We start from the raw sequence: 72,089 nt of genomic DNA, 5'->3' as shown, positions 1-72,089 counted from the left end.
ATATAGTCCTACAAGCTCACTCACACTCGCACACAATCACACACACTCGCACACACATGCACACACTCGCATACACTCATACGCACTCGCACACACACTCGCACACACTTGCACACACTCAAACACACTTGCACACACACTTGCGCACACACTCGCACACACTCGCACACACACTCGCACACACTCACACACACCCGCACACGCTCGCACACACTCACACGCACACACTCGCACACACACTCGCACACACTCACACCCACTCACTCGTGCACACTCACGCACACTCAGGCACATTTGCACACACTCGCACACTCTTGCACACACACTCGCACACACTCGCAGACACACTCGCACACACTCACACACACTCACACACTCAAACACACTCACACACACTCGCAAACACTCGCACATACAGTCCTACAAGCTCACTCACACTCGCACACAATCACACACACTCGCACACACACGCACACACACTCGCACACACTGGTATGCACTCGCACACACACTCGCACACACTTGCACACACTCGCACACACTCGCACATTCTCGCACACACACTCGCACACACTCACACCCACTCACTCGTGCACACTCGCGCACATTTGCACACACTCGCACACACTCGCACACTCTCGCACACACACTCGCACACACTCGCACACACTCTCGCACACACTCACACACACTCACACACTCGAACATACTCGCACACACTCGCATACACTCGCACATACAGTCCTACAAGCTCACTCACACTCACACACAATCACACACACTCGCACACACACGCACACACACTCGCACACACTCATACGCACTCGCACACACACTCGCACACACTTGCACACACTCAAACACACTCGCACACACACTCGCACACACTCGCACACACTCGCACACACACTCGCACATGCTCGCACACACTCACACACACTCACACACTCGAACACACTCGCACACACTCACAAACAATCGCACATACAGTCCTAAAAGCTCACTCACACTCGCACACAATCACACACACTCGCACACACACGCACACACACTCGCACACACTCGTACGCACTCACACACATACTCGCACACACTTGCACACACTCAAACACACTCACACACACAATCGCACACACTTATACACAGTCGCACACACACACTCGTACACACACTCGCACACACTCGCACACACTCGCACACACTCACACACACTCGCACACACACACTCGCACACACTCGTACACACTCGCACACATTCACACGCACAAACACTCGCACATACACTCACACACACTTGCACACGCTCGCACACACTCAAACGCACACACTCGCACACACACTCGCACACACACACACCCACTCACTCGTGCACACTCGCGCACATTTGCACACACTCGCACACACTCGCACATGCTCGCACACACTCAAACGCACACACTCGCACACACACTCGCACACACACACTCGCACACACTCGCACACACTCACACACATTCACACGCACAAACACTCGCACATACACTCACACACACTTGCACACGCTCGCACACACTCAAACGCACACACTCGCACACACACTCGCACACACACACACCCACTCACTCGTGCACACTCGCGCACATTTGCACACACTCGCACACACTCGCACACTCTCGCACACACACTCGCACACACTCGCACACACACTCGCACACACTCACACACACTCACACACTCGAACACACTCGCACACACTCACAAACAATCGCACATACAGTCCTACAAGCTCACTCACACTCGCACACAATCACACACACTCGCACACACACGCACACACACTCGCACACACTCGTACGCACTCACACACATACTCGCACACACTTGCACACACTCAAACACACTCACACACACAATCGCACACACTTATACACAGTCGCACACACACACTCGTACACACACTCGCACACACTCGCACACACTCGCACACACTCACACACACACGCACACACACTCACACACACTCGTACGCACTCACACACATACTCGCACACACTTGCACACACTCAAACACACTCACACACACAATCGCACACACTTACACACAATCGCACACACACTCTCGCACACACTCACACACACTCGCACACACTCACACACACTCGCACACACACACTCTCACACACTCGCATACACTCGCACACATTCACATGCACACACACTCGCACATACACTCACACACACTCGCACACGCTCGCACACACTCAAACGCACACACTCGCACACACACTCGCACACACACACACACTCACTCGTGCACACTCGCGCACATTTGCACACACTCGCACACACTCGCACATGCTCGCACACACTCAAACGCACACACTCGCACACACACTCGCACACACACACCCACTCACTCGTGCACACTCGCGCACATTTGCACACATTCGCACACTCTCGCACACACACTCGCACACACTCGCACACACACTCGCACACACTCACACACACTCACACACTCAAACACACTCGCACACACTCACAAACAATCGCACATACAGTCCTACAAGCTCACTCACACTCGCACACAATCACACACACTTGCACACACACGCACACACACTCGCACACACTCGTACGCACTCACACACATACTCGCACACACTTGCACACACTCAAACACACTCACACACACACTCGCACACACACTCAAACACACTTATACACAATCGCACACACACACTCGTACACACACTCGCACACACTCGCACACACTCGTATGCACACACTGGCACACACACTCGTACACACTTGCACACACTCACACACACAGTCGCACACACTCGCACGCACACACTCGCACGCACACACACTCGCACACACTCGCACACACTTGCACACACTCGCACACACACTCATACACACTCGCACACACTCGCACATACAGCCCTACACACAGTCGCACACATTCACACACACACTCGCACAAACTCGTACACACTCACTCACACACACTCACACACAATCGAGCAAACTCGCACACACACACTCGCACACACACTCACACACACACTCGCACACACTTATACACAATCGCACACACACACTCATAAAAACACTCGAACACACTCGCACACACTCGCACACACTCGCACACACTCACACACACTCGCACACACACACTCGCACACACTCGCACACACTCGCACACACTCGCACACACTCGCACACATTCACACGCACACACACTCGCACATACACTCACACACACTCGCACACGCTCGCACACACTCAAACGCACACACTCGCACACACACTCGCACACACACACACACACTCACTCGTGCACACTCGCACACACTCGCACACACTCACACACACTCGCACACACTCACACACTCTCGCACACACACTCGCACACACTCGCACACACTCGCACACATTCACATGCACACACACTCGCACATACACTCACACACACACTCGCACTCACTCACACACACCCACTCACTCGTGCACACTCGCACACATTTGCACACACTCGCACACACTCACACACTCTCGCACACACACTCGCACACACTCGCACACACACTCGCACTCACTCACACACACTCACACACTCGAACACACTCGCACACACTCACAAACAATCGCACATACAGTCCTACAAGCTCACTCACACTCGCACACAATCACACACACTCGCACACACACGCACACACACTCGCACACACTCGTACGCACTCACACACATACTCGCACACACTTGCACACACTCAAACACACTCACACACACAATCGCACACACTTATACACAATCGCACACACACACTCGTACACACACTCGCACACACTCGCACACACTCGCACACACTCACACACACTCGCACACACACAGTCGCACACACTCGCACACACTCGCACACATTCACACGCACACACACTCGCACATACACTCACACACACTCGCACACGCTCGCACACACTCAAACGCACACACTCGCACACACACTCGCACACACACACACCCACTCACTCGTGCACACTCGCGCACATTTGCACGCACTCGCACACACTCGCACATGCTCGCACACACTCAAACGCACACACTCGCACACACACTCGCACACACACCCACTCACTCGTGCACACTCGCGCACATTTGCACACACTCGCACACTCTCGCACACACACTCGCACACACTCGCACACACACTCGCACACACTCACACACACTCACACACTCGAACACACTCGCACACACTCACAAACAATCGCACATACAGTCCTACAAGCTCACTCACACTCGCACACAATCACACACACTCGCACACACACGCACACACACTCGCACACACTCGTACGCACTCACACACATACTCGCACACACTTGCACACACTCAAACACACTCGCACACACACTCGCACACACACTCGCACACACACTCGCACACACTTATACACAATCGCACACACACACTCGTACACACACTCGCACACACTCGCACACACTCACACACACTCGCGCACACACACTCGCACGCACACACTCACACGCACACACTCGCACTCACTTGCACAAACTCGTACGCACACACTGGCACACACTAGCACAAACACTTGCACACACTTGCACACACACTCATACACACTCGCACATACAGCCCTACACACAATTGCACGCATTCACACACACTCGTACACACTCACTCACACACACTCACACACAATCGAGCAAACTCGCACACACACACTCACACACATACTCACACACACACTCGCACACACTTATACATGATCGCACACACACACTCGTACACACACTCGCACACACTCGCACACACTCGCACACACTCGCACACACACTCGCGCACACACACTCGCACACACTCACACACACTTGCACACACTCGCACACACTCACAAACACTCGCACAAACAGTCCTACAAGCTCACTCACACTCGCACACAATCACACACACTCGCACACAAATGCACACACACTCGCACACACTCATACGTACTCGCACACACACTCGCACACACTTGCACACACTCAAACACACTTGCACACACACTTGCGCACACACTCGCACACACTCGCACACACACTCGCACACACTCACACACACCCGCACACGCTCGCACACACTCACACGCACACACTCGCACACACACTCGCACACACTCACACCCACTCACTCGTGCACACTCACGCACACTCAGGCACATTTGCACACACTCGCACACTCTCGCACACACACTTGCACACACTCACACACACACTCGCACACACTCACACACACTCACACACTCAAACACACTCACACACACTCGCAAACACTCGCACATACAGTCCTACAAGCTCACTCACACTCGCACACAATCACACACACTCGCACACACACTCGCACACACTGGTATGCACTCGCACACACACTCGCACACAAGTGCACACACTCAAACACACTCACACACACACTCGCAAACACACTCGCACACACTTGCACACACTCGCACACACTCGCACACTCTCGCACACACACTCGCACACACTCACACCCACTCACTCGTGCACACTCACGCACATTTGCACACACTCGCACACACTCGCACACTCTCGCACACACACTCGCACACACTCGCACACACACTCGCACACACTCACACACACTCACACACTCGAACATACTCGCACACACTCGCATACACTCGCACATACAGTCCTACAAGCTCACTCACACTCACACACAATCACACACACTCGCACACACACGCACACACACTCGCACACACTCATACGCACTCGCACACACACTCGCACACACTTGCACACACTCAAACACACTCGCACACACACTCGCACACACTCGCACACACACTCGCACACACTCACACACACTCGCACATGCTCGCACACACTCACACGCACACACTCGCACACACACTCACACACACTCACACCCACTCAATCGTGCACACTCGCGCACATTTGCACACACTCGCACACACTCGCACACTCTCGCACACACACTCGCACACACACGCACACACACTCGCACACACTCGTACGCACTCACACACATACTCGCACACACTTGCACACACTCAAACACACTCGCACACACACTCGCACACACACTCGCACATACATTCATATACACTCGCACACACACGCACACACTCGCACACAGAGTCGTACACACTCACACACACACTCGCACACACTCACACACACACTCACTTACTCACACGCACACACTCGCACACACTCACACACACTCACACACTCACGCACACTAGCACACACTCGCAAGCACACACTCACACAGACTCACACACACTCACTCACACTCGTGCACACTCACACACACTCGCACACACTCGCACACGCTCGCACACATTTGCACACACTCACACTCACTCGCACGCACTCGCACACACTTGCACACACACGCATACACACTCATACACACTCGTACACACTCGCACACACACTCGCACAAACACGCACGCACACACTCGCACACACTCACACCCACTCACTCATGCACACTCGCGCACATTTGCACACACTCGCACACACTCGCACACTCTCGCACACACACTCGCACACACTCGCACACACACTCACACACACTCAAACATACTGGCACACACTCGCAAACACTCGCACATACAGTCCTACAAGCTCACTCACACTCGCACACAATCACACACACTCGCACACACACGCACTCGCACACACTCATACGCACTCGCACACACACTCGCACACACTTGCACACACTCAAACACACTCAAATGCACACACTCGCACACACACTCACACACACACACACCCACTCACTCGTGCACACTCGCGCACATTTGCACACACTCGCACACACTCGCACATGCTCGCACACACTCAAACGCACACACTCGCACACACACTCGCACACACACACCCACTCACTCGTGCACACTCGCGCACATTTGCACACATTCGCACACTCTCGCACACACACTCGCACACACTCGCACACACACTCGCACACACTCACACACACTCACACACTCAAACACACTCGCACACACTCACAAACAATTGCACATACAGTCCTACAAGCTCACTCACACTCGCACACAATCACACACACTCGCACACACACGCACACACACTCGCACACACTCGTACGCACTCACACACATACTCGCACACACTTGCACACACTCAAACACACTCGCACACACACTCGCACACACACTCAAACACACTTATACACAATCGCACACACACACTCGTACACACACTCGCACACACTCGCACACACTCGTATGCACACACTGGCACACACACTCGTACACACTTGCACACACTCACACACACAGTCGCACACACTCGCACGCACACACTCGCACGCACACACACTCGCACACACTCGCACACACTTGCACACACTCGCACACACACTCATACACACTCGCACACACTCGCACATACAGCCCTACACACAGTCGCACACATTCACACACACACTCGCACACACTCGTACACACTCACTCACACACACTCACACACAATCGAGCAAACTCGCACACACACACTCGCACACACACTCACACACACACTCGCACACACTTATACACAATCGCACACACACACTCATAAACACACTCGAACACACTCGCACACACTCGCACACACTCGCACACACTCACACACACTCGCACACACACACTCGCACACACTCGCACACACTCGCACACACTCGCACACATTCACACGCACACACACTCGCACATACACTCACACACACTCGCACACGCTCGCACACACTCAAACGCACACACTCGCACACACACTCGCACACACACACACACACTCACTCGTGCACACTCGCACACACTCGCACACACTCACACACACTCGCACACACACACTCGCACACACTCGCACACACTCGCACACATTCACACGCACACACACTCGCACATACACTCACACACACTCGCACACGCTCGCACACACTCACACCCACTCACTCGTGCACACTCGCACACATTTGCACACACTCATACACACTCGCACACTCTCGCACACACACTCGCACACACTCACACACACTCAAACATACTCGCACACACTCGCAAACACTCGCACATACAGTCCTACAAGCTCACTCACACTCGCACACAATCACACACACTCGCACACACACGCACACACACTCGCACACACTCATACGCACTTGCACACACACTCGCACACACTTGCACACACTCAAACACACTCGCACACACACTCGCACACACACTCATACACCCTCGCACACACTCGCACATACAGCCCTACACACAATCGCACACATTCACACACACTCGCACACACACTCACACACACACTCGCACCCACTTATGCACAATCGCACACACACACTCGTACACACACTCGCACACACTCACACACACTCGCACACACACACTCGCACACACTCACACACACTTGCACACACTCGCACTCATTCACACGCACACACACTCGCACACACACTCACACACGCTCGCACACACTCACACGCACACACTCGCACACACACTCGCACACACTCACACCCACTCACTCGTGCACACTCGCGCACATTTGCACACACTCGTACACACTCGCACACTCTCGCACACACACTCGCACACACTCGCACACACACTCGCACACACTCACACACACTCGAACATACTCGCACACACTCGCAAACACTCGCACATACACTCCTACAAGCTCACTCACACTCACACACAATCACACACACTCGCACACACACGCACACACACTCGCACACACTCATACGCACTCGCACACACACTCGCACACACTTGCACACACTCAAACACACTCGCACACACACTCGCACACACACTCATACACCCTCGCACACACTCGCACATACAGCCCTACACACAATCGCACACATTCACACACACTCGCACACACACTCACACACACACTCGCACCCACTTATACACAATCGCACACACACACTCATACACACACTCGCACACACTCACACACACTCGCACACACACACTCGCACACACTCACACACACTTGCACACACTCGCACACATTCACACGCACACACACTCGCACACACACTCACACACGCTCGCACACACTCACACGCACACACTCGCACACACACTCGCACACACTCACACCCACTCACTCGTGCACACTCGCGCACATTTGCACACACTCGCACACACTCGCACACACTCACACACACTCACACACTCGAACACACTCGCACACACTCACAAACAATCGCACATACAGTCCTACAAGCTCACTCACACTCGCACACAATCACACACACTCGCACACACACGCACACACACTCGCACACACTCGTACGCACTCACACACATACTCGCACACACTTGCACACACTCAAACACACTCGCACACACACTCGCACACACACTCGCACACACTTATACACAATCGCACACACACACTCGTACACACACTCGCACACACTCGCACACACTCACACACACTCGCGCACACAAACTCGCACACACTCACACACACTTGCACACACTCGCACACACTCACAAACACTCGCACATATAGTCCTACAAGCTCACTCACACTCGCACACAATCACACACACTCGCACACACATGCACACACTCGCATACACTCATACGCACTCGCACACACACTCGCACACACTTGCACACACTCAAACACACTTGCACACACACTTGCGCACACACTCGCACACACTCGCACACACACTCGCACACACTCACACACACCCACACACGCTCGCACACACTCACACGCACACACTCGCACACACACTCGCACACACTCACACCCACTCACTCGTGCACACTCACGCACACTCAGGCACATTTGCACACACTCGCACACTCTTGCACACACACTCGCACACACTCGCAGACACACTCGCACACACTCACACACACTCACACACTCAAACACACTCACACACACTCGCAAACACTCGCACATACAGTCCTACAAGCTCACTCACACTCGCACACAATCACACACACTCGCACACACACGCACACACACTCGCACACACTGGTATGCACTCGCACACACACTCGCACACACTTGCACACACTCGCACACACTCGCACATTCTCGCACACACACTCGCACACACTCACACCCACTCACTCGTGCACACTCGCGCACATTTGCACACACTCGCACACACTCGCACACTCTCGCACACACACTCGCACACACTCGCACACACTCTCGCACACACTCACACACACTCACACACTCGAACATACTCGCACACACTCGCATACACTCGCACATACAGTCCTACAAGCTCACTCACACTCACACACAATCACACACACTCGCACACACACGCACACACACTCGCACACACTCATACGCACTCGCACACACACTCGCACACACTTGCACACACTCAAACACACTCGCACACACACTCGCACACACTCGCACACACTCGCACACACACTCGCACATGCTCGCACACACTCACACACACTCACACACTCGAACACACTCGCACACACTCACAAACAATCGCACATACAGTCCTAAAAGCTCACTCACACTCGCACACAATCACACACACTCGCACACACACGCACACACACTCGCACACACTCGTACGCACTCACACACATACTCGCACACACTTGCACACACTCAAACACACTCACACACACAATCGCACACACTTATACACAGTCGCACACACACACTCGTACACACACTCGCACACACTCGCACACACTCGCACACACTCACACACACTCGCACACACACACTCGCACACACTCGTACACACTCGCACACATTCACACGCACAAACACTCGCACATACACTCACACACACTTGCACACGCTCGCACACACTCAAACGCACACACTCGCACACACACTCGCACACACACACACCCACTCACTCGTGCACACTCGCGCACATTTGCACACACTCGCACACACTCGCACATGCTCGCACACACTCAAACGCACACACTCGCACACACACTCGCACACACACACTCGCACACACTCGCACACACTCACACACATTCACACGCACAAACACTCGCACATACACTCACACACACTTGCACACGCTCGCACACACTCAAACGCACACACTCGCACACACACTCGCACACACACACACCCACTCACTCGTGCACACTCGCGCACATTTGCACACACTCGCACACACTCGCACACTCTCGCACACACACTCGCACACACTCGCACACACACTCGCACACACTCACACACACTCACACACTCGAACACACTCGCACACACTCACAAACAATCGCACATACAGTCCTACAAGCTCACTCACACTCGCACACAATCACACACACTCGCACACACACGCACACACACTCGCACACACTCGTACGCACTCACACACATACTCGCACACACTTGCACACACTCAAACACACTCACACACACAATCGCACACACTTATACACAGTCGCACACACACACTCGTACACACACTCGCACACACTCGCACACACTCGCACACACTCACACACACACGCACACACACTCACACACACTCGTACGCACTCACACACATACTCGCACACACTTGCACACACTCAAACACACTCACACACACAATCGCACACACTTACACACAATCGCACACACACTCTCGCACACACTCACACACACTCGCACACACTCACACAAACTCGCACACACACACTCGCACACACTCGCATACACTCGCACACATTCACATGCACACACACTCGCACATACACTCACACACACTCGCACACGCTCGCACACACTCAAACGCACACACTCGCACACACACTCGCACACACACACACACTCACTCGTGCACACTCGCGCACATTTGCACACACTCACACACACTCGCACACGCTCGCACACACTCAAACGCACACACTCGCACACACACTCGCACACACACACACACACTCACTCGTGCACACTCGCACACACTCGCACACACTCACACACACTCGCACACACACACTCGCACACACTCGCACACACTCGCACAAATTCACACGCAAACACACTCGCACATACACTCACACACACTCGCACACGCTCGCACACACTCACACCCACTCACTCGTGCACACTCGCACACATTTGCACACACTCACACACACTCGCACACTCTCGCACACACACTCGCACACACTCACACACACTCAAACATACTCGCACACACTCGCAAACACTCGCACATACAGTCCTACAAGCTCACTCACACTCGCACACAATCACACACACTCGCACACACACGCACACACACTCGCACACACTCATACGCACTCGCACACACACTCGCACACACTTGCACACACTCAAACACACTCGCACACACACTCGCACACACACTCATACACCCTCGCACACACTCGCACATACAGCCCTACACACAATCGCACACATTCACACACACTCGCACACACACTCACACACACACTCGCACCCACTTATGCACAATCGCACACACACACTCGTACACACACTCGCACACACTCACACACACTCGCACACACACACTCGCACACACTCACACACACTTGCACACACTCGCACTCATTCACACGCACACACACTCGCACACACACTCACACACGCTCGCACACACTCACACGCACACACTCGCACACACACTCGCACACACTCACACCCACTCACTCGTGCACACTCGCGCACATTTGCACACACTCGTACACACTCGCACACTCTCGCACACACACTCGCACACACTCGCACACACACTCGCACACACTCACACACACTCGAACATACTCGCACACACTCGCAAACACTCGCACATACAGTCCTACAAGCTCACTCACACTCGCACACAATCACACACACTCGCACACACACGCACACACACTCGCACACACTCATACGCACTCGCACACACACTCGCACACACTTGCACACACTCAAACACACTCGCACACACACTCGCACACACTCGCACACACTCAAATGCACACACTCGCACACACACTCACACACACACACACCCACTCACTCGTGCACACTCGCGCACATTTGCACACACTCGCACACACTCACACACTCTCGCACACACACTCGCACACACTCGCACACACTCGTACACACTTTGACACACACTCGCACACACTCACTCATACACAATCGCACACACACACTCGCACACACTCGCACACACTCGCACACACACCCGCATGCACTCGCACACACTTGCACACACGCTCGTACACACTCGCACTCACTTGCACACACTCGTATGCACACACTGGCACACACTCGCACACACACTCGTACACACTTGCACACACTCACACACACAGTCGCACACACTCGCACGCACACACTCGCACGCACGCACACTCGCACACACTCGCACACACTTGCACACACTCGCACACACACTCATACACACTCGCACACACTCGCACATACAGCCCTACACACAATCGCACACATTCACACACACACTCGCACACACTCGCACACACTCGTACACACTCACTCACACACACTCACACACAATCGAGCAAACTCGCACACACACACTCACACACACACACACACACACTCGCACACACTTATACACAATCGCACACACATACTCGTGCACACACTCGCACACACTCGCACACACTCACACACACTCGCACACACACACTCGCACACACTCGCACACACTCGCACACATTCACATGCACACACACTCGCACATACACTCACACACACACTCGCACTCACTCACACACACCCACTCACTCGTGCACACTCGCACACATTTGCACACACTCGCACACACTCACACACTCTCGCACACACACTCGCACACACTCGCACACACACTCGCACTCACTCACACACACTCACACACTCGAACACACTCGCACACACTCACAAACAATCGCACATACAGTCCTACAAGCTCACTCACACTCGCACACAATCACACACACTCGCACACACACGCACACACACTCGCACACACTCGTACGCACTCACACACATACTCGCACACACTTGCACACACTCAAACACACTCACACACACAATCGCACACACTTATACACAATCGCACACACACACTCGTACACACACTCGCACACACTCGCACACACTCGCACACACTCACACACACTCGCACACACACAGTCGCACACACTCGCACACACTCGCACACATTCACACGCACACACACTCGCACATACACTCACACACACTCGCACACGCTCGCACACACTCAAACGCACACACTCGCACACACACTCGCACACACACACACCCACTCACTCGTGCACACTCGCGCACATTTGCACGCACTCGCACACACTCGCACATGCTCGCACACACTCAAACGCACACACTCGCACACACACTCGCACACACACCCACTCACTCGTGCACACTCGCGCACATTTGCACACACTCGCACACTCTCGCACACACACTCGCACACACTCGCACACACACTCGCACACACTCACACACACTCACACACTCGAACACACTCGCACACACTCACAAACAATCGCACATACAGTCCTACAAGCTCACTCACACTCGCACACAATCACACACACTCGCACACACACGCACACACACTCGCACACACTCGTACGCACTCACACACATACTCGCACACACTTGCACACACTCAAACACACTCGCACACACACTCGCACACACACTCGCACACACACTCGCACACACTTATACACAATCGCACACACACACTCGTACACACACTCGCACACACTCGCACACACTCACACACACTCGCGCACACACACTCGCACGCACACACTCACACGCACACACTCGCACTCACTTGCACAAACTCGTACGCACACACTGGCACACACTAGCACAAACACTTGCACACACTTGCACACACACTCATACACACTCGCACATACAGCCCTACACACAATTGCACGCATTCACACACACTCGTACACACTCACTCACACACACTCACACACAATCGAGCAAACTCGCACACACACACTCACACACACTTATACATGATCGCACACACACACTCGTACACACACTCGCACACACTCGCACACACTCGCACACACTCGCACACACACTCGCGCACACACACTCGCACACACTCACACACACTTGCACACACTCGCACACACTCACAAACACTCGCACAAACAGTCCTACAAGCTCACTCACACTCGCACACAATCACACACACTCGCACACAAATGCACACACACTCGCACACACTCATACGTACTCGCACACACACTCGCACACACTTGCACACACTCAAACACACTTGCACACACACTTGCGCACACACTCGCACACACTCGCACACACACTCGCACACACTCACACACACCCGCACACGCTCGCACACACTCACACGCACACACTCGCACACACACTCGCACACACTCACACCCACTCACTCGTGCACACTCACGCACACTCAGGCACATTTGCACACACTCGCACACTCTCGCACACACACTTGCACACACTCACACACACACTCGCACACACTCACACACACTCACACACTCAAACACACTCACACACACTCGCAAACACTCGCACATACAGTCCTACAAGCTCACTCACACTCGCACACAATCACACACACTCGCACACACACTCGCACACACTGGTATGCACTCGCACACACACTCGCACACAAGTGCACACACTCAAACACACTCACACACACACTCGCAAACACACTCGCACACACTTGCACACACTCGCACACACTCGCACACTCTCGCACACACACTCGCACACACTCACACCCACTCACTCGTGCACACTCACGCACATTTGCACACACTCGCACACACTCGCACACTCTCGCACACACACTCGCACACACTCGCACACACACTCGCACACACTCACACACACTCACACACTCGAACATACTCGCACACACTCGCATACACTCGCACATACAGTCCTACAAGCTCACTCACACTCACACACAATCACACACACTCGCACACACACGCACACACACTCGCACACACTCATACGCACTCGCACACACACTCGCACACACTTGCACACACTCAAACACACTCGCACACACACTCGCACACACTCGCACACACACTCGCACACACTCACACACACTCGCACATGCTCGCACACACTCACACGCACACACTCGCACACACACTCACACACACTCACACCCACTCAATCATGCACACTCGCGCACATTTGCACACACTCGCACACACTCGCACACTCTCGCACACACACTCGCACACACACGCACACACACTCGCACACACTCGTACGCACTCACACACATACTCGCACACACTTGCACACACTCAAACACACTCGCACACACACTCGCACACACACTCGCACATACATTCATATACACTCGCACACACACGCACACACTCGCACACAGAGTCGTACACACTCACACACACACTCGCACACACTCACACACACACTCACTTACTCACACGCACACACTCGCGCACACTCACACACACTCACACACTCACGCACACTAGCACACACTCGCAAGCACACACTCACACAGACTCACACACACTCACTCACACTCGTGCACACTCACACACACTCGCACACACTCGCACACGCTCGCACACATTTGCACACACTCACACTCACTCGCACGCACTCGCACACACTTGCACACACACGCATACACACTCATACACACTCGTACACACTCGCACACACACTCGCACAAACACGCACGCACACACTCGCACACACTCACACCCACTCACTCATGCACACTCGCGCACATTTGCACACACTCGCACACACTCGCACACTCTCGCACACACACTCGCACACACTCGCACACACACTCACACACACTCAAACATACTGGCACACACTCGCAAACACTCGCACATACAGTCCTACAAGCTCACTCACACTCGCACACAATCACACACACTCGCACACACACGCACTCGCACACACTCATACGCACTCGCACACACACTCGCACACACTTGCACACACTCAAACACACTCAAATGCACACACTCGCACACACACTCACACACACACACACCCACTCACTCGTGCACACTCGCGCACATTTGCACACACTCGCACACACTCACACACTCTCGCACACACACTCGCACACACTCGCACACACTCGTACACACTTTGACACACACTCGCACACACTCACTCATACACAATCGCACACACACACTCGCACACACTCGCACACACTCGCACACACACCCGCATGCACTCGCACACACTTGCACACACACGCACACACACTCGTACACACTCGCACTCACTTGCACACACTCGTATGCACACACTGGCACACACTCACACACACACACACACACACTCGCACACACTTATACACAATCGCACACACATACTCGTGCACACACTCGCACACACTCGCACACACTCACACACACTCGCACACACACACTCGCACACACTCGCACACACTCGCACACATTCACATGCACACACACTCGCACATACACTCACACACACACTCGCACTCACTCACACACACCCACTCACTCGTGCACACTCGCACACATTTGCACACACTCGCACACACTCACACACTCTCGCACACACACTCGCACACACTCGCACACACACTCGCACTCACTCACACACACTCACACACTCGAACACACTCGCACACACTCACAAACAATCGCACATACAGTCCTACAAGCTCACTCACACTCGCACACAATCACACACACTCGCACACACACGCACACACACTCGCACACACTCGTACGCACTCACACACATACTCGCACACACTTGCACACACTCAAACACACTCACACACACAATCGCACACACTTATACACAATCGCACACACACACTCGTACACACACTCGCACACACTCGCACACACTCACACACACTCGCACACACACAGTCGCACACACTCGCACACACTCGCACACATTCACACGCACACACACTCGCACATACACTCACACACACTCGCACACGCTCGCACACACTCAAACGCACACACTCGCACACACACTCGCACACACACACACCCACTCACTCGTGCACACTCGCGCACATTTGCACGCACTCGCACACACTCGCACATGCTCGCACACACTCAAACGCACACACTCGCACACACACTCGCACACACACCCACTCACTCGTGCACACTCGCGCACATTTGCACACACTCGCACACTCTCGCACACACACTCGCACACACTCGCACACACACTCGCACACACTCACACACACTCACACACTCGAACACACTCGCACACACTCACAAACAATCGCACATACAGTCCTACAAGCTCACTCACACTCGCACACAATCACACACACTCGCACACACACGCACACACACTCGCACACACTCGTACGCACTCACACACATACTCGCACACACTTGCACACACTCAAACACACTCGCACACACACTCGCACACACACTCGCACACACACTCGCACACACTTATACACAATCGCACACACACACTCGTACACACACTCGCACACACTCGCACACACTCACACACACTCGCGCACACACACTCGCACGCACACACTCACACGCACACACTCGCACTCACTTGCACAAACTCGTACGCACACACTGGCACACACTAGCACAAACACTTGCACACACTTGCACACACACTCATACACACTCGCACATACAGCCCTACACACAATTGCACGCATTCACACACACTCGTACACACTCACTCACACACACTCACACACAATCGAGCAAACTCGCACACACACACTCACACACACACACACACACACTCGCACACACTTATACACAATCGCACACACATACTCGTGCACACACTCGCACACACTCGCACACACTCACACACACTCGCACACACACACTCGCACACACTCGCACACACTCGCACACATTCACATGCACACACACTCGCACATACACTCACACACACACTCGCACTCACTCACACACACCCACTCACTCGTGCACACTCGCACACATTTGCACACACTCGCACACACTCACACACTCTCGCACACACACTCGCACACACTCGCACACACACTCGCACTCACTCACACACACTCACACACTCGAACACACTCGCACACACTCACAAACAATCGCACATACAGTCCTACAAGCTCACTCACACTCGCACACAATCACACACACTCGCACACACACGCACACACACTCGCACACACTCGTACGCACTCACACACATACTCGCACACACTTGCACACACTCAAACACACTCACACACACAATCGCACACACTTATACACAATCGCACACACACACTCGTACACACACTCGCACACACTCGCACACACTCACACACACTCGCACACACACAGTCGCACACACTCGCACACACTCGCACACATTCACACGCACACACACTCGCACATACACTCACACACACTCGCACACGCTCGCACACACTCAAACGCACACACTCGCACACACACTCGCACACACACACACCCACTCACTCGTGCACACTCGCGCACATTTGCACGCACTCGCACACACTCGCACATGCTCGCACACACTCAAACGCACACACTCGCACACACACTCGCACACACACCCACTCACTCGTGCACACTCGCGCACATTTGCACACACTCGCACACTCTCGCACACACACTCGCACACACTCGCACACACACTCGCACACACTCACACACACTCACACACTCGAACACACTCGCACACACTCACAAACAATCGCACATACAGTCCTACAAGCTCACTCACACTCGCACACAATCACACACACTCGCACACACACGCACACACACTCGCACACACTCGTACGCACTCACACACATACTCGCACACACTTGCACACACTCAAACACACTCGCACACACACTCGCACACACACTCGCACACACACTCGCACACACTTATACACAATCGCACACACACACTCGTACACACACTCGCACACACTCGCACACACTCACACACACTCGCGCACACACACTCGCACGCACACACTCACACGCACACACTCGCACTCACTTGCACAAACTCGTACGCACACACTGGCACACACTAGCACAAACACTTGCACACACTTGCACACACACTCATACACACTCGCACATACAGCCCTACACACAATTGCACGCATTCACACACACTCGTACACACTCACTCACACACACTCACACACAATCGAGCAAACTCGCACACACACACTCACACACATACTCACACACACACTCGCACACACTTATACATGATCGCACACACACACTCGTACACACACTCGCACACACTCGCACACACTCGCACACACTCGCACACACACTCGCGCACACACACTCGCACACACTCACACACACTTGCACACACTCGCACACACTCACAAACACTCGCACATACAGTCCTACAAGCTCACTCACACTCGCACACAATCACACACACTCGCACACAAATGCACACACACTCGCACACACTCATACGTACTCGCACACACACTCGCACACACTTGCACACACTCAAACACACTTGCACACACACTTGCGCACACACTCGCACACACTCGCACACACACTCGCACACACTCACACACACCCGCACACGCTCGCACACACTCACACGCACACACTCGCACACACACTCGCACACACTCACACCCACTCACTCGTGCACACTCACGCACACTCAGGCACATTTGCACACACTCGCACACTCTCGCACACACACTTGCACACACTCACACACACACTCGCACACACTCACACACACTCACACACTCAAACACACTCACACACACTCGCAAACACTCGCACATACAGTCCTACAAGCTCACTCACACTCGCACACAATCACACACACTCGCACACACACTCGCACACACTGGTATGCACTCGCACACACACTCGCACACAAGTGCACACACTCAAACACACTCACACACACACTCGCAAACACACTCGCACACACTTGCACACACTCGCACACACTCGCACACTCTCGCACACACACTCGCACACACTCACACCCACTCACTCGTGCACACTCACGCACATTTGCACACACTCGCACACACTCGCACACTCTCGCACACACACTCGCACACACTCGCACACACACTCGCACACACTCACACACACTCACACACTCGAACATACTCGCACACACTCGCATACACTCGCACATACAGTCCTACAAGCTCACTCACACTCACACACAATCACACACACTCGCACACACACGCACACACACTCGCACACATTCATACGCACTCGCACACACACTCGCACACACTTGCACACACTCAAACACACTCGCACACACACTCGCACACACTCGCACACACACTCGCACACACTCACACACACTCGCACATGCTCGCACACACTCACACGCACACACTCGCACACACACTCACACACACTCACACCCACTCACTCGTGCACACTCGCGCACATTTGCACACACTCGCACACACTCGCACACTCTCGCACACACACTCGCACACACACGCACACACACTCGCACACACTCGTACGCACTCACACACATACTCGCACACACTTGCACACACTCAAACACACTCGCACACACACTCGCACACACACTCGCACATACATTCATATACACTCGCACACACACGCACACACTCGCACACAGAGTCGTACACACTCACACACACACTCGCACACACTCACACACACACTCACTTACTCACACGCACACACTCGCGCACACTCACACACACTCACACACTCACGCACACTAGCACACACTCGCAAGCACACACTCACACAGACTCACACACACTCACTCACACTCGTGCACACTCACACACACTCGCACACACTCGCACACGCTCGCACACATTTGCACACACTCACACTCACTCGCACGCACTCGCACACACTTGCACACACACGCATACACACTCATACACACTCGTACACACTCGCACACACACTCGCACAAACACGCACGCACACACTCGCACACACTCACACCCACTCACTCATGCACACTCGCGCACATTTGCACACACTCGCACACACTCGCACACTCTCGCACACACACTCGCACACACTCGCACACACACTCACACACACTCAAACATACTGGCACACACTCGCAAACACTCGCACATACAGTCCTACAAGCTCACTCACACTCGCACACAATCACACACACTCGCACACACACGCACTCGCACACACTCATACGCACTCGCACACACACTCGCACACACTTGCACACACTCGCACACACACTCGCACACACACTCGCACACACACTCGCACACACATTCATACACCCTCGCACACACTCGCACATAAAGCCCTACACACAATCGCACACATTCACACACACTCGCACACACACTCACACACACACTCGCACACACTCACACACACTCGCACACACTCACACACACTTGCACACACTCGCACACATTCACACGCACACACACTCGCACACACACTCACACACGCTCGCACACATTCACACGCACACACTCGCACACACACTCGCACACACTCACACCCACTCACTCGTGCACAATAGCGCACATTTGCACACACTCGCACACTCTCGCACACACACTCGCACACACTCGCACACACACTCGCACACACTCACACACACTCGAACTTACTCGCACACACTCGCAAACACTCGCACATACAGTCCTACAAGCTCACTCACACTCGCACACAATCACACACACTCGCACACACACGCACACACACTCGCACACACTCAAACACACTCGCACACACACTCGCACACACACTCGCACACACACTCATACACCCTCGCACACACTCGCACATACAGCCCTACACACAATCGCACACATTCACACACACTCGCACACACACTCACACACACACTCGCACACACTTATACACAATCGCACACACACACTCGTACACACACTCGCACACACTCACACACACTCGCACACACACACTCGCACACACTCGCACACACTCGCACACATTCACACGCACACACACTCGCACATACACTCACACACACTCGCACACGCTCGCACACACTCAAACGCACACACTCGCACACACACTCGCACACACACACACCCACTCACTCGTGCACACTCGCGCACATTTGCACACACTCGCACACGCTCGCACACACTCAAACGCACACACTCGCACACACACTCGCACACACACACACCCACTCACTCGTGCACACTCGCGCACATTTGCACACACTCGCACACTCTCGCACACACACTCGCACACACTCGCACACACACTCGCACACACTCACACACACTCACACACTCGAACACACTCGCACACACTCACAAACAATCGCACATACAGTCCTACAAGCTCACTCACACTCGCACACAATCACAAACACTCGCACACACACACACACACACTCGCACACACTCGTACGCACTCACACACATACTCGCACACACTTGCACACACTCAAACACACTCGCACACACACTCGCACACACACTCGCACACACTTATACACAATCGCACACACACACTCGTACACACACTCGCACACACTCGCACACACTCGCACACACTCGCGCACACACACTCGCACACACTCACACACACTTGCACACACTCGCACAAACTCACACGCACACACTCGCACTCACTTGCACACACTCGTACGCACACACTGGCACACACTAGCACACACACTCGCACACACTTGCACACACTCGCACACACACTCATACACACTCGCACATACAGCCATACACACAATTGCACGCATTCACACACACTCGTACACATTCACTCACACACACACACATACAAACGAGCAAACTCGCACACACACACTCACACACATACTCACACACACACTCGCACACACTTATACACAATCGCACACACACACTCGTACACAAACTCGCACAAACTCGCACACACTCGCACACACTCACACACACTCGCGCACACACACTCGCACACACTCACACACACTTGCACACACTCGCACACACTCACAAACACTCGCACATACAGTCCTACAAGCTCACTCACACTCGCACACAATCACACACACTCGCACACACATTCACACACACTCGCACACACTCATACGCACTCACACACACACTCGCACACACTTGCACACACTCAAACACACTTGCACACACACTTGCGCACACACTCGCACACACTCGCACACACACTCGCACACACTCACACACACCCGCACACGCTCGCACACACTCACACGCACACACTCACACCCACTCACTCGTGCACACTCACGCACACTCGGGCACATTTGCACACACTCGCACACTCTCGCACACACACTCGCACACACTCGCACACACACTCGCACATACTCACACACACTCACACACTCAAACACACTCACACACACTCGCAAACACTCGCACATACAGTCCTACAAGCTCACTCACACTCGCACACAATCACACACACTCGCACACACACGCACACACACTCGCACACACTGGTATGCACTCGCACACACACTCACACACACTTGCACACACTCAAACACACTCGCACACACACTCGCAAACACACTCGCACACACTTGCACACACTCGCACACACTCGCACACTCTCGCACACACACTCGCACACACTCACACCCACTCACTCGTGCACACTTGTGCACATTTGCACACACTCGCACACACTCGCACACTCTCGCACACACACTCGCACACACTCGCACACACACTCGCACACACTTACACACACTCACACACTCGAACATACTCGCACACACTCGCATACACTCGCACATACAGTCCTACAAGCTCACTCACACTCACACACAATCACACACACTCGCACATACACGCACACACACTCGCACACACTCATACGCACTCGCACACACACTCGCACACACTTGCACACACTCAAACACAATCGCACACACACTCGCACACACTCGCACACACACTCGCACACACTCACACACACTCGCACATGCTCGCACACACTCACACGCACACACTCGCACACACACTCACACACACTCACACCCACTCACTCGTGCACACTCGCGCACATTTGCACACACTCGCACACACTCGCACACTCTCGCACACACACTCGCACACACTCGCACACACACTCACACACACTTGCACACACTCGTACGCACTCACACACATACTCGCACACACTTGCACACACTCAAACACACTCGCACACACACTCGCACACACACTCTCACATACACTCATATACACTCGCACACACACGCACACACTCGCACACAGAGTAGTACACACTCGCACACACTCACACCCACTCACTCGTGCACACTCGCGCACATTTGCACACACTCGCACACACTCGCACACTCTCGCACACACACTCGCACACACTCACACACACTCAAACATACTCGCACACACTCGCAAACACTCGCACATACAGTCCTACAAGCTCACTCACACTCGCACACAATCACACACACTCGCACACACACGCACACACACTCGCACACACTCATACGCACTCGCACACACACTCGCACACACTTGCACACACTCAAACACACTCGCACACACACTCGCACACACACTCGCACACACACTCATACACCCTCGCACACACTCGCACATACAGCCCTACACAAAATCGCACACATTCACACACACTCGCACACACACTCACACTCACACTCGCACACACTTATACACAATCGCACACACACACTCGTACACACGCTCGCACACACTCACACACACTCGCACACACACACTCGCACACACTCACACACACTTGCACACACTCGCACACATTCACACGCACACACACTCGCACACACACTCACACACGCTCGCACACACTCACACGCACACACTCGCACACACACTCGCACACACTCACACCCACTCACTCGTGCACACTCAAGCACATTTGCACACACTCGCACACACTCGCACACTCTCGCACACACACTCGCACACACTCGCACACACACTCGCACACACTCACACACACTCGAACATACTCGCACACACTCGCAAACACTCGCACATACAGTCCTACAAGCTCACTCACACTCACACACAATCACACACACTCGCACACACACGCACACACACTCGCACACACTCATACGCACTCGCACACACACTCGCACACACTTGCACACACTCAAACACACTCGCACACACACTCGCACACACTCGCACACACTCAAATGCACACACTCGCACACACACTCACACACACACACACCCACTCACTCGTGCACACTCGCGCACATTTGCACACACTCGCACACACTCACACACTCTCGCACACACACTCGCACACACTCGCACACACTCGTACACACTTTGACACACACTCGCACACACTCACTCATACACAATCGCACACACACACTCGCACACACTCGCACACACTCGCACACACACCCGCACGCACTCGCACACACTTGCACACACACGCACACACACTCGTACACACTCGCACTCACTTGCACACACTCGTATGCACACACTGGCACACACTCGCACACACACTCGTACACACTTGCACACACTCACACACACAGTCGCACACACTCGCACGCACACACTCGCACGCACACACACTCGCACACACTCGCACACACTTGCACACACTCGCACACACACTCATACACACTCGCACACACTCGCACATACAGCCCTACACACAATCGCACACATTCACACACACACTCGCACACACTTGCACACACTCGTACACACTCACTCACACACACTCACACACAATCGAGCAAACTCGCACACACACACTCACACACACACTCACACACACACTCGCACACACTTATACACAATCGCACACACATACTCGTACACACACTCGCACACACTCGCACACATACGCACACACTCGCACACACTCACACACACTCGCACACACACACTCGCACACACTCGCACACACTCGCACACATTCACATGCACACACACTCGCACATACACTCACACACACACTCGCACTCACTCACACACACCCACTCACTCGTGCACACTCGCACACACTCGCACACACACTCGCACTCACTCACACACACTCACACACTCGAACACACTCGCACACACTCACAAACAATCGCACATACAGTCCTACAAGCTCACTCACACTCGCACACAATCACACACACTCGCACACACACGCACACACACTCGCACACACTCGTACGCACTCACACACATACTCGCACACACTTGCACACACTCAAACACACTCACACACACAATCGCACACACTTATACACAATCGCACACACACACTCGTACACACACTCGCACACACTCGCACACACTCGCACACACTCACACACACTCGCACACACACAGTCGCACACACTCGCACACACTCGCACACATTCACACGCACACACACTCGCACATACACTCACACACACTCGCACACGCTCGCACACACTCAAACGCACACACTCGCACACACACTCGCACACACACACACCCACTCACTCGTGCACACTCGCGCACATTTGCACGCACTCGCACACACTCGCACATGCTCGCACACACTCAAACGCACACACTCGCACACACACTCGCACACACACACACCCACTCACTCGTGCACACTCACGCACATTTGCACACACTCGCACACACTCGCACACTCTCGCACACACACTCGCACACACTCGCACACACACTCGCACACACTCACACACACTCGAACATACTCGCACACACTCGCAAACACTCGCACATACAGTCCTACAAGCTCACTCACACTCGCACACAATCACACACACTCGCACACACACGCACACACACTCGCACACACTGGTATGCACTCGCACACACACTCACACACACTTGCACACACTCAAACACACTCGCACACACACTCGCAAACACACTCGCACACACTTGCACACACTCGCACACACTCGCACACTCTCGCACACACACTCGCACACACTCACACCCACTCACTCGTGCACACTTGTGCACATTTGCACACACTCGCACACACTCGCACACTCTCGCACACACACTCGCACACACTCGCACACACACTCGCACACACTTACACACACTCACACACTCGAACATACTCGCACACACTCGCATACACTCGCACATACAGTCCTACAAGCTCACTCACACTCACACACAATCACACACACTCGCACATACACGCACACACACTCGCACACACTCATACGCACTCGCACACACACTCGCACACACTTGCACACACTCAAACACAATCGCACACACACTCGCACACACTCGCACACACACTCGCACACACTCACACACACTCGCACATGCTCGCACACACTCACACGCACACACTCGCACACACACTCACACACACTCACACCCACTCACTCGTGCACACTCGCGCACATTTGCACACACTCGCACACACTCGCACACTCTCGCACACACACTCGCACACACTCGCACACACACTCACACACACTTGCACACACTCGTACGCACTCACACACATACTCGCACACACTTGCACACACTCAAACACACTCGCACACACACTCGCACACACACTCTCACATACACTCATATACACTCGCACACACACGCACACACTCGCACACAGAGTAGTACACACTCGCACACACTCACACCCACTCACTCGTGCACACTCGCGCACATTTGCACACACTCGCACACACTCGCACACTCTCGCACACACACTCGCACACACTCACACACACTCAAACATACTCGCACACACTCGCAAACACTCGCACATACAGTCCTACAAGCTCACTCACACTCGCACACAATCACACACACTCGCACACACACGCACACACACTCGCACACACTCATACGCACTCGCACACACACTCGCACACACTTGCACACACTCAAACACACTCGCACACACACTCGCACACACACTCGCACACACACTCATACACCCTCGCACACACTCGCACATACAGCCCTACACAAAATCGCACACATTCACACACACTCGCACACACACTCACACTCACACTCGCACACACTTATACACAATCGCACACACACACTCGTACACACGCTCGCACACACTCACACACACTCGCACACACACACTCGCACACACTCACACACACTTGCACACACTCGCACACATTCACACGCACACACACTCGCACACACACTCACACACGCTCGCACACACTCACACGCACACACTCGCACACACACTCGCACACACTCACACCCACTCACTCGTGCACACTCACGCACATTTGCACACACTCGCACACACTCGCACACTCTCGCACACACACTCGCACACACTCGCACACACACTCGCACACACTCACACACACTCGAACATACTCGCACACACTCGCAAACACTCGCACATACAGTCCTACAAGCTCACTCACACTCACACACAATCACACACACTCGCACACACACGCACACACACTCGCACACACTCATACGCACTCGCACACACACTCGCACACACTTGCACACACTCAAACACACTCGCACACACACTCGCACACACTCGCACACACTCAAATGCACACACTCGCACACACACTCACACACACACACACCCACTCACTCGTGCACACTCGCGCACATTTGCACACACTCGCACACACTCACACACTCTCGCACACACACTCGCACACACTCGCACACACTCGTACACACTTTGACACACACTCGCACACACTCACTCATACACAATCGCACACACACACTCGCACACACTCGCACACACTCGCACACACACCCGCACGCACTCGCACACACTTGCACACACACGCACACACACTCGTACACACTCGCACTCACTTGCACACACTCGTATGCACACACTGGCACACACTCGCACACACACTCGTACACACTTGCACACACTCACACACACAGTCGCACACACTCGCACGCACACACTCGCACGCACACACACTCGCACACACTCGCACACACTTGCACACACTCGCACACACACTCATACACACTCGCACACACTCGCACATACAGCCCTACACACAATCGCACACATTCACACACACACTCGCACACACTTGCACACACTCGTACACACTCACTCACACACACTCACACACAATCGAGCAAACTCGCACACACACACTCACACACACACTCACACACACACTCGCACACACTTATACACAATCGCACACACATACTCGTACACACACTCGCACACACTCGCACACATACGCACACACTCGCACACACTCACACACACTCGCACACACACACTCGCACACACTCGCACACACTCGCACACATTCACATGCACACACACTCGCACATACACTCACACACACACTCGCACTCACTCACACACACCCACTCACTCGTGCACACTCGCACACACTCGCACACACACTCGCACTCACTCACACACACTCACACACTCGAACACACTCGCACACACTCACAAACAATCGCACATACAGTCCTACAAGCTCACTCACACTCGCACACAATCACACACACTCGCACACACACGCACACACACTCGCACACACTCGTACGCACTCACACACATACTCGCACACACTTGCACACACTCAAACACACTCACACACACAATCGCACACACTTATACACAATCGCACACACACACTCGTACACACACTCGCACACACTCGCACACACTCGCACACACTCACACACACTCGCACACACACAGTCGCACACACTCGCACACACTCGCACACATTCACACGCACACACACTCGCACATACACTCACACACACTCGCACACGCTCGCACACACTCAAACGCACACACTCGCACACACACTCGCACACACACACACCCACTCACTCGTGCACACTCGCGCACATTTGCACGCACTCGCACACACTCGCACATGCTCGCACACACTCAAACGCACACACTCGCACACACACTCGCACACACACCCACTCACTCGTGCACACTCGCGCACATTTGCACACACTCGCACACTCTCGCACACACACTCACACACACTCGCACACACACTCGCACACACACTCGCACACACTCACACACACTCGAACACACTCGCACACACTCACAAACAATCGCACATACAGTCCTACAAGCTCACTCACACTCGCACACAATCACACACACTCGCACACACACGCACACACACTCGCACACACTCGTACGCACTCACACACATACTCGCACACACTTGCACACACTCAAACACACTCGCACACACACTCGCACACACACTCGCACACACACTCGCACACACTTATACACAATCGCACACACACACTCGTACACACACTCGCACACACTCGCACACACTCACACACACTCGCGCACACACACTCGCACGCACACACTCACACGCACACACTCGCACTCACTTGCACAAACTCGTACGCACACACTGGCACACACTAGCACAAACACTTGCACACACTTGCACACACACTCATACACACTCACACATACAGCCCTACACACAATTGCACGCATTCACACACACTCGTACACACTCACTCACACACACTCACACACAATCGAGCAAACTCGCACACACACACTCACACACATACTCACACACACACACTCGCACACACTTATACATGATCGCACACACACACTCGTACACACACTCGCACACACTCGCACACACTCGCACACACTCGCACACACACTCGCGCACACACACTCGCACACACTCACACACACTTGCACACACTCGCACACACTCACAAACACTCGCACATACAGTCCTACAAGCTCACTCACACTCGCACACAATCACACACACTCGCACACAAATGCACACACACTCGCACACACTCATACGTACTCGCACACACACTCGCACACACTTGCACACACTCAAACACACTTGCACACACACTTGCGCACACACTCGCACACACTCGCACACACACTCGCACACACTCACACACACCCGCACACGCTCGCACACACTCACACGCACACACTCGCACACACACTCGCACACACTCACACCCACTCACTCGTGCACACTCACGCACACTCAGGCACATTTGCACACACTCGCACACTCTCGCACACACACTTGCACACACTCACACACACACTCGCACACACTCACACACACTCACACACTCAAACACACTCACACACACTCGCAAACACTCGCACATACAGTCCTACAAGCTCACTCACACTCGCACACAATCACACACACTCGCACACACACTCGCACACACTGGTATGCACTCGCACACACACTCGCACACAAGTGCACACACTCAAACACACTCGCACACACACTCGCAAACACACTCGCACACACTTGCACACACTCGCACACACTCGCACACTCTCGCACACACACTCGCACACACTCACACCCACTCACTCGTGCACACTCGCGCACATTTGCACACACTCGCACACACTCGCACACTCTCGCACACACACTCGCACACACTCGCACACACACTCGCACACACTCACACACACTCACACACTCGAACATACTCGCACACACTCGCATACACTCGCACATACAGTCCTACAAGCTCACTCACACTCACACACAATCACACACACTCGCACACACACGCACACACACTCGCACACACTCATACGCACTCGCACACACACTCGCACACACTTGCACACACTCAAACACACTCGCACACACACTCGCACACACTCGCACACACACTCGCACACACTCACACACACTCGCACATGCTCGCACACACTCACACGCACACACTCGCACACACACTCACACACACTCACACCCACTCACTCGTGCACACTCGCGCACATTTGCACACACTCGCACACACTCGCACACTCTCGCACACACACTCGCACACACACGCACACACACTCGCACACACTCGTACGCACTCACACACATACTCGCACACACTTGCACACACTCAAACACACTCGCACACACACTCGCACACACACTCGCACATACACTCATATACACTCGCACACACACGCACACACTCGCACACAGAGTCGTACACACTCACACACACACTCGCACACACTCACACACACACTCACTTACTCACACGCACACACTCACGCACACTCACACACACTCACACACTCACGCACACTAGCACACACTCGCAAGCACACACTCACACAGACTCACACACACTCACTCACACTCGTGCACACTCACACACACTCGCACACACTCGCACACGCTCGCACACATTTGCACACACTCACACTCACTCGCACGCACTCGCACACACTTGCACACACACGCATACACACTCATACACACTCGTACACACTCGCACACAAACTCGCACAAACACGCACGCACACACTCGCACACACTCACACCCACTCACTCATGCACACTCGCGCACATTTGCACACACTCGCACACACTCGCACACTCTCGCACACACACTCGCACACACTCGCACACACACTCACACACACTCAAACATACTGGCACACACTCGCAAACACTCGCACATACAGTCCTACAAGCTCACTCACACTCGCACACAATCACACACACTCGCACACACACGCACACACACTCGCACACACTCATACGCACTCGCACACACACTCGCACACACTTGCACACACTCAAACACACTCGCACACACACTCGCACACACACTCGCACACACATTCATACACCCTCGCACACACTCGCACATAAAGCCCTACACACAATCGCACACATTCACACACACTCGCACACACACTCACACACACACTCGCACACACTTATACACAATCGCACACACACACTCGTACACACACTCGCACACACTCACACACACTCGCACACACTCACACACACTTGCACACACTCGCACACATTCACACGCACACACGCTCGCACACACTCACACGCACACACTCGCACACACACTCGCACACACTCACACCCACTCACTCGTGCACACTCGCGCACATTTGCACACACTCGCACACTCTCGCACACACACTCGCACACACTCGCACACACACTCGCACACACTCACACACACTCGAACTTACTCGCACACACTCGCAAACACTCGCACATACAGTCCTACAAGCTCACTCACACTCGCACACAATCACACACACTCGCACACACACGCACACACACTCGCACACACTCAAACACACTCGCACACACACTCGCACACACACTCGCACACACACTCATACACCCTCGCACACACTCGCACATACAGCCCTACACACAATCGCACACATTCACACACACTCGCACACACACTCACACACACACTCGCACACACTTATACACAATCGCACACACACACTTGTACACACACTCGCACACACTCACACACACTCGCACACACACACTCGCACACACTCGCACACACTCGCACACATTCACACGCACACACACTCGCACATACACTCACACACACTCGCACACGCTCGCACACACTCAAACGCACACACTCGCACACACACTCGCACACACACACACCCACTCACTCGTGCACACTCGCGCACATTTGCACACACTCGCACATGCTCGCACACACTCAAACGCACACACTCGCACACACACTCGCACACACACACACCCACTCACTCGTGCACACTCGCGCACATTTGCACACACTCGCACACTCTCGCACACACACTCGCACACACTCGCACACACACTCGCACACACTCACACACACTCACACACTCGAACACACTCGCACACACTCACAAACAATCGCACATACAGTCCTACAAGCTCACTCACACTCGCACACAATCACAAACACTCGCACACACACACACACACACTCGCACACACTCGTACGCACTCACACACATACTCGCACACACTTGCACACACTCAAACACACTCGCACACACACTCGCACACACACTCGCACACACTTATACACAATCGCACACACACACTCGTACACACACTCGCACACACTCGCACACACTCACACACACTCGCGCACACACACTCGCACACACTCACACACACTTGCACACACTCGCACAAACTCACACGCACACACTCGCACTCACTTGCACACACTCGTACGCACACACTGGCACACACTAGCACACACACTCGCACACACTTGCACACACTCGCACACACACTCATACACACTCGCACATACAGCCATACACACAATTGCACGCATTCACACACACTCGTACACATTCACTCACACACACTCACACACAATCGAGCAAACTCGCACACACACACTCACACACATACTCACACACACACTCGCACACACTTATACACAATCGCACACACACACTCGTACACAAACTCGCACAAACTCGCACACACTCGCACACACTCACACACACTCGCGCACACACACTCGCACACACTCACACACACTTGCACACACTCGCACACACTCACAAACACTCGCACATACAGTCCTACAAGCTCACTCACACTCGCACACAATCACACACACTCGCACACACATGCACACACACTCGCACACACTCATACGCACTCACACACACACTCGCACACACTTGCACACACTCAAACACACTTGCGCACACACTCGCACACACTCGCACACACACTCGCACACACTCACACACACCCGCACACGCTCGCACACACTCACACGCACACACTCGCACACACACTCGCACACACTCACACCCACTCACTCGTGCACACTCACGCACACTCGGGCACATTTGCACACACTCGCACACTCTCGCACACACACTCGCACACACTCGCACACACACTCGCACATACTCACACACACTCACACACTCAAACACACTCACACACACTCGCAAACACTCGCACATACAGTCCTACAAGCTCACTCACACTCGCACACAATCACACACACTCGCACACACACGCACACACACTCGCACACACTGGTATGCACTCGCACACACACTCGCACACACTTGCACACGCTCAAACACACTCGCACACACACTCGCAAACACACTCGCACACACTTGCACACACTCGCACACACTCGCACACTCTCGCACACACACTCGCACACACTCACACCCACTCACTCGTGCACACTCGTGCACATTTGCACACACTCGCACACACTCGCACACTCTCGCACACACACTCGCACACACTCGCACACACACTCGCACACACTTACACACACTCACACACTCGAACATACTCGCACACACTCGCATACACTCGCACATACAGTCCTACAAGCTCACTCACACTCACACACAATCACACACACTCGCACACACACGCACACACACTCGCACACACTCATATGCACTCGCACACACACTCGCACACACTTGCACACACTCAAACACAATCGCACACACACTCGCACACACTCGCACACACACTCGCACACACTCACACACACTCGCACATGCTCGCACACACTCACACGCACACACTCGCACACACACTCACACACACTCACACCCACTCACTCGTGCACACTCGCGCACATTTGCACACACTCGCACACACTCGCACACTCTCGCACACACACTCGCACACACTCGCACACACACTCACACACACTTGCACACACTCGTACGCACTCACACACATACTCGCACACACTTGCACACACTCAAACACACTCGCACACACACTCGCACACACACTCTCACATACACTCATATACACTCGCACACACACGCACACACTCGCACACAGAGTAGTACACACTCGCACACACTCACACCCACTCACTCGTGCACACTCGCGCACATTTGCACACACTCGCACACACTCGCACACTCTCACACACACACTCGCACACACTCACACACACTCAAACATACTCGCACACACTCGCAAACACTCGCACATACAGTCCTACAAGCTCACTCACACTCGCACACAATCACACACACTCGCACACACACGCACACACACTCGCACACACTCATACGCACTCGCACACACACTCGCACACACTTGCACACACTCAAACACACTCGCACACACACTCGCACACACACTCGCACACACACTCATACACCCTCGCACACACTCGCACATACAGCCCTACACACAATCGCACACATTCACACACACTCGCACACACACTCACACACACACTCGCACACACTTATACACAATCGCACACACACACTCGTACACACGCTCGCACACACTCACACACACTCGCACACACACACTCGCACACACTCACACACACTTGCACACACTCGCACACATTCACACGCACACACACTCGCACACACACTCACACACGCTCGCACACACTCACACGCACACACTCGCACACACACTCGCACACACTCACACCCACTCACTCGTGCACACTCACGCACATTTGCACACACTCGCACACACTCGCACACTCTCGCACACACACTCGCACACACTCGCACACACACTCGCACACACTCACACACACTCGAACATACTCGCACACACTCGCAAACACTCGCACATACAGTCCTACAAGCTCACTCACACTCGCACACAATCACACACACTCGCACACACACGCACACACACTCGCACACACTCATACGCACTCGCACACACACTCGCACACACTTGCACACACTCAAACACACTCGCACACACACTCGCACACACTCGCACACACTCAAATGCACACACTCGCACACACACTCACACACACACACACACCCACTCACTCGTGCACACTCTCGCACATTTGCACACACTCGCACACACTCACACACTCTCGCACACACACTCGCACACACTCGCACACACTCGTACACACTTTGACACACACTCGCACACACTCACTCATACACAATCGCACACACACACTCGCACACACTCGCACACACTCGCACACACACCCGCACGCACTCGCACACACTTGCACACACACGCACACACACTCGTACACACTCGCACTCACTTGCACACACTCGTATGCACACACTGGCACACACTCGCACACACACTCGTACACACTTGCACACACTCACACACACAGTCGCACACACTCGCACGCACACACTCGCACGCACACACACTCGCACACACTCGCACACACTTGCACACACTCGCACACACACTCATACACACTCGCACACACTCACACATACAGCCCTACACACAATCGCACACATTCACACACACACACGCACACACTCGCACACACTCGTACACACTCACTCACACACACTCACACACAATCGAGCAAACTCGCACACACACACTCACACACACACTCACACACACACTCGCACACACTTATACACAATCGCACACACATACTCGTACACACACTCGCACACACTCGCACACACTCGCACACACTCGCACACACTCACACACACTCGCACACACACACTCGCACACACTCGCACACACTCGCACACATTCACATGCACACACACTCGCACATACACTCACACACACACTCGCACTCACTCACACACACCCACTCACTCGTGCACACTCGCACACATTTGCACACACTCGCACACACTCACACACTCTCGCACACACACTCGCACACACTCGCACACACACTCGCACTCACTCACACACACTCACACACTCGAACACACTCGCACACACTCACAAACAATCGCACATACAGTCCTACAAGCTCACTCACACTCGCACACAATCACACACACTCGCACACACACGCACACACACTCGCACACACTCGTACGCACTCACACACATACTCGCACACACTTGCACACACTCAAACACACTCACACACACAATCGCACACACTTATACACAATCGCACACACACACTCGTACACACACTCGCACACACTCGCACACACTCGCACACACTCACACACACTCGCACACACACAGTCGCACACACTCGCACACACTCGCACACATTCACACGCACACACACTCGCACATACACTCACACACACTCGCACACGCTCGCACACACTCAAACGCACACACTCGCACACACACTCACACACACACACACACCCACTCACTCGTGCACACTCGCGCACATTTGCACGCACTCGCACACACTCGTACATGCTCGCACACACTCAAACGCACACACTCGCACACACACTCGCACACACACCCACTCACTCGTGCACACTCGCGCACATTTGCACACACTCGCACACTCTCGCACACACACTCGCACACACTCGCACACACACTCGCACACACTCACACACACTCACACACTCGAACACACTCGCACACACTCACAAACAATCGCACATACAGTCCTACAAGCTCACTCACACTCGCACACAATCACACACACTCGCACACACACGCACACACACTCGCACACACTCGTACGCACTCACACACATACTCGCACACACTTGCACACACTCAAACACACTCGCACACACACTCGCACACACACTCGCACACACTTATACACAATCGCACACACACACTCGTACACACACTCGCACACACTCGCACACACTCACACACACTCGCGCACACACACTCGCACGCACACACTCACACGCACACACTCGCACTCACTTGCACAAACTCGTACGCACACACTGGCACACACTAGCACAAACACTTGCACACACTTGCACACACACTCATACACACTCGCACATACAGCCCTACACACAATTGCACGCATTCACACACACTCGTACACACTCACTCACACACACTCACACACAATCGAGCAAACTCGCACACACACACTCACACACATACTCACACACACACTCGCACACACTTATACATGATCGCACACACACACTCGTACACACACTCGCACACACTCGCACACACTCGCACACACTCGCACACACACTCGCGCACACACACTCGCACACACTCACACACACTTGCACACACTCGCACACACTCACAAACACTCGCACATACAGTCCTACAAGCTCACTCACACTCGCACACAATCACACACACTCGCACACAAATGCACACACACTCGCACACACTCATACGTACTCGCACACACACTCGCACACACTTGCACACACTCAAACACACTTGCACACACACTTGCGCACACACTCGCACACACTCGCACACACACTCGCACACACTCACACACACCCGCACACGCTCGCACACACTCACACGCACACACTCGCACACACACTCGCACACACTCACACCCACTCACTCGTGCACACTCACGCACACTCAGGCACATTTGCACACACTCGCACACTCTCGCACACACACTCACACACACACTCGCACACACTCACACACACTCACACACTCAAACACACTCACACACACTCGCAAACACTCGCACATACAGTCCTACAAGCTCACTCACACTCGCACACAATCACACACACTCGCACACACACTCACACACACTGGTATGCACTCGCACACACACTCGCACACAAGTGCACACACTCAAACACACTCGCACACACACTCGCAAACACACTCGCACACACTTGCACACACTTGCACACACTCGCACACTCTCGCACACACACTCGCACACACTCACACCCACTCACTCGTGCACACTCGCGCACATTTGCACACACTCGCACACACTCGCACACTCTCGCACACACACTCGCACACACTCGCACACACACTCGCACACACTCACACACACTCACACACTCGAACATACTCGCACACACTCGCATACACTCGCACATACAGTCCTACAAGCTCACTCACACTCACACACAATCACACACACTCGCACACACACGCACACACACTCGCACACACTCATACGCACTCGCACACACACTCGCACACACTTGCACACACTCAAACACACTCGCACACACACTCGCACACACTCGCACACACACTCGCACACACTCACACACACTCGCACATGCTCGCACACACTCACACGCACACACTCGCACACACACTCACACACACTCACACCCACTCACTCGTGCACACTCGCGCACATTTGCACACACTCGCACACACTCGCACACTCTCGCACACACACTCGCACACACACGCACACACACTCGCACACACTCGTACGCACTCACACACATACTCGCACACACTTGCACACACTCAAACACACTCGCACACACACTCGCACACACACTCGCACATACACTCATATACACTCGCACACACACGCACACACTCGCACACAGAGTCGTACACACTCACACACACACTCGCACACACTCACACACACACTCACTTACTCACACGCACACACTCGCGCACACTCACACACACTCACACACTCACGCACACTAGCACACACTCGCAAGCACACACTCACACAGACTCACACACACTCACTCACACTCATGCACACTCACACACACTCGCACACACTCGCACACGCTCGCACACATTTGCACACACTCACACTCACTCGCACGCACTCGCACACACTTGCACACACACGCATACACACTCATACACACTCGTACACATTCGCACACACACTCGCACAAACACGCACTCACACACTCGCACACACTCACACCCACTCACTCATGCACACTCGTGCACATTTGCACACACTCGCACACACTCGCACACTCTCGCACACACACTCGCACACACTCGCACACACACTCACACACACTCAAACATACTGGCACACACTCGCAAACACTCGCACATACAGTCCTACAAGCTCACTCACACTCGCACACAATCACACACACTCGCACACACACGCATACACACTCGCACACACTCATACGCACTCGCACACACACTCGCACACACTTGCACACACTCAAACACACTCGCACACACACTCGCACACACACTCGCACACACATTCATACACCCTCGCACACACTCGCACATAAAGCCCTACACACAATCGCACACATTCACACACACTCGCACACACACTCACACACACACTCGCACACACTTATACACAATCGCACACACACACTCGTACACACACTCGCACACACTCACACACACTCGCACACACTCACACACACTTGCACACACTCGCACACATTCACACGCACACACACTCGCACACACACTCACACAAGCTCGCACACACTCACGCACACACTCGCACACACACTCGCACACACTCACACCCACTCACTCGTGCACACTCGCGCACATTTGCACACACTCGCACACTCTCGCACACACACTCGCACACACTCGCACACACACTCGCACACACTCACACACACTCGAACTTACTCGCACACACTCGCAAACACTCGCACATACAGTCCTACAAGCTCACTCACACTCGCACACAATCACACACACTCGCACACACACGCACACACACTCGCACACACTCAAACACACTCGCACACACACTCGCACACACACTCGCACACACACTCATACACCCTCGCACACACTCGCACATACAGCCCTACACACAATCGCACACATTCACATACACTCGCACACACACTCACACACACACTCGCACACACTTATACACAATCGCACACACACACTCGTACACACACTCGCACACACTCACACACACTCGCACACACACACTCGCACACACTCGCACACACTCGCACACATTCACACGCACACACACTCGCACATACACTCACAGACACTCGCACACGCTCGCACACACTCAAACGCACACACTCGCACACACACTCGCACACACACACACCCACTCACTCGTGCACACTCGCGCACATTTGCACACACTCGCACACGCTCGCACACACTCAAACGCACACACTCGCACACACACTCGCACACACACACACACACTCACTCGTGCACACTCGCTCACATTTGCACACACTCGCACACTCTCGCACACACACTCGCACACACTCGCACACACACTCGCACACACTCACACACACTCACACACTCGAACACACTCGCACACACTCACAAACAATCGCACATACAGTCCTACAAGCTCACTCACACTCGCACACAATCACAAACACTCGCACACACACACACACACACTCGCACACACTCGTACGCACTCACACACATACTCGCACACACTTGCACACACTCAAACACACTCGCACACACACTCGCACACACACTCGCACACACTTATACACAATCGCACACACACACTCGTACACACACTCGCACACACTCGCACACACTCACACACACTCGCTCACACACACTCGCACACACTCACACACACTTGCACACACTCGCACACACTCACACGCACACACTCGCACTCACTTGTACACACTCGTACGCACACACTGGCACACACTAGCACACACACTCGCACACACTTGCACACACTCGCACACACACTCATACACACTCGCACATACAGCCATACACACAATTGCACGCATTCACACACACTCGTACACATTCACTCACACACACTCACACACAATCGAGCAAACTCGCACACACACACTCACACACATACTCACACACACACTCGCACACACTTATACACAATCGCACACACACACTCGTACACAAACTCGCACAAACTCGCACACACTCGCACACACTCACACACACTCGCGCACACACACTCGCACACACTCACACACACTTGCACACACTCGCACACACTCACAAACACTCGCACATACAGTCCTACAAGCTCACTCACACTCGCACACAATCACACACACTCGCACAAACATGCACACACACTCGCACACACTCATACGCACTCACACACACACTCGCACACACTTGCACACACTCAAACACACTTGCACACACATTTGCGCACACACTCGCACACACTCGCACACACACTCGCACACACTCACACACACCCGCACACGCTCGCACACACTCACACGCACACACTCGCACACACACTCGCACACACTCACACCCACTCACTCGTGCACACTCACGCACACTCGGGCACATTTGCACACACTCGCACACTCTCGCACACACACTCGCACACACTCGCACATACAGTCCTACAAGCTCACTCACACTCGCACATACTCACACACACTCACACACTCAAACACACTCACACACACTCGCAAACACTCGCACATACAGTCCTACAAGCTCACTCACACTCGCACACAATCACACACACTCGCACACACACGCACACACACTCGCACACACTGGTATGCACTCCCACACACACTCGCACACACTTGCACACACTCAAACACACTCGCACACACACTCGCAAACACACTCGCACACACTTGCACACACTCGCACACACTCGCACACTCTCGCACACACACTCGCACACACTCACACCCACTCACTCGTGCACACTCGTGCACATTTGCACACACTCGCACACACTCGCACACTCTCGCACACACACTCGCACACACTCGCACACACACTCGCACACACTTACACACACTTACACACTCGAACATACTCGCACACACTCGCATACACTCGCACATACAGTCCAACAAGCTCACTCACACTCACACACAATCACACACACTCGCACACACACGCACACACACTCGCACACACTCATACGCACTCGCACACACACTCGCACACACTTGCACACACTCAAACACACTCGCACACACACTCGCACACACTCGCACACACACTCGCACACACTCACACACACTCGCACATGCTCGCACACACTCACACGCACACACTCGCACACACACTCACACACACTCACACCCACTCACTCGTGCACACTCGCGCACATTTGCACACACTCGCACACACTCGCACACTCTCGCACACACACTCGCACACACTCGCACACACACTCACACACACTTGCACACACTCGTACGCACTCACACACATACTCACACACACTTGCACACACTCAAACACACTCGCACACACACTCGCACACACACTCTCACATACACTCATATAGACTCGCACACACACGCACACACTCGCACACAGAGTAGTACACACTCGCACACACTCACACCCACTCACTCGTGCACACTCGCGCACATTTGCACACACTCGCACACACTCGCACACTCTCGCACACACACTCGCACACACTCACACACACTCAAACATACTCGCACACACTCGCAAACACTCGCACATACAGTCCTACAAGCTCACTCACACTCGCACACAATCACACACACTTGCACACACACGCACACACACTCGCACACACTCATACGCACTCGCACACACACTCGCACACACTTGCACACACTCAAACACACTCGCACACACACTCGCACACACACTCGCACACACACTCATACACCCTCGCACACACTCGCACATACAGCCCTACACACAATCGCACACATTCACACACACTCGCACACACACTCACACACACACTCGCACACACTTATACACAATCGCACACACACACTCGTACACACGCTCACACACACTCACACACACTCGCACACACACACTCGCACACACTCACACACACTTGCACACACTCGCACACATTCACACGCACACACACTCGCACACACACTCACACATGCTCGCACACACTCACACGCACACACTCGCACACACACTCGCACACACTCACACCCACTCACTCGTGCACACTCACGCACATTTGCACACACTCGCACACACTCGCACACTCTCGCACACACACTCGCACACACTCGCACACACACTCGCACACACTCACACACACTCGAACATACTCGCACACACTCGCAAACACTCGCACATACAGTCCTACAAGCTCACTCACACTCGCACACAATCACACACACTCACACACACACTTGCACACACTCATACGCACTCGCACACACACTCGCACACACTTGCACACACTCAAACACACTCGCACACACACTCGCACACACTCGCACACACTCGCACACATTCACACGCACACACACTCGCACATACACTCACACACACTCGCACACACTCAAACGCACACACTCGCACACACACTCACACACACACCCACTCACTCGTGCACACTCGCGCACATTTGCACACACTCGCACACACTCTCGCACACACACTCGCACACACTCGCACACACTCGTACACACTTTGACACACACTCGCACACACTCACTCATACACAATCGCACACACACACTCGCACACACTCACACACACTCGCACATGCTCGCACACACTCACATGCACACACTCGCACACACACTCACACACACTCACACACACTCGTGCACACTCGCGCACATTTGCACACACTCGCACACACTCGCACACTCTCGCACACACACTCGCACACACTCGCACACACACGCACACACACTCGCACACACTCGTACGCACTCACACACATACTCGCACACACTTGCACACACTCAAACACACTCGCACACACACTCGCACACACACTCGCACACACACTCGCACATACACTCATATACACTCGCACACACACGCACACACTCGCACACAGAGTCGTACACACTCACACACACACTCGCACACACTCACACACACACTCACTTACTCACACGCACACACTCGCGCACACTCACACACTCACGCACACTAGCACACACTCGCAAGCACACACTCACACAGACTCACACACACTCACTCACACTCGTGCACACTCACACACACTCGCACACACTCGCACACGCTCGCACACATTTGCACACACTCACACTCACTCGCACGCACTCGCACACACTTGCACACACACGCACACACACTCATACACACTCGTACACACTCGCACACACACTCGCACAAACACGCACGCACACACTCGCACACACTCACACCCACTCACTCGTGCACACTCGCGCACATTTGCACACACTCGCACACACTCGCACACTCTCGCACACACACTCGCACACACTCGCACAAACACTCGCACACACTCACACACACTCAAACATACGAGCACACACTCGCAAACACTCGCACATACAGTCCTACAAGCTCACTCACACTCGCACACAATCACACACACTCGCACACACACGCACACACACTCGCACACACTCATACGCACTCGCACACACACTCGCACACACTTGCACACACTCAAACACACTCGCACACACACTCGCACACACACTCATACTCCCTCGCACACACTCGCACATACAGCCCTACACACAATCGCACACATTCACACACACTCGCACACACACTCACACACACACTCGCACACACTTATACACAATCGCACACACACACTCGTACACACACTCACACACACTCACACACACTCGCACACACACACTCACACACACTCACACACACTTGCACACACTCGCACACATTCACACGCACACACACTCGGACACACACTCACACACGCTCGCACACACTCACACGCACACACTCGCACACACACTCGGACACACACTCACACCCACTCACTCGTGCACACTCGCGCACATTTTCACACACTCGCACACTCTCGCACACACACTCGCACACACTCGCACACACACGCACACACACTCGCACACACTCATACGCACTCGCACACACACTCGCACACACTTGCACACACTCAAACACACTCGCACACACACTCGCACACATTCGCACACATTCACACGCACACACACTCGCACATACACTCACACACATTCGCACACACTCAAACGCACACACTCGCACACACACTCACACACACACACACCCACTCACTCGTGCACACTCGCGCACATTTGCACACACTCGCACACACTCACACACTCTCGCACACACACTCGCACACACTCGCACACACTCGTACACACTTTGACACACACTCGCACACACTCACTCATACACAATCGCACACACACACTCGCACACACTCGAACACACTCGCACACACACCCGCATGCACTCGCACACACTTGCACACACACGCACACAAACTCGTACACACTCGCACTCACTTGCACACACTCGTATGCACACACTGGCACACACTCGCACACACACTCGTACACACTTGCACACACTCACACACACAGTCGCACACACTCGCACGCACACACTCGCACGCACACACACTTGCACACACTCGCACACACTTGCACACACTCGCACACACACTCATACACACTCGCACACACTCACACATACAGCCCTACACACAATCGCACACATTCACACACACACACGCACACACTCGCACACACTCGTACACACTCACTCACACACACTCACACACAATCGAGCAAACTCGCACACACACACTCACACACACACTCACACACACACTCGCACACACTTATACACAATCGCACACACATACTCGTACACACACTCGCACACACTCGCACACACTCGCACACACTCGCACACACTCACACACACTCGCACACACACACTCGCACACACTCGCACACACTCGCACACATTCACATGCACACACACTCGCACATACACTCACACACACACTCGCACTCACTCACACACACCCACTCACTCGTGCACACTCGCACACATTTGCACACACTCGCACACACTCACACACTCTCGCACACACACTCGCACACACTCGCACACACACTCGCACTCACTCACACACACTCACACACTCGAACACACTCGCACACACTCACAAACAATCGCACATACAGTCCTACAAGCTCACTCACACTCGCACACAATCACACACACTCGCACACACACGCACACACACTCGCACACACTCGTACGCACTCACACACATACTCGCACACACTTGCACACACTCAAACACACTCACACACACAATCGCACACACTTATACACAATCGCACACACACACTCGTACACACACTCGCACACACTCGCACACACTCGCACACACTCACACACACTCGCACACACACAGTCGCACACACTCGCACACACTCGCACACATTCACACGCACACACACTCGCACATACACTCACACACACTCGCACACGCTCGCACACACTCAAACGCACACACTCGCACACACACTCACACACACACACACCCACTCACTCGTGCACACTCGCGCACATTTGCACGCACTCGCACACACTCGCACATGCTCGCACACACTCAAACGCACACACTCGCACACACACTCGCACACACACCCACTCACTCGTGCACACTCGCGCACATTTGCACACACTCGCACACTCTCGCACACACACTCGCACACACTCGCACACACACTCGCACACACTCACACACACTCACACACTCGAACACACTCGCACACACTCACAAACAATCGCACATACAGTCCTACAAGCTCACTCACACTCGCACACAATCACACACACTCGCACACACACGCACACACACTCGCACACACTCGTACGCACTCACACACATACTCGCACACACTTGCACACACTCAAACACACTCGCACACACACTCGCACACACACTCGCACACACTTATACACAATCGCACACACACACTCGTACACACACTCGCACACACTCGCACACACTCACACACACTCGTGCACACACACTCGCACGCACACACTCACACGCACACACTCGCACTCACTTGCACAAACTCGTACGCACACACTGGCACACACTAGCACAAACACTTGCACACACTTGCACACACACTCATACACACTCGCACATACAGCCCTACACACAATTGCACGCATTCACACACACTCGTACACACTCACTCACACACACTCACACACAATCGAGCAAACTCGCACACACACACTCACACACATACTCACACACACACTCGCACACACTTATACATGATCGCACACACACACTCGTACACACACTCGCACACACTCGCACACACTCGCACACACTCGCACACACACTCGCGCACACACACTCGCACACACTCACACACACTTGCACACACTCGCACACACTCACAAACACTCGCACATACAGTCCTACAAGCTCACTCACACTCGCACACAATCACACACACTTGCACACAAATGCACACACACTCGCACACACTCATACGTACTCGCACACACACTCGCACACACTTGCACACACTCAAACACACTTGCACACACACTTGCGCACACACTCGCACACACTCACACACACACTCGCACACACTCACACACACCCGCACACGCTCGCACACACTCACACGCACACACTCGCACACACACTCGCACACACTCACACCCACTCACTCGTGCACACTCACGCACACTCAGGCACATTTGCACACACTCGCACACTCTCGCACACACACTCACACACACACTCGCACACACTCACACACACTCACACACTCAAACACACTCACACACACTCGCAAACACTCGCACATACAGTCCTACAAGCTCACTCACACTCGCACACAATCACACACACTCGCACACACACTCACACACACTGGTATGCACTCGCACACACACTCGCACACAAGTGCACACACTCAAACACACTCGCACACACACTCGCAAACACACTCGCACACACTTGCACACACTCGCACACACTCGCACACTCTCGCACACACACTCGCACACACTCACACCCACTCACTCGTGCACACTCGCGCACATTTGCACACACTCGCACACACTCGCACACTCTCGCACACACACTCGCACACACTCGCACACACACTCGCACACACTCACACACACTCACACACTCGAACATACTCGCACACACTCGCATACACTCGCACATACAGTCCTACAAGCTCACTCACACTCACACACAATCACACACACTCGCACACACACGCACACACACTCGCACACACTCATACGCACTCGCACACACACTCGCACACACTTGCACACACTCAAACACACTCGCACACACACTCGCACACACTCGCACACACACTCGCACACACTCACACACACTCGCACATGCTCGCACACACTCACACGCACACACTCGCACACACACTCACACACACTCACACCCACTCACTCGTGCACACTCGCGCACATTTGCACACACTCGCACACACTCGCACACTCTCGCACACACACTCGCACACACACGCACACACACTCGCACACACTCGTACGCACTCACACACATACTCGCACACACTTGCACACACTCAAACACACTCGCACACACACTCGCACACACACTCGCACATACACTCATATACACTCGCACACACACGCACACACTCGCACACAGAGTCGTACACACTCACACACACACTCGCACACACTCACACACACACTCACTTACTCACACGCACACACTCGCGCACACTCACACACACTCACACACTCACGCACACTAGCACACACTCGCAAGCACACACTCACACAGACTCACACACACTCACTCACACTCATGCACACTCACACACACTCGCACACACTCGCACACGCTCGCACACATTTGCACACACTCACACTCACTCACACGCACTCGCACACACTTGCACACACACGCATACACACTCATACACACTCGTACACACTCGCACACACACTCGCACAAACACGCACGCACACACTCGCACACACTCACACCCACTCACTCATGCACACTCGTGCACATTTGCACACACTCGCACACACTCGCACACTCTCGCACACACACTCGCACACACTCGCACACACACTCACACACACTCAAACATACTGGCACACACTCGCAAACACTCGCACATACAGTCCTACAAGCTCACTCACACTCGCACACAATCACACACACTCGCACACACACGCACACACACTCGCACACACTCATACGCACTCGCACACACACTCGCACACACTTGCACACACTCAAACACACTCGCACACACACTCGCACACACACTCGCACACACATTCATACACCCTCGCACACACTCGCACATAAAGCCCTACACACAATCGCACACATTCACACACACTCGCACACACACTCACACACACACTCGCACACACTTATACACAATCGCACACACACACTCGTACACACACTCGCACACACTCACACACACTCGCACACACTCACACACACTTGCACACACTCGCACACATTCACACGCACACACACTCGCACACACACTCACACAAGCTCGCACACACTCACGCACACACTCGCACACACACTCGCACACACTCACACCCACTCACTCGTGCACACTCGCGCACATGTGCACACACTCGCACACTCTCGCACACACACTCGCACACACTCGCACACACACTCGCACACACTCACACACACTCGAACTTACTCGCACACACTCGCAAACACTCGCACATACAGTCCTACAAGCTCACTCACACTCGCACACAATCACACACACTCGCACACACACGCACACACACTCGCACACACTCAAACACACTCGCACACACACTCGCACACACACTCGCACACACTCGCACACACTCGCACACATTCACACGCACACACACTCGCACATACACTCACACACACTCGCACACACTCAAACGCACACACTCGCACACACACTCACACACACACCCACTCACTCGTGCACACTCGCGCACATTTGCACACACTCGCACACACTCTCGCACACACACTCGCACACACTCGCACACACTCGTACACACTTTGACACACACTCGCACACACTCACTCATACACAATCGCACACACACACTCGCACACACTCACACACACTCGCACATGCTCGCACACACTCACATGCACACACTCGCACACACACTCACACACACTCACACACACTCGTGCACACTCGCGCACATTTGCACACACTCGCACACACTCGCACACTCTCGCACACACACTCGCACACACTCGCACACACACGCACACACACTCGCACACACTCGTACGCACTCACACACATACTCGCACACACTTGCACACACTCAAACACACTCGCACACACACTCGCACACACACTCGCACATACACTCATATACACTCGCACACACACGCACACACTCGCACACAGAGTCGTACACACTCACACACACACTCGCACACACTCACACACACACTCACTTACTCACACGCACACACTCGCGCACACTCACACACACTCACACACTCACGCACACTAGCACACACTCGCAAGCACACACTCACACAGACTCACACACACTCACTCACACTCGTGCACACTCACACACACTCGCACACACTCGCACACGCTCGCACACATTTGCACACACTCACACTCACTCGCACGCACTCGCACACACTTGCACACACACGCACACACACTCATACACACTCGTACACACTCGCACACACACTCGCACAAACACGCACGCACACACTCGCACACACTCACACCCACTCACTCGTGCACACTCGCGCACATTTGCACACACTCGCACACACTCGCACACTCTCGCACACACACTCGCACACACTCGCACAAACACTCGCACACACTCACACACACTCAAACATACGAGCACACACTCGCAAACACTCGCACATACAGTCCTACAAGCTCACTCACACTCGCACACAATCACACACACTCGCACACACACGCACACACACTCGCACACACTCATACGCACTCGCACACACACTCGCACACACTTGCACACACTCAAACACACTCGCACACACACTCGCACACACACTCATACTCCCTCGCACACACTCGCACATACAGCCCTACACACAATCGCACACATTCACACACACTCGCACACACACTCACACACACACTCGCACACACTTATACACAATCGCACACACACACTCGTACACACACTCACACACACTCACACACACTCGCACACACACACTCACACACACTCACACACACTTGCACACACTCGCACACATTCACACGCACACACACTCGGACACACACTCACACACGCTCGCACACACTCACACGCACACACTCGCACACACACTCGCACACACTCACACCCACTCACTCGTGCACACTCGCGCACATTTTCACACACTCGCACACTCTCGCACACACACTCGCACACACTCGCACACACACGCACACACACTCGCACACACTCATACGCACTCGCACACACACTCGCACACACTTGCACACACTCAAACACACTCGCACACACACTCGCACACATTCGCACACATTCACACGCACACACACTCGCACATACACTCACACACATTCGCACACACTCAAACGCACACACTCGCACACACACTCACACACACACACACCCACTCACTCGTGCACACTCGCGCACATTTGCACACACTCGCACACACTCACACACTCTCGCACACACACTCGCACACACTCGCACACACTCGTACACACTTTGACACACACTCGCACACACTCACTCATACACAATCGCACACACACACTCGCACACACTCGAACACACTCGCACACACACCCGCATGCACTCGCACACACTTGCACACACACGCACACACACTCGTACACACTCGCACTCACTTGCACACACTCGTATGCACACACTGGCACACACTCGCACACACACTCGTACACACTTGCACACACTCACACACACAGTCGCACACACTCGCAAGCACACACTCGCACGCACACACACTTGCACACACTCGCACACACTTGCACACACTCGCACACACACTCATACACACTCGCACACACTCACACATACAGCCCTACACACAATCGCACACATTCACACACACACACGCACACACTCGCACACACTCGTACACACTCACTCACACACACTCACACACAATCGAGCAAACTCGCACACACACACTCACACACACACTCACACACACACTCGCACACACTTATACACAATCGCACACACATACTCGTACACACACTCGCACACACTCGCACACACTCGCACACACTCGCACACACTCACACACACTCGCACACACACACTCGCACACACTCGCACACACTCGCACACATTCACATGCACACACACTCGCACATACACTCACACACACACTCGCACTCACTCACACACACCCACTCACTCGTGCACACTCGCACACATTTGCACACACTTGCACACACTCACACACTCTCGCACACACACTCGCACACACTCGCACACACACTCGCACTCACTCACACACACTCACACACTCGAACACACTCGCACACACTCACAAACAATCGCACATACAGTCCTACAAGCTCACTCACACTCGCACACAATCACACACACTCGCACACACACGCACACACACTCGCACACACTCGTACGCACTCACACACATACTCGCACACACTTGCACACACTCAAACACACTCACACACACAATCGCACACACTTATACACAATCGCACACACACACTCGTACACACACTCGCACACACTCGCACACACTCGCACACACTCACACACACTCGCACACACACAGTCGCACACACTCGCACACACTCGCACACATTCACACGCACACACACTCGCACATACACTCACACACACTCGCACACGCTCGCACACACTCAAACGCACACACTCGCACACACACTCACACACACACACACACCCACTCACTCGTGCACACTCGCGCACATTTGCACGCACTCGCACACACTCGCACATGCTCGCACACACTCAAACGCACACACTCGCACACACACTCGCACACACACCCACTCACTCGTGCACACTCGCGCACATTTGCACACACTCGCACACTCTCGCACACACACTCGCACACACACTCGCACACACTCACACACACTCACACACTCGAACACACTCGCACACACTCACAAACAATCGCACATACAGTCCTACAAGCTCACTCACACTCGCACACAATCACACACACTCGCACACACACGCACACACACTCGCACACACTCGTACGCACTCACACACATACTCGCACACACTTGCACACACTCAAACACACTCGCACACACACTCGCACACACACTCGCACACACTTATACACAATCGCACACACACACTCGTACACACACTCGCACACACTCGCACACACTCACACACACTCGCGCACACACACTCGCACGCACACACTCACACGCACACACTCGCACTCACTTGCACAAACTCGTACGCACACACTGGCACACACTAGCACAAACACTTGCACACACTTGCACACACACTCATACACACTCGCACATACAGCCCTACACACAATTGCACGCATTCACACACACTCGTACACACTCACTCACACACACTCACACACAATCGAGCAAACTCGCACACACACACTCACACACATACTCACACACACACTCGCACACACTTATACATGATCGCACACACACACTCGTACACACACTCGCACACACTCGCACACACTCGCACACACTCGCACACACACTCGCGCACACACACTCGCACACACTCACACACACTTGCACACACTCGCACACACTCACAAACACTCGCACATACAGTCCTACAAGCTCACTCACACTCGCATACAATCACACACACTTGCACACAAATGCACACACACTCGCACACACTCATACGTACTCGCACACACACTCGCACACACTTGCACACACTCAAACACACTTGCACACACACTTGCGCACACACTCGCACACACTCGCACACACACTCGCACACACTCACACACACCCGCACACGCTCGCACACACTCACACGCACACACTCGCACACACACTCGCACACACTCACACCCACTCACTCGTGCACACTCACGCACACTCAGGCACATTTGCACACACTCGCACACTCTCGCACACACACTCACACACACACTCGCACACACTCACACACACTCACACACTCAAACACACTCACACACACTCGCAAACACTCGCACATACAGTCCTACAAGCTCACTCACACTCGCACACAATCACACACACTCGCACACACACTCACACACACTGGTATGCACTCGCACACACACTCGCACACAAGTGCACACACTCAAACACACTCGCACACACACTCGCAAACACACTCGCACACACTTGCACACACTCGCACACACTCGCACACTCTCGCACACACACTCGCACACACTCACACCCACTCACTCGTGCACACTCGCGCACATTTGCACACACTCGCACACACTCACACACTCTCGCACACACACTCGCACACACTCGCACACACACTCGCACACACTCACACACACTCACACACTCGAACATACTCGCACACACTCGCATACACTCGCACATACAGTCCTACAAGCTCACTCACACTCACACACAATCACACACACTCGCACACACACGCACACACACTCGCACACACTCATACGCACTCGCACACACACTCGCACACACTTGCACACACTCAAACACACTCGCACACACACTCGCACACACTCGCACACACACTCGCACACACTCACACACACTCGCACATGCTCGCACACACTCACACGCACACACTCGCACACACACTCACACACACTCACACCCACTCACTCGTGCACACTCGCGCACATTTGCACACACTCGCACACACTCGCACACTCTCGCACACACACTCGCACACACACGCACACACACTCGCACACACTCGTACGCACTCACACACATACTCGCACACACTTGCACACACTCAAACACACTCGCACACACACTCGCACACACACTCGCACATACACTCATATACACTCGCACACACACGCACACACTCGCACACAGAGTCGTACACACTCACACACACACTCGCACACACTCACACACACACTCACTTACTCACACGCACACACTCGCGCACACTCACACACACTCACACACTCACGCACACTAGCACACACTCGCAAGCACACACTCACACAGACTCACACACACTCACTCACACTCATGCACACTCACACACACTCGCACACACTCGCACACGCTCGCACACATTTGCACACACTCACACTCACTCGCACGCACTCGCACACACTTGCACACACACGCATACACACTCATACACACTCGTACACACTCGCACACACACTCGCACAAACACGCACGCACACACTCGCACACACTCACACCCACTCACTCATGCACACTCGTGCACATTTGCACACACTCGCACACACTCGCACACTCTCGCACACACACTCGCACACACTCGCACACACACTCACACACACTCAAACATACTGGCACACACTCGCAAACACTCGCACATACAGTCCTACAAGCTCACTCACACTCGCACACAATCACACACACTCGCACACACACGCACACACACTCGCACACACTCATACGCACTCGCACACACACTCGCACACACTTGCACACACTCAAACACACTCGCACACACACTCGCACACACACTCGCACACACATTCATACACCCTCGCACACACTCGCACATAAAGCCCTACACACAATCGCACACATTCACACACACTCGCACACACACTCACACACACACTCGCACACACTTATACACAATCGCACACACACACTCGTACACACACTCGCACACACTCACACACACTCGCACACACTCACACACACTTGCACACACTCGCACACATTCACACGCACACACACTCGCACACACACTCACACAAGCTCGCACACACTCACGCACACACTCGCACACACACTCGCACACACTCACACCCACTCACTCGTGCACACTCGCGCACATTTGCACACACTCGCACACTCTCGCACACACACTCGCACACACTCGCACACACACTCGCACACACTCACACACACTCGAACTTACTCGCACACACTCGCAAACACTCGCACATACAGTCCTACAAGCTCACTCACACTCGCACACAATCACACACACTCGCACACACACGCACACACACTCGCACACACTCAAACACACTCGCACACACACTCGCACACACACTCGCACACACACTCATACACCCTCGCACACACTCGCACATACAGCCCTACACACAATCGCACACATTCACATACACTCGCACACACACTCACACACACACTCGCACACACTTATACACAATCGCACACACACACTCGTACACACACTCGCACACACTCACACACACTCGCACACACACACTCGCACACACTCGCACACACTCGCACACATTCACACGCACACACACTCGCACATACACTCACACACACTCGCACACGCTCGCACACACTCAAACGCACACACTCGCACACACACTCGCACACACACACACCCACTCACTCGTGCACACTCGCGCACATTTGCACACACTCGCACACGCTCGCACACACTCAAACGCACACACTCGCACACACACTCGCACACACACACACCCACTCACTCGTGCACACTCGCTCACATTTGCACACACTCGCACACTCTCGCACACACACTCGCACACACTCGCACACACACTCGCACACACTCACACACACTCACACACTCGAACACACTCGCACACACTCACAAACAATCGCACATACAGTCCTACAAGCTCACTCACACTCGCACACAATCACAAACACTCGCACACACACACACACACACTCGCACACACTCGTACGCACTCACACACATACTCGCACACACTTGCACACACTCAAACACACTCGCACACACACTCGCACACACACTCGCACACACTTATACACAATCGCACACACACACTCGTACACACACTCGCACACACTCGCACACACTCACACACACTCGCTCACACACACTCGCACACACTCACACACACTTGCACACACTCGCACACACTCACACGCACACACTCGCACTCACTTGTACACACTCGTACGCACACACTGGCACACACTAGCACACACACTCGCACACACTTGCACACACTCGCACACACACTCATACACACTCGCACATACAGCCATACACACAATTGCACGCATTCACACACACTCGTACACATTCACTCACACACACTCACACACAATCGAGCAAACTCGCACCACACACTCACACACATACTCACACACACACTCGCACACACTTATACACAATCGCACACACACACTCGTACACAAACTCGCACAAACTCGCACACACTCGCACACACTCACACACACTCGCGCACACACACTCGCACACACTCACACACACTTGCACACACTCGCACACACTCACAAACACTCGCACATACAGTCCTACAAGCTCACTCACACTCGCACACAATCACACACACTCGCACAAACATGCACACACACTCGCACACACTCATACGCACTCACACACACACTCGCACACACTTGCACACACTCAAACACACTTGCACACACATTTGCGCACACACTCGCACACACTCGCACACACACTCGCACACACTCACACACACCCGCACACGCTCGCACACACTCACACGCACACACTCGCACACACACTCGCACACACTCACACCCACTCACTCGTGCACACTCACGCACACTCGGGCACATTTGCACACACTCGCACACTCTCGCACACACACTCGCACACACTCGCACATACAGTCCTACAAGCTCACTCACACTCGCACACAATCACACACACTCGCACACACACGCACACACACTCGCACACACTGGTATGCACTCCCACACACACTCGCACACACTTGCACACACTCAAACACACTCGCACACACACTCGCAAACACACTCGCACACACTTGCACACACTCGCACACACTCGCACACTCTCGCACACACACTCGCACACACTCACACCCACTCACTCGTGCACACTCGTGCACATTTGCACACACTCGCACACACTCGCACACTCTCGCACACACACTCGCACACACTCGCACACACACTCGCACACACTTACACACACTTACACACTCGAACATACTCGCACACACTCGCATACACTCGCACATACAGTCCAACAAGCTCACTCACACTCACACACAATCACACACACTCGCACACACACGCACACACACTCGCACACACTCATACGCACTCGCACACACACTCGCACACACTTGCACACACTCAAACACACTCGCACACACACTCGCACACACTCGCACACACACTCGCACACACTCACACACACTCGCACATGCTCGCACACACTCACACGCACACACTCGCACACACACTCACACACACTCACACCCACTCACTCGTGCACACTCGCGCACATTTGCACACACTCACACACACTCGCACACTCTCGCACACACACTCGCACACACTCGCACACACACTCGCACACACACTCTCACATACACTCATATAGACTCGCACACACACGCACACACTCGCACACAGAGTAGTACACACTCGCACACACTCACACCCACTCACTCGTGCACACTCGCGCACATTTGCACACACTCGCACACACTCGCACACTCTCGCACACACACTCGCACACACTCACACACACTCAAACATACTCGCACACACTCGCAAACACTCGCACATACAGTCCTACAAGCTCACTCACACTCGCACACAATCACACACACTTGCACACACACGCACACACACTCGCACACACTCATACGCACTCGCACACACACTCGCACACACTTGCACACACTCAAACACACTCGCACACACACTCGCACACACACTCGCACACACACTCATACACCCTCGCACACACTCGCACATACAGCCCTACACACAATCGCACACATTCACACACACTCGCACACACACTCACACACACACTCGCACACACTTATACACAATCGCACACACACACTCGTACACACGCTCACACACACTCACACACACTCGCACACACACACTCGCACACACTCACACACACTTGCACACACTCGCACACATTCACACGCACACACACTCGCACACACACTCACACACGCTCGCACACACTCACACGCACACACTCGCACACACACTCGCACACACTCACACCCACTCACTCGTGCACACTCACGCACATTTGCACACACTCGCACACACTCGCACACTCTCGCACACACACTCGCACAAACTCGCACACACACTCGCACACACTCACACACACTCGAACATACTCGCACACACTCGCAAACACTCGCACATACAGTCCTACAAGCTCACTCACACTCGCACACAATCACACACACTCGCACACACACTTGCACACACTCATACGCACTCGCACACACACTCGCACACACTTGCACACACTCAAACACACTCGCACACACACTCGCACACACTCGCACACACTCGCACACATTCACACGCACACACACTCGCACATACACTCACACACACTCGCACACACTCAAACGCACACACTCGCACACACACTCACACACACACCCACTCACTCGTGCACACTCGCGCACATTTGCACACACTCGCACACACTCTCGCACACACACTCGCACACACTCGCACACACTCGTACACACTTTGACACACACTCGCACACACTCACTCATACACAATCGCACACACACACTCGCACACACTCACACACACTCGCACATGCTCGCACACACTCACATGCACACACTCGCACACACACTCACACACACTCACACACACTCGTGCACACTCGCGCACATTTGCACACACTCGCACACACTCGCACACTCTCGCACACACACTCGCACACACTCGCACACACACGCACACACACTCGCACACACTCGTACGCACTCACACACATACTCGCACACACTTGCACACACTCAAACACACTCGCACACACACTCGCACACACACTCGCACACACACTCGCACATACACTCATATACACTCGCACACACACGCACACACTCGCACACAGAGTCGTACACACTCACACACACACTCGCACACACTCACACACACACTCACTTACTCACACGCACACACTCGCGCACACTCACACACACTCACACACTCACGCACACTAGCACACACTCGCAAGCACACACTCACACAGACTCACACACACTCACTCACACTCGTGCACACTCACACACACTCGCACACACTCGCACACGCTCGCACACATTTGCACACACTCACACTCACTCGCACGCACTCGCACACACTTGCACACACACGCACACACACTCATACACACTCGTACACACTCGCACACACACTCGCACAAACACGCACGCACACACTCGCACACACTCACACCCACTCACTCGTGCACACTCGCGCACATTTGCACACACTCGCACACACTCGCACACTCTCGCACACACACTCGCACACACTCGCACAAACACTCGCACACACTCACACACACTCAAACATACGAGCACACACTCGCAAACACTCGCACATACAGTCCTACAAGCTCACTCACACTCGCACACAATCACACACACTCGCACACACACGCACACACACTCGCACACACTCATACGCACTCGCACACACACTCGCACACACTTGCACACACTCAAACACACTCGCACACACACTCGCACACACACTCATACTCCCTCGCACACACTCGCACATACAGCCCTACACACAATCGCACACATTCACACACACTCGCACACACACTCACACACACACTCGCACACACTTATACACAATCGCACACACACACTCGTACACACACTCACACACACTCACACACACTCGCACACACACACTCACACACACTCACACACACTTGCACACACTCGCACACATTCACACGCACACACACTCGGACACACACTCACACACGCTCGCACACACTCACACGCACACACTCGCACACACACTCGCACACACTCACACCCACTCACTCGTGCACACTCGCGCACATTTTCACACACTCGCACACTCTCGCACACACACTCGCACACACTCGCACACACACGCACACACACTCGCACACACTCATACGCACTCGCACACACACTCGCACACACTTGCACACACTCAAACACACTCGCACACACACTCGCACACATTCGCACACATTCACACGCACACACACTCGCACATACACTCACACACATTCGCACACACTCAAACGCACACACTCGCACACACACTCACACACACACACACCCACTCACTCGTGCACACTCGCGCACATTTGCACACACTCGCACACACTCGCACACTCTCGCACACACACTCGCACACACTCGCACACACTCGTACACACTTTGACACACACTCGCACACACTCACTCATACACAATCGCACACACACACTCGCACACACTCGAACACACTCGCACACACACCCGCATGCACTCGCACACACTTGCACACACACGCACACACACTCGTACACACTCGCACTCACTTGCACACACTCGTATGCACACACTGGCACACACTCGCACACACACTCGTACACACTTGCACACACTCACACACACAGTCGCACACACTCGCACGCACACACTCGCACGCACACACACTTGCACACACTCGCACACACTTGCACACACTCGCACACACACTCATACACACTCGCACACACTCGCACATACAGCCCTACACACAATCGCACACATTCACACACACACTCGCACACACTCGCACACACACAGTCGCACACACTCGCACGCACACACTCGCACGCACACACACTTGCACACACTCGCACACACTTGCACACACTCGCACACACACTCATACACACTCGCACACACTCGCACATACAGCCCTACACACAATCGCACACATTCACACACACACTCGCACACACTCGCACACACTCGTACACACTCACTCACACACACTCACACACAATCGAGCAAACTCGCACACACACACTCACACACACACTCACACACACACTCGCACACACTTATACACAATCGCACACACACACTCGTACACACACTCGCACACACTCGCACACACTCGCACACACTCACACACACACGCACACACACACTCGCACACACTCGCACACATTCACACGCACACACACTCGCACATACACTCACACACACTCGCACACACTCAAACGCACACACTCGCACACACACTCACACACACACACACCCACTCACTCGTGCACACTCACGCACATTTGCACAAACTCGCACACACGCACACACTCTCGCACACACACTCGCACACACTCGCACACACACTCGCACACACTCACACACACTCACACACTCGAACACACTCGCACACACTCACAAACAATCGCACATACAGTCCTACAAGCTCACTCACACTCGCACACAATCACACACACTCACACACACACGCACACACACTCACACACACTCGTACGCACTCACACACATACTCGCACACACTTGCACACACTCAAACACACTCACACACACAATCGCACACACTTACACACAATCGCACACACACTCTCGCACACACTCGCACACACTCGCACACACTCACACACACTCGCACACACACACTCGCACACACTCGCACACACTCGCACACATTCACATGCACACACACTCGCACATACACTCACACACACTCGCACACGCTCGCACACACTCAAACGCACACATTCGCACACACACTCGCACACACACACACACACTCACTCGTGCACACTCGCGCACATTTGCACACACTCGCACACACTCGCACATGCTCGCACACACTCAAACGCACACACTCGCACACACACTCGCACACACACACCCACTCACTCGTGCACACTCGCGCACATTTGCACACATTTGCACACTCTCGCACACACACTCGCACACACTCGCACACACACTCGCACACACTCACACACACTCACACACTCAAACACACTCGCACACACTCACAAACAATCGCACATACAGTCCTACAAGCTCACTCACACTCGCACACAATCACACACACTCGCACACACACGCACACACACTCGCACACACTCGTACGCACTCACACACATACTCGCACACACTTGCACACACTCAAACACACTCGCACACACACTCAAACACACACTCAAACACACTTATACACAATCGCACACACACACTCGTACACACACTCGCACACACTCGCACACACTCGTATGCACACACTGGCACACACTCGCACACACACTCGTACACACTGGCACACACTCGCACACACACTCGTACACACTCACACACACTCACTCACAATCGAGCAAACTCGCACACACACTCGCACACACACTCACACACACACTCGCACACACTTATACACAATCGCACACACACACTCGTAAACACACTCGAACACACTCGCACACACTCGCACACACTCGCACACACTCACACACACTCGCACACACACACTCGCACACACTCGCACACACTCGCACACATTCACACGCACACACACTCGCACATACACTCACACACACTCGCACACACTCAAACGCACAAACTCGCACACACACTCTCACACACACACACACACTCACTCGTGCACACTCGCGCACATTTGCACACACTTGCACACACTCACACACTCTCGCACACACACTCGCACACACTCGCACACACACTCGCACACACTCACACACACTCACACACTCAAACACACTCACACACACTCGCAAACACTCGCACATACAGTCCTACAAGCTCACTCACACTCGCACACAATCACACACACTCGCACACACACTCGCACACACTCGTACGCACTCGCACATACACTCGCACATACACTCATACACACTCACACCCACTCACTCGTGCACACTCACGCACATTTGCACACACTCGCACACACTCGCACACTCTCGCACACACACTCGCACACACTCGCACACACACTCGCACACACTCACACACACTCGAACATACTCGCACACACTCGCAAACACTCGCACATACAGTCCTACAAGCTCACTCACACTCGCACACAATCACACACACTCGCATACACACGCACACACACTTGCACACACTCATACGCACTCGCACACACACTCGCACACACTTGCACACACTCAAACACACTCGCACACACACTCGCACACACTCGCACACACTCGCACACATTCACACGCACACACACTCGCACATACACTCACACACACTCGCACACACTCAAACGCACACACTCGCACACACACTCACACACACACCCACTCACTCGTGCACACTCGCGCACATTTGCACACACTTGCACACACTCTCGCACACACACTCGCACACACTCGCACACACTCGTACACACTTTGACACACACTCGCACACACTCACTCATACACAATCGCACACACACACTCGCACACACTCACACACACTCGCACATGCTCACACACACTCACACGCACACACTCGCACACACACTCACACACACTCACACACACTCACTCGTGCACACTCGCGCACATTTGCACACACTCGCACACACTCGCACACTCTCGCACACACACTCGCACACACTCGCACACACACGCACACACACTCGCACACACTGCTATGCACTCGCACACACGCTCGCACACACTTGCACACACTCGCACACACTCGCACATTCTCGCACACACACTCGCACACACTCACACCCACTCACTCGTGCACACTCGCGCACATTTGCACACACTCACACACACTCGCACACTCTCGCACACACACTCGCACACACTCGCACACACTCTCGCACACACTCACACACACTCACACACTCGAACATACTCGCACACACGTGCATACACTCGCACATACAGTCCTACAAGCTCAGTCACACTCACACACAATCACACACACTCACACACACACGCACACACACTCGCACACACACATATGCACTCGCACACACACTCGCACACACTTGCACACACTCAAACACACTCGCACACACACTCGCACACACTCGCACACACTCGCACACACACTCGCACATGCTCGCACACACTCACACGCACACACTCGCACACACACTCACACACACTCACACCCACTCACTCGTGCACACTCGCGCACATTTGCACACACTCGCACACACTCGCACACTCTCGCACACACACTCGCACACACTCGCACACACACTCGCACACACTCACACACACTCACACACTCGAACACACTCGCACACACTCACAAACAATCGCACACACAGTCCTACAAGCTCACTCACACTCGCACACAATCACACACACTCGCACACACACGCACACACACTCGCACACACTCGTACGCACTCACACACATACTCACACACACTTGCACACACTCAAACACACTCACACACACAATCGCACACACTTATACACAATCGCACACACACACTCGTGCACACACTCGCACACACTCGCACACACTCGCACACACTCACACACACTCGCACACACACACTCGCACACACTCGCACACACTCGCACACATTCACACGCACACACACTCGCACATACACTCACACACACTCGCACACGCTCGCACACACTCAAACGCACACACTCGCACACACACACACCCACTCACTCGTGCACACTCGCGCACATTTGAACACACTCGCACACACTCGCACACACACTCGCACACACTCGCATACACACTCGCACACACTCACACACACTCACACACTCGAACACACTCGCACACACTCACAAACAATCGCACATACAGTCCTACAAGCTCACTCACACTCGCACACAATCACACACACTCGCACACACACGCACACACACTCGCACACACTCGTACGCACTCACACACATACTCGCACACACTTGCACACACTCAAACACACTCGCACACACACTCGCACACACACTCGCACACACTTATACACAATCGCACACACACACTCGTACACACACTCGCACACACTCGCACACACACACTCGCACACACACACTCGCACACACTCACACACACTTGCACACACTCGCACACACTCACACGCACACACTCGCACACACTTGCACACACTCGTACGCACACACTGGCACACACTAGCACACACACTTGCACACACTTGCACACACTCACACACACACTCATACACACTCGCACATACAGCCCTACACACAATTGCACGCATTCACACAAACTCGTACACACTCACTCACACACACTCACACACAATCGAGCAAACTCGCACACACACACTCACACACATACTCACACACACACTCGCACACACTTATACACAATCACACACACACACACTCGTACACACACTCGCACACACTCGCACACACTCACACACACTCGCGCACACACACTCGCACACACTCACACACACTTGCACACACTCGCACACACTCACAAAAACTCGCACATACAGTCCTACAAGCTCACTCACACTCGCACACAATCACACACACTTGCACACACATGCACACACACTCGCACACACTCATACGCACTCACACACACACTCACACACACTTGCGCACACACTCGCACACACACTCGCACACACTCACACACACCCGCACACGCTCGCACACACTCACACGCACACACTCGCACACACACTCGCACACACTCACACCCAATCACTCGTGCACACTCACGCACACTCAGGCACATTTGCACACACTCGCACACTCTCGCACACACACTCGCACACACTCGCACACACACTTGCACACACTCACACACACTCACACACTCAAACACACTCACACACACTCGCAAACACTCGCACATACAGTCCTACAAGCTCACTCACACTCGCACACAATCACACACACTCGCACACACACGCACACACACTCGCACACACTGGTATGCACTCGCACACACACTCGCACACACTTGCACACACTCAAACACACTCGCACACACACTAGCAAACACACTCGCACACACTCGCACACACTCGCACACACTCGCACATACTCGCACACACACTCGCACACACTCACACCCACTCACTCGTGCACACTCACGCACATTTGCACACACTCGCACACACTCGCACACACTCGCACACACACTCGCACACACTCGCACACACACTCGCACACACTCACACACACTCACACACTCGAACATACTCGCATACACTCGCATACACTCGCACATACAGTCCTACAAGCTCACTCACACACAATCACACACACTCGCACACACACGCACACACACTCGCACACACTCATACGCACTCGCACACACACTCGCACACACTTGCACACACTCAAACACACTCGCACACACACTCGCACACACTCGCACACACTCGCACACACACTCGCACATGCTCGCACACACTCACACGCACACACTCGCACACACACTCACACACACTCACACCCACTCACTCGTGCACACTCGCGCACATTTGCACACACTCGCACACACTCGCACACTCTCGCACACACACTCGCACACACTCGCACACACACGCACACACACTCGCACACACTCGTACGCACTCACACACATACTCGCACACACTTGCACACACTCAAACACACTCGCACACACACTCGCACACACTCACACACACTCACACACTCGAACACACTCGCACACACTCACAAACAATCGCACATACAGTCCTACAAGCTCACTCACACTCGCACACAATCACACACACTCGCACACACACGCACACACACTCGCACACACTCGTACGCACTCACACACATACTCGCACACACTTGCACACACTCAAACACACTCGCACACACACTCGCACACACACTCGCACACACACTCGCACACACTTATACACAATCGCACACACACACTCGTACACACACTCGCACACACTCGCACACACTCACACACACTCGCACACACACACTCGCACACACTCACACACACTTGCACACACTCGCACACACTCACACGCACACACTCGCACTCACTTGCACACACTCGTACGCACACACTGGCACACACTAGCACACACACTTGCACACACTTGCACACACTCACACACACACTCATACACACTCGCACATACAGCCCTACACACAATTGCACGCATTCGCACACACTCGTACACACTCACTCACACACACTCACACACAATCGAGCAAACTCGCACACACACACTCACACACATACTCACACACACACTCGCACACACTTATACACAATCGCACACACAAACTCGTACACACACTCGCACACACTCGCACACACTCACACACACTCGCGCACACACACTCGCACACACTCACACACACTTGCACACACTCGCACACACTCACAAAAACTCGCACATACAGTCCTACAAGCTCACTCACACTCGCACACAGTCACACACACTCGCACACACATACACACACACTCGCACACACTCATACGCACTCGCACACACACTCGCACACACTTGCACACACTCAAACTCACTTGCACACACACTTGCGCACACACTCGCACACACACTCGCACACACTCACACACACCCGCACATGCTCGCACACACTCACACGCACACACTCGCACACACACTCACACACACTCACACCCAATCACTCGTGCACACTCACGCACACTCATGCACATTTGCACACACTCGCACACTCTCGCACACACACTCGCACACACTCGCACACACACTCGCACACACTCACACACACTCACACACTCAAACACACTCACACACACTCGCAAACACTCGCACATACAGTCCTACAAGCTCACTCACACTCGCACACAATCACACACACTCGCACACACACGCACACACACTCGCACACACTGGTATGCACTCGCACACACACTCGCACACACACTCGCACACACTTGCACACACTCGCACACACTCGCACATTCTCGCACACACACTCGCACACACTCACACCCACTCACTCGTGCACACTCGCGCACATTTGCACACACTCGCACACACTCGCACACTCTCGCACACACACTCGCACACACTCGCACACACACTCGCACACACTCACACACACTCACACACACACTCGCACACACTTGCACACACTCAAACACACTCGCACACACTCGCATACACTCGCACATACAGTCCTACAAGCTCACTCACACTCACACACAATCACACACACTCGCACACACACGCACACACACTCGCACACACTCATACGCACTCGCACACACACTCGCACACACTTGCACACACTCAAACACACTCGCAAACACACTCGCACACACTCGCACACACTCGCACACACACTCGCACATGCTCGCACACACTCACACGCACACACTCGCACACACACTCACACACACTCACACCCACTCACTCGTGCACACTCGCGCACATTTGCACACACTCGCACACACTCGCACACTCTCGCACACACACTCGCACACACTCGCACACACACGCACACACACTCGCACACACTCGTACGCACTCACACACATACTCGCACACACTTGCACACACTCAAACACACTCGCACACACACTCGCACATACACTCATATACACTCGCACACACACGCACACACTCGCACACAGAGTCGTACACACTCACACACACACTCGCACACACTCACACACACACTCACTTACACACACGCACACACTCGCGCACACTCACACACACTCACACACTCACGCACACTAGCACACACTCGCAAGCACACACTCACACAGACTAAC

The sequence above is a fragment of the Phyllobates terribilis genome, unplaced genomic scaffold (genome assembly GCF_046119375.1).
Source record: "Phyllobates terribilis strain yellow unplaced genomic scaffold, ASM4611937v1 Scaffold_12__6_contigs__length_324123572, whole genome shotgun sequence".
Classification (NCBI taxonomy): Eukaryota; Metazoa; Chordata; class Amphibia; order Anura; family Dendrobatidae; genus Phyllobates; species Phyllobates terribilis.
This window is presented reverse-complemented; position numbering follows the sequence as displayed.